Source organism: Xenopus tropicalis, chromosome 1 (assembly GCF_000004195.4).
Source record: "Xenopus tropicalis strain Nigerian chromosome 1, UCB_Xtro_10.0, whole genome shotgun sequence".
Classification (NCBI taxonomy): Eukaryota; Metazoa; Chordata; class Amphibia; order Anura; family Pipidae; genus Xenopus; species Xenopus tropicalis.
This window is the reverse complement of record NC_030677.2, coordinates 39,154,060-39,226,148: the sequence shown is the minus strand read 5'-3', so window position 1 is coordinate 39,226,148 and position 72,089 is coordinate 39,154,060. Positions and strand designations below refer to the sequence as shown.

At 40.8% G+C, this 72,089-nt stretch overlaps 4 protein-coding genes and 1 long non-coding RNA gene across 5 annotated transcripts in view; 4 read left to right on the top strand and 1 right to left on the bottom strand.

Moving 5' to 3' along the window:
- sgcb (sarcoglycan beta) overlaps window positions 1–23,650 on the top strand; it is a 26,664-nt gene extending 3,014 nt beyond the window's left edge. Inside the window, 4 exon segments of the mRNA NM_001142012.1 lie at window positions 14,133–14,318; window positions 17,321–17,512; window positions 20,121–20,252; window positions 21,394–23,650. Coding sequence (NP_001135484.1) covers window positions 14,133–14,318; window positions 17,321–17,512; window positions 20,121–20,252; window positions 21,394–21,585 — 702 coding nt within the window. The 3' untranslated portion in view covers window positions 21,586–23,650.
- Window positions 23,651–29,702: 6,052 nt separating this feature from the next.
- Window positions 29,703–40,551, top strand: lrrc66 (leucine rich repeat containing 66). The gene is made up of 4 exons (XM_018095497.2): window positions 29,703–30,124; window positions 31,473–31,642; window positions 32,761–33,103; window positions 34,729–40,551. The coding sequence occupies exons 1-4, from the start codon at window positions 29,725–29,727 to the stop codon at window positions 40,539–40,541; spliced, it is 6,726 nt and encodes a 2,241-aa protein (XP_017950986.2). The 5' UTR covers window positions 29,703–29,724; the 3' UTR covers window positions 40,542–40,551.
- A 5,932-nt stretch (window positions 40,552–46,483) lies between these two features.
- On the top strand, window positions 46,484–54,123 carry ociad2 (OCIA domain containing 2). Its single transcript, NM_001044487.1, has 7 exons — window positions 46,484–46,693; window positions 48,055–48,139; window positions 48,772–48,825; window positions 49,527–49,574; window positions 49,969–50,095; window positions 53,374–53,461; window positions 53,971–54,123. The coding sequence occupies exons 1-7, from the start codon at window positions 46,625–46,627 to the stop codon at window positions 53,971–53,973; spliced, it is 474 nt and encodes a 157-aa protein (NP_001037952.1). The 5' UTR covers window positions 46,484–46,624; the 3' UTR covers window positions 53,974–54,123.
- LOC116408462 lies at window positions 50,244–51,717 on the top strand. The gene is made up of 2 exons (XR_004220948.1): window positions 50,244–50,766; window positions 50,811–51,717. It is a non-coding gene; the product is annotated as an uncharacterized LOC116408462 (long non-coding RNA).
- An 11,865-nt stretch (window positions 54,124–65,988) lies between the features above and the next one.
- The window catches only part of ociad1 (OCIA domain containing 1), a 30,244-nt gene continuing 24,143 nt past the window's right edge, over window positions 65,989–72,089 (bottom strand). The window contains 3 exon segments of the mRNA NM_001045702.1: window positions 65,989–66,254; window positions 67,619–67,771; window positions 68,273–68,469. Coding sequence (NP_001039167.1) covers window positions 66,217–66,254; window positions 67,619–67,771; window positions 68,273–68,469 — 388 coding nt within the window. The 3' untranslated portion in view covers window positions 65,989–66,216.

Genomic DNA, 72,089 nt, shown 5'->3' with positions numbered 1-72,089 from the left:
TATAATTACCCCTTATTGGGGGCAGAACAGCCCTATTGGGTTTATTTAATGGTTAAATGATTCCCTTTTCTCTGTAATAATAAAACAGTACCTGTACTTGATCCCAACTAAGAAATAATTACCCCTTATTGGGGCAGAACAGCCCTATTGGGTTTATTTCATGGTTAAATGATTCCCTTTTCTCTGTAATAATAAAACAGTACCTGTAATTGATTCCAACTAAGATATAATTACCCCTTATTGGGGCAGAACAGCCCTATTGGGTTTATTTCATGTTTAAATGATTCCCTTTTCTCTGTAATAATAAAACAGTACCTGTACTTGATCCCAACTAAGATATAATTACCCCTTATTGGGGGCAGAACAGCCCTATTGGGTTTATTTAATGGTTAAATGATTCCCTTTTCTCTGTAATAATAAAACAGTACCTGTACTTGATCCCAACTAAGAAATAATTACCCCTTATTGGGGCAGAACAGCCCTATTGGGTTTATTTCATGGTTAAATGATTCCCTTTTCTCTGTAATAATAAAACAGTACCTGTAATTGATCCCAACTAAGATATAATTACCCCTTATTGGGGCAGAACAGCCCTATTGGGTTTATTTCATGTTTAAATGATTCCCTTTTCTCTGTAATAATAAAACAGTACCTGTACTTGATCCCAACTAAGATATAATTACCCCTTATTGGGGGCAGAACAGCCCTATTGGGTTTATTTCATGCTTAAATGATTCCCTTTTCTCTGTAATAATAAAATAGTACCTGTATTTTATACTGGGTTTTTTTTGTGGTTAGGATGGTTTTGAGAGAGGGCCATTTGTATAACTCAGCCTGCAGCCTTGTGCTTTATATGGGCACAGAACCCCTCAGTGACTTCTAAAATCCTTATCATTTACAGTAGGGGGTACATTATCCCTTATAATACATGAGTGATACTCAGAGTTCCTGTATAACTCTGCCTGCAGCCTTGTGCCTTTATATGGTCACAGAGCCCCTCAGTGACTGCTAATATCCTTATCATTTACAGTAGGGGGTACATTATCCCTTATAATATACGAGGCCTGCAGCTTTGTACCTTTATCACAGAATGCCTCCAATATCCCTTTTAATACATAAGAGATTATTACAGCCAGGGACAAAAGTATATGCCGCGCTAAGTGATGCGATATTTTTTGACCATGCCCCTCTGACCACACCCACATTACAAAACACCCCCATTTTCCATGGTTGGAATGGCAGCATCAGACACACCAAGTGCACTAGTGTTTTAACTCTTTTACTGCCAACGACGTATGGCATACGTCGTGGCAGTAAAAGGGCTTAAATGCCAACGACGTGTCCCATACGTCGTAGGCATTTAAGCGCAGCTCTCTGCAGCGGCGGCATGTGCCGCCGCTGCAGAGAGCTTCTATCCATGACAGCCCCCCTGGGCAACGTGCCAGGGGGGCTGTCATGAGGGTCCTGCAAGACGTTCGCTCGCAGGACCCTCGAGGAAGCAGCAGACGCGATCGCATCGCGTCTGCTGCTTCCTCCTTCCCCCCTGCCGGCCGGCCCACTGAAGAGGAGGCGATCGGGTCTTCAGGACAGGTAAGAACTTTTTTTTTTTTTTTCATTTACACACTTACACACACATTTACATACATTTATACACACTTACATACATTTACACACACTTACAGCACACATTTTAGGTTTTTTTTTTATATACACTTATTTACACTCATATACACACTTACACACTTTAACAAAACTTTTACACATGTACACACATGTATACACAAACACTTTGGTTTTTGTTTTGTTTTTTTTTTTCATTTTGCCACTTTGTTTTTAGTTTCTTTTACCCAAAAACTGTTTATTTTGACAGCGTGACTATTGGATCAGATATTCTGACCACTAATTACACGTCATGTGACTTATTTTGTTGTTTCACTGATTTGCACAATTTTTGTGGTTTTATCGCATTTTATCCCTGTATAAGTGTTCCTAATCTGTTTTTAGCGTAGCTTTGCCAGGTGTAACTTTGGTGTACAAAAATAACTTTGCCTATTTTGAATTCATCAGAATGTGTACTTTCCAAAAATATATGGTTTCCTGGGGCTCTTTGTATAGTTAGGGGGGAGGTTACTGCACATAATACGATGTCAGGGGGCTCTGTGTGCAAAAGCTGAGTTGGCAGGCGAGAAATCCTTATGCGCTATTTTCATTTTGGGGTCAGTACACACCGCAGACTTTGGTATATCTATGCATATTGGGCATCAAACTGTTCAGTAGGCCTCTGGTGTTCCTATTTGGGGTGACTTGCCTTTGTACGCAAGAAATTGTGTGAGATAAATGCGGCAAATTGCAACATTTTTAGGCGATTTTCTAAATGTCATATAAATCTGCAAACTTAGGAAAGCTTTACAGCTTGTTACTTTGGAGCAAAAAGAAATGTTTACTCATTATAGATTCGGGGGGATGTGTACTTTCCAAAAATATATGGCTTTCTGGGGTGAGCGTACTTTTTTTGTAGCATTATCCCACATAAAGGATGTAAATGTGTTGATTTTGCAGGAGCTGAAATGATACATCATATGGGGGTATGTTCCCATTGGGGCCCCTACATGCCACATACTTAGCTAAACCTATACATATTGGGCATCAAACTGTTCAGTGGACCCCTGGCGTTCATATTGAGGGTGTTTTATTTGGTTGCTTTATGACCTGTAGGAGATAAGATACTATAGACTGGAAGTTTTGAAACAATTTTTTAAAAAAATCACAAATTTTGATAAAAACCAATAACTTTAGGAAAGCATTGCGACTTGATAGTTTGGAGTAGACAGACAGTTCTGCCTATTCTGTATTCCCCAGAATCTGTTCTTTCCAAAAATGTACAATTTTCTGGGATAAACCTTCTGTTAGTGGAAATTTTGTCCTTGAAATCTAAGGTATGCCGCTTTCTGGAGCAGTGCTTTGGAAATTGGGTAATGTACTGCTGGGAGTTTTTGAGAAATCTCCATAAAACTATATATATTTGGTATTGGCACGTTCAGGAGACATGGGACTTTCCAAATCAGTTGTATATTCGTGCATAAAATAATTTTTGTTTCTAGTATGTGTGTTTATATTATGGAAAATTAGATTTTTTTTGCATTTTTAGACATTTAGAAGCCTATATCTTGTTACAGAATTGGAATTACACAAAAATTCTACCATATTTTGAAAGCTTAGGTTGTTCTGAAAAAAACGATATATTGTTTTCCTGGGTAAACTAAAAGTCCCCCAGAGGAAAGGCCCCTAAAGTGAAACAGTGCAAAATGTTCAAAAACTGTCTGGCAATACAAGTTCCGCTTTGACCAAAACAGCTGGCAGTAAAAGGGTTAATAGCTGGCATCATAAATCATGAGCTGCCCTTGAAAATACAAAAAGGAGGAGGCCAGGACGCGCCTGTGGCCATCAATGGTCCTTCATAGTTCAATTCCCTTGGTGCGTCTGCCTCTATCAATGGGGCTCAATGCTGATACCATTTCTGATACATGCCCTACCTAAGGCATCAGCTTTGAGACCCAAGGAAGCTCAGCTGCCAGGGCGGGACTCGAACTCCAAACCTTACGGGGTAGGAATCGAACTCCAAAGCCAACGGGGCAGGAATCGAACCCCACACCTGGCGATGTAAGGGCGTGCGCTCTACCACTTCGCTATCCTTCCTCCTCCCACTTGTAACATGTCTCTTCGTAATCTTGTCTTCTGCATATTGGCGGTTGGTGTATCCTAACCGACTGACTGAAACACTCAGGGTTAGAGCCTGCTGCTTGCCCCAAGCCCTATATAACTAGGGGGGCTGTTATAGTAGGGGGGAATGAATCTTCCATTTATCAACATTCTCTGGGGGGAATGAATACAAGGGTATAAGTTTTACCCCGGGGGCAAGAGAGGTCCCCAAATTTGCCCCACTGACTTATGATGGGGATTTTGGCAAATAACTAGTTTGTCGTAGACCCATGAATGAGGTGTTAAACTGTGCGGCTAATTCGAGAATGGGGTGCAATTACTTTTCTGAGGGGTGGGCAGTTAATTGCCCCAGCAGGGGGCAATTATCCGCCCATAGACTTAACATTGAGACCAACTTTGACTGAGTCCCGCACCGTTTGTCGTAGACCCATGAATGAGGTGTCAAACCGTTCGGCTTATTCGGGAGTGGGGTGCTATGACTTTTCTGAGGGGTGGGCAGTTAATTGCCCCAGCAGGGGGCAATTATCCGCCCATAGACTTAACATTGAGACCAACTTTGACTGAGTCCCGCACCGTTTTTCGTAGACCCATGAATGAGGTGTCAAACCGTGCAGCTTATTCAGGAATGGGGTGCTATGCCTTTTCTGAGGGGTGGGCGGTTAATTGCCCCAGCAGGGGGCAATTAACCACTGTTTGTCGTAGACCCATGAATGAGGTGTCAAACTGTGCGGCTGCTTCGGTAATGGGGTGCTATGACTTTTCTGAGGGGTGGGCGGTTAATTGCCCCAGCAGGGGGCAATTATCCGCCCATAGACTTAACATTGAGACCAACTTTGACTGAGTCCCGCACAGTTTTTCGTAGACCCATGAATGAGGTGTCAAACCGTGCAGCTTATTCAGGAATGGGGTGCTATGCCTTTTCTGAGGGGTGGGCGGTTAATTGCCCCAGCAGGGGGCAATTAACCACTGTTTGTCGTAGACCCATGAATGAGGTGTCAAACTGTGCGGCTGCTTCGGTAATGGGGTGCTATGACTTTTCTGAGGGGTGGGCGGTTAATTGCCCCAGCAGGGGGCAATTATCCGCCCATAGACTTAACATTGAGACCAACTTTGACTGAGTCCCACACTGTTTGTCATAGACCCATGAATGAGGTGTCAAACTGTGCGGCTTATTCGGGAATGGGGTGCTATGATTTTTCTGAGGGGTGGGAGGTTAATTGCCCCAGCAGGGGGCAATTAACCACCGTTTGTCATATACCCATGAATGAGGTGTCAAACTATGCGGCTTATTCGGGAATGGGGTGCTATGACTTTTCTAGGGGGTGGGCGGTTAATTGTCCCAGCAGGGGGCAATTAACCACCGTTTGTCGTAGACCCATGAATGAGGTGTCAAACTGTGCGGCTTATTCGGGAATGTTGTGCTATGACTTTTCTGAGGGGTGGGAGGTTAATTGCTCCAGCAGGGGGCAATTAACCACCGTTTGTCATATACCCATGAATGAAGTGTCAAACTATGCGGCTTATTCGGGAATGGGGTGCTATGACTTTTCTAGGGGGTGGGCGGTTAATTGCCCCAGCAGGGGGCAATTAACCACCGTTTGTCGTAGACCCATGAATGAGGTGTCAAACTGTGCGGCTTATTCGGGAATGTTGTGCTATGACTTTTCTGAGGGGTGGGAGGTTAATTGCTCCAGCAGGGGGCAATTAACCACCGTTTGTCATATACCTATGAATGAGGTGTCAAACTGTGCGGCTTATTCGGGAATGGGGTGCTATGACTTTTCTAGGGGGTGGGCGGTTAATTGCCCCAGCAGGGGGCAATTAACCACTGTTTGTCGTAGACCCATGAATGAGGTGTCAAACTGTGCGACTTATTCGGGAATAGGGTGCTATGACTTTTCAAAGGGGTGGGCAGTTAATTGCCCCAGCAGGGGGCAATTATCCACCCATAGACTTAACATTGAAACCAACTTTGACTGGGTCCCGCACCGTTTCTCGTAGACCCATGAATGAGGTGTCAAACCGTGCGGCTGCTTCGGGAATGGGGTGCTATGACTTTTCTGAGGGGTGGGCAGTTAATTGCCCCAGCAGGGGGCAGCAATTAACTTTGACTGAGTCCCGCACTATTTTTCGTAGACCCATGAATGAGGTGTCAAACTGTGCGGCTTATTCAGGAATGGGGTGCTATGACTTTTCTAGGGGGTGGGCGGTTAATTGCCCCAACAGGGGGCAATTAACCACCGTTTTTCGTAGACCCATGAATGAGGTGTCAAACTGTGTGGGTTATTCGGGAATGGAGTGCTATGACCTTTCTAGGGGGTGGGCGGTTAATTGCCCCAGCAGGGGGCAATTAACCACAGTTTGTCGTAGACCCATGAATGAGGGGTAAAACTGTGGGGCTTATTCGGAAATAGGGTGCTATGACTTTTCTGAGGGGTGGGCAGTTAATTGCCCCAGCAGGGGGGCAATTAACCACCGTTTGTTGTAGACTTTTCTGAGGGGTGGGCGGTTAATTGCCCCAGCAGGGGGCAATTATCCGCCCATAGACTTAACATTGAGACCAACTTTGACTGAGTCCCGCACCGTTTTTCGTAGACCCATGGATGAGGTGTCAAACCGTGCAGCCTATTCGGGAATGGGGTGCTATGCCTTTTCTGAGGGGTGGGCGGTTAATTGCCCCAGCAGGGGGCAATTAACCACCGTTTGTCGTAGACCCATAAATGAGGTGTCAAACTGTGTGGCTTATTCGGGAATAGGGTGCTATGACTTTTCTGAGGGGTGGGCAGTTAATTGCCCCAGCAGGGGGCAATTATCCACCCATAGACTTAACATTGAGACCAACTTTGACTGGGCCCTGCACCGTTTCTCGTAGACCCATGAATGAGGTGTCAAACCGTGCGGCTGCTTCGGGAATGGGGTGCTATGACTTTTCTGAGGGGTGGGAGGTTAATTGCCCCAGCAGGGGGCAATTAACCACCGTTTGTCATATACCCATGAATGAGGTATCAAACTGTGCGGCTTATTCGGGAATGGGGTGCTATGCCTCTTTTGAGGGGTGGGCGGTTAATTGCCCCAGCAGGGGGCAATTAACCACCGTTTGTCGTAGACCCATGAATGAGGTGTCAAACTGTGTGGCTTATTCGGGAATAGGGTGCTATGACTTTTCTGAGGGGTGGGCAGTTAATTGCCCCAGCAGGGGGCAATTATCCACCCATAGACTTAACATTGAGACCAACTTTGACTGGGTCCCGCACCGTTTCTCGTAGACCCATGAATGAGGTGTCAAACCGTGCGGCTGCTTCGGGAATGGGGTGCTATGACTTTTTTGAGGGGTGGGCAGTTAATTGCCCCAGCAGGGGCACGAGTTTTGCCATGGCAAGCACCACTCACACTTTCTTCAGGAAATGTACTTCTCTAGTTATTACTATTATTAACATTTATTTATAAAGTGCCAACATATCCCGCAGCGCTGTACAATAAGTGGGTTTCATACATTGGACATACAGAGTAACAAATAAAGCAATCAATAACCGATACAAGAGGTGAAGAGGGTTCTGCCCAAAAGAGCTTACAGTCTACAAGGAGAAAGGGTTGAGACACAAGGTGTGGGAATGGGCATGACCAGAGTTGTGAGAGGTGTGGCACATATACCAGCAGGGGGTAACAGCGCTCAGAGAATATCTCCTGTATTATATACCAGCTGGGCACTTACTGTCAAACCGCCCATAGACTTAACATTGATACCAACTTTGACTGAGTCCCGCACCGTTTGTCGTAGACCCATGAATGAGGTTTCAAAACCGTGCGACTTTTTCGGGAATGGGGTGCTATGACTTTTCTGAGGGGTGGGCGGTTAATTGCCCCAGCAGGGGCACGAGTTTTGCCACGGCAATAATAATAACTAGATAGGTACATTTCCTGAAGAAAATGTGAGTGGTGCTTGCCGTGGCAAAACTCGTGCCCCTGCCGGGGCAATTAACCGCCCACCCCTCAGAAAAGTCATAGCACCCCATTCCCGAAAAAGTTGCACGGTTTGACACCTCATTCATGGGTCTACGACAAACGATGGTTAATTGCCCCCTGCTGGGGCAATTAACTGCCACCCCTCACAAAAGTCATAGCACCCTATTCCCGAATAAGCCGCACGGTTTGACACCTCATTCATGGGTCTACGACAAACGTTGGTTAATTGCCCCCTGCTGGGGCAATTAACCGCCCACCCCCTAGAAAAGTCATAGCACCCCATTCCCGAATAAGCCACACAGTTTGACACCTCATTCATAGGTATATGACAAACGGTGGTTAATTGCCCCCTGCTGGGGCAATTAACCTCCCACCCCTCAGAAAAGTCATAGCACAACATTCCCGAATAAGCCGCACAGTTTGACACCTCATTCATGGGTCTACGACAAATGGTGGTTAATTGCCCCCTGCTGGGGCAATTAACCGCCCACCCCCTAGAAAAGTCATAGCACCCCATTCCCGAATAAGCCGCATAGTTTGACACCTCATTCATGGGTATATGACAAACGGTGGTTAATTGCCCCCTGCTGGGGCAATTAACCTCCCACCCCTCAGAAAAATCATAGCACCCCATTCCCGAATAAGCCGCACGGTTTGACACCTCATTCATGGGTATATGACAAACAGTGTGGGACTCAGTCAAAGTTGGTCTCAATGTTAAGTCTATGGGCGGATAATTGCCCCCATCTGGGGCAATTAACCGCCCACCCCTCAGAAAAGTCATAGCACCCCATTACCGAAGCAGCCGCACAGTTTGACACCTCATTCATGGGTCTACGACAAACAGTGGTTAATTGCCCCCTGCTGGGGCAATTAACCGCCCACCCCTCAGAAAAGGCATAGCACCCCATTCCTGAATAAGCTGCACAGTTTGACACCTCATTCATGGGTCTACGAAAAACTGTGCGGGACTCAGTCAAAGTTGGTCTCAATGTTAAGTCTGTGGGCGGATAATTGCCCCCTGCTGGGGCAATTAACCGCCCACCCCTCAGAAAAGTCATAGCACCCCATTACCGAAGCAGCCGCACAGTTTGACACCTCATTCATGGGTCTACGACAAACAGTGGTTAATTGCCCCCTGCTGGGGCAATTAACCGCCCACCCCTCAGAAAAGGCATAGCACCCCATTCCTGAATAAGCTGCACGGTTTGACACCTCATTCATGGGTCTACGAAAAACGGTGCGGGACTCAGTCAAAGTTGGTCTCAATGTTAAGTTTATGGGCGGATAATTGCCCCCTGCTGGGGCAATTAACTGCCCACCCCTCAGAAAAGTCATAGCACCCCATTACCGAAGCAGCCGCACAGTTTGACACCTCATTCATGGGTCTATGACAAACAGTGGTTAATTGCCCCCTGCTGGGGCAATTAACCGCCCACCCCTCAGAAAAGGCATAGCACCCCATTCCTGAATAAGCTGCACGGTTTGACACCTCATTCATGGGTCTACGAAAAACGGTGCGGGACTCAGTCAAAGTTGGTCTCAATGTTAAGTCTATGGGCGGATAATTGCCCCCTGCTGGGGCAATTAACTGCCCACCCCTCAGAAAAGTCATAGCACCCCACTCCCGAATAAGCCGAACGGTTTGACACCTCATTCATGGGTCTACGACAAACGGTGCGGGACTCAGTCAAAGTTGGTCTCAATGTTAAGTCTATGGGCGGATAATTGCCCCCTGCTGGGGCAATTAACTGCCCACCCCTCAGAAAAGTAATTGCACCCCATTCTCGAATTAGCCGCACAGTTTAACACCTCATTCATGGGTCTACGACAAACTAGTTATTTGCCAAAATCCCCATCATAAGTCAGTGGGGCAAATTTGGGGACCTCTCTTGCCCCGGGGTAAAACTTATACCCTTGTATTCATTCCCCCCAGAGAATGTTGATAAATGGAAGATTCATTCCCCCCTACTATAACAGCCCCCCTAGTTATATAGGGCTTGGGGCAAGCAGCAGGCTCTAACCCTGAGTGTTTCAGTCAGTCGGTTAGGATACACCAACCGCCAATATGCAGAAGACAAGATTACGAAGAGACATGTTACAAGTGGGAGGAGGAAGGATAGCGAAGTGGTAGAGCGCACGCCCTTACATCGCCAGGTGTGGGGTTCGATTCCTGCCCCGTTGGCTTTGGAGTTCGATTCCTACCCCGTAAGGTTTGGAGTTCGAGTCCCGCCCTGGCAGCTGAGCTTCCTTGGGTCTCAAAGCTGATGCCTTAGGTAGGGCATGTATCAGAAATGGTATCAGCATTGAGCCCCATTGATAGAGGCAGACGCACCAAGGGAATTGAACTATGAAGGACCATTGATGGCCACAGGCGCGTCCTGGCCTCCTCCTTTTTGTATTTTCAAGGGCAGCTCATGATTTATGATGCCAGCTATTAACCCTTTTACTGCCAGCTGTTTTGGTCAAAGCGGAACTTGTATTGCCAGACAGTTTTTGAACATTTTGCACTGTTTCACTTTAGGGGCCTTTCCTCGGGGGGACTTTTAGTTTACCCAGGAAAACAATATATCGTTTTTTTCAGAACAACCTAAGCTTTCAAAATATGGTAGAATTTTTGTGTAATTCCAATTCTGTAACAAGATATAGGCTTCTAAATGTCTAAAAATGCAAAAAAAATTTAATTTTCCATAATATAAACACACATACTAGAAACAAAAATTATTTTATGCACGAATATACAACTGATTTGGAAAGTCCCATGTCTCCTGAACATGCCAATACCAAATATATATAGTTTTATGGAGATTTCTCAAAAACTCCCAGCAGTACATTACCCAATTTCCAAAGCACTGCTCCAGAAAGCGGCATAACTTAGATTTCAAGGACAAAATTTCCACTAACAGAAGGTTTATCCCAGAAAATTGTACATTTTTGGAAAGAACAGATTCTGGGGAATACAGAATAGGCAGAACTGTCTGTCTTCTCCAAACTATCAAGTCGCAATGCTTTCCTAAAGTTATTGGTTTTTATCAAAATTTGTGATTTTTTTAAAAAATTGTTTCAAAACTTCCAGTCTATAGTATCTTATCTCCTACAGGTCATAAAGCAACCAAATAAAACACCCTAAATATGAACGCCAGGGGTCCACTGAACAGTTTGATGCCCAATATGTATAGGTTTAGCTAAGTATGTGGCATGTAGGGGCCCCAATGGGAACATACCCCCATATGATGTATCATTTCAGCTCCTGCAAAATCAACACATTTACATCCTTTATGTGGGATAATGCTACAAAAAAAGTACGCTCACCCCAGAAAGCCATATATTTTTGGAAAGTACACATCTCCCCGAATCTATAATGGGTAAACATTTCTTTTTGCTCCAAAGTACCAAGCTGTAAAGCTTTCCTAAGTTTGCAGATTTATATGACATTTAGAAAATCACATAAAAAAGTTGCAATTTGCCGCATTTATCTCTCACAATTTCTTGATAAAGATCAGATAAAGGCAAATCACCCCAAATAGGAACACCAGAGGCCTACTGAACAGTTTGATGCCCAATATGCATAGATATACCAAAGTCTGCGGTGTGTACTGACCCCGAAATGAAAATAGCGCATAAGGATTTCTCGCCTGCCAGCTCAGCTTTTGCACACAGAGCCCCCTGTCAGTGTATTATGTGCAAAAACAAAACAAAACAAAAACCAAAGTGTTTGTGTATACATGTGTGTACGTGTAAAAGTTTTGTTATAGTGTGTAAGTGTGTATATGAGTGTAAATAAGTGTATAAAAGTGTGAAAAATGAAAAAAGAACTGCTAAAATGTGTGCTGTAAGTGTGTGTATATGTATGTAAGTGTGTGTGTAAGTGTGTAAATGAAAAAAAAAAAAGTTCTTACCTGTCCTGAAGACCCGATCGCCTCCTCTTCAGTGGGCCGGCCGGCAGGGGGGAAGGAGGAAGCAGCAGACGCGATGCGATCGCGTCTGCTGCTTCCTGGAGGGTCCTGCGAGCGAACGTCTTGCAGGACCCTCATGACAGCCCCCCTGGCACGTTTCCCAGGGGGGCTGTCATGGCACATGCCGCCGCTGCAGAGAGCTGCACTTAAATGCCTACGACGTATGGGACACGTCGTTGGCATTTAAGCCCTTTTACTGCCACGACGTATGCCATATGTTGTTGGCAGTAAAAGAGTTAAAACACTAGTGCACTTGGTGTGTCTGATGCTGCCATTCCAACCATGGAAAATGGGGTTGTTTTGTAATGTGGGTGTGGTCAGAGGGGTATGGTCAAAAAATATCGCATCACTTAGCGCGGCATATACTTTTGTCCCTCTTTTTAATTTTTAAATGTTGGGAGGTATGGTGTGGTGCAGTGTTGGGTGTCAGTGTTGCCTACAGGGCGTAAGAAACTCACTGGGTTCAGTACAGATAGGTTGTCCCAAGTTGTGGAAAGATATATTTCTTAACTATTGATAATGTCTGCTTTATTTATCATTTATACTTGTCCAAAGCTGCTGTCACTGCCTGTGGCCTTAACCTTAATAACTATAAATGAAAAACATGGCTGTAATAATCTCTTATGTATTAAAAGGGATATTGGAGGCATTCTGTGATAAAGGTACAAAGCTGCAGGCCTCGTATATTATAAGGGATAATGTACCCCCTACTGTAAATGATAAGGATATTAGCAGTCACTGAGGGGCTCTGTGACCATATAAAGGCACAAGGCTGCAGGCAGAGTTATACAGGAACTCTGAGCATCACTCATGTATGCTAAGGGATAATGTACCCCCTACTGTAAATGATAAGGATATTAGAAGTCACTGAGGGGTTCTGTGCCCATATAAAGGTACAAGGCTGCAGGCTGAGTTATACAGGGAACTCTGAGCATCACTCATGTATTATATGGGATAATGTACCCCCTACTGTAAATGATAAGGATTTTAGAAGTCACTGAGGGGTTCTGTGCCCATATAAATCACAAGGCTGCAGGCTGAGTTATACAAATGGCCCTCTCTCAAAACCATCCTAACCACAAAAAAACCCCACTATAAAATACAGGTACTATTTTATTATTACAGAGAAAAGGGAATCATTTAACCATGAAATAAACCCAATAGGGCTGTTCTGCCCCAATAAGGGGTAATTATATCTTAGTTGGGATCAAGTACAGGTACTGTTTTATTATTACAGAGAAAAGGGAACTTATTTATTGTCTGGGCCCATTCTTTGCAGGGATCTGGGAACTCTAATAGTTAAATGATTGAGGAAAACAAAATTGCATAATGTGAAAAGAGGAGGGAAAAATGCCAAACTACAGTATTAAAAATATATGATTATGCGCCTGATATACGTTGTACCAACTGGATTTGCCCAGAAACAGCCCAGTGTGTAATTACCCACAGGAGAGACTAGTGCTCTATTTGCTTTTACCAGGGGGTAATCTTAATCACTCTTAGCACTTCCCACATTCCAGAAAAAAGATAAGGCTGGAGAAGTCTGGTGTCAAAATGGACCCCCTACTGTGCACGTTCACGTTACTTTCCAGGCACCACCTGCTGTCTAAAAACAGAATAACAGCCTAAGAAGGCTTTTTTTTCCCCTGACACAGCAGGGAGATGGCACGAGATAACACAACAGGATAGCCTGTGTTATCTTGTAACTAGTTAAGTTTTGGGAAAACCTGCGCTTCATCTGTACATGGGAATAGGGGAATAATAGGTTATCTAAAAGCAGTTCTAATGTGTAGCACTGGCTCAGACTGAAAGCTCAGACTCAGGCACAATGCACTGAGATGGTACCTACACACCAATATTATAAATAAAAAAAAAACATTTGTTGGTTCAAGAATACAACTTTAAATGGTAGAGTAAATTATTTGCTATGTAAACAGTGTAATTTAGAAATAAAAAGTACTCCATAAAAATCATGTCAGTATCCCTTTAAGCTAAGCAATTGAATCTTCCCATACAGGGCAGGTTTTTGCTGTCCCTTCCGACCGAGTCAGCTTAACTGCCACATGGACGGCTTATCTGATAGATATCTGGTTGAGAATCCACCAGATAGTTGTATAGGTTTAAGAATCTTGTTGGGTGGGGATGCAGTCCTCTCCCAATGGGGCTGCATATCTTACCTATTAGGATCTGATTGGTGGCCTAGGGGCCAAACGATAGGATCAGTCTGATTTGGGCCAGAATGTTGATGGTCAAATCAGCTAAAAATCCTCTTTCAGTAACTTTGCTTAACGTGTGGCTCTTGATTTCCAGCTTCATAACAAGGTTAGTAGTGCCATAGCTGAGTTTCCCTATTTCCAGCAATGATAGACGTAAGCCTTTCATAGGAAGAATATTTAATGTTATTTCTTCTGTCCTTGACCAAATTGTTTGACTTGTGAAGTCCTTTTAGCCCCCTGAGAAAAACAGCTCAAACATTCCATTTTGTTTTTCTAGATTACAGTAGTTATATGGGTTGTGATCCGAATTGGTCCGAGTGGCTGTGATAGTATGGAGTTCCATGACAGTGGCTTGCTTCGATTTAAACAAGTATCAGACATGGGAGTAATACATCCGTTATACAAAAGTACTATTGGAGGACGACGCAATGAAGATCTCGTGATCACCGGTAACAATCAGCCTGTATGTCATATCAGAATGCAAATTAAATAACATTAATAGAGAAAAAATGCTTGAATGCTGTATACGAAACATTTATCAGAGACTGAGGTCAATTTGTGTTTAATAAAGGTAATGCAAGCCAGCCAACTCTCCCATTCATTTATGACTGACTTGCAGATTAGCGTTGTTTGATGCTGATATAATAGTTTTGGAGACTTAAGGTGGCCATACACGCACCGAAAATATTGTACGAAACCTAGTTTCGTATGATATTCGGTGCGTGTATGGTATGTCGGCGAGTCGACCGATATCGCAGGAAGCTGCTGATATCGGCCGACTCGCCGATCGGACCAGTTTGAAAATTTTGATCGGGCGCCATAGAAGGCGCTTGACCAAAATCTCCTTTCAGCGCTGAATCGGCAGAAGAAGGTAGAAATCCTATTGTTTCTACCTCCTTACCTGCCGATTCAGCCCTGAATGGTGTGTGGCGGATCTGACGATGTTTCGTGCGACCGATGGTTGCACGAAAGATTGTCAGATCGCCACGTGTATGGCCAGCTTTATAATACAGGGTATAACAAACTTAAATTTATCATAAGTTTAATTTCTCCAGCTCAGATCTGCTAACATCCCATAAAAATCAATGGTATTTAGATATCCTGATTTTGAGATTTACATAATCAATTTTTTTTTGTTCCTAAAAAACCTTGCTTATTTGAGTTTATTCAAAATGGCTGGAGACAACAAGGAATTATAGGCGTTAAGCAAATTACTTTGAATGTTTAAATATAATTTCTTGCATCATAAATCCTGAGTAATGCATTCAAGCTATTTCTTAAATACAGCCAAATTCAAGAAATGTGTCATTCCTACAGGTATGGGACCATTTTCCTGAATTCTTAGGACCTTGAGTTTTCAGATAAGGAAGCTGTAATTTGGATCTCCATACCTTAAGTTTACATTAAATAAACCCAATAGGATTGTCTTGCCTCCAATAAGGATTAATTCTATCTTAGTTGGGATCAAGTACCAGGTACTAGGTTATTATTACAGAGGAAAAGAAAGAAACTAATTTTTTTAAAAATAATTAAAGGAATGCTCACAACCTGGAGTTCTCCAGATAAGGGGTCTTCTTGTAATTAGGATTTAAGTCTACTAAAAAATCATTTAACCCAATAGGATTGTAAGGCTTTCAATAAGGACTAATTATACATTAGTACAAGGTACAGTTTTATTATTACAGTGTAAAAGGAAATCATTTTAAAAACTTGAATTGTTTGATTAAAATGGAGTCAGTGAGAAATGGCAATCCAGTAACTTGGAGCATTCTGGATAAAGGGTTTGCAGATAATGGACTCCATACTGTATTAAATTACAATGGACATTACTTGAGATTATGTAAAATAATTCAAAATAACTAAACAAGTTTTGATTAATGTTCTCCTAAAATGCCTTCCACTGGGTAGGGAACTGTTATTATGTTTTCAAAACTGTTCTTGAAAAGGGATATTACTTATGCTTTTTTTAGGTTTTTGACTTCTGTACTCTATATCTGTAGTTTCTTTGTTTTGTTTTATAAAGGAAAATACTTTAGATACTTTACACAAATAGTATCCATTATAATTATCCATAATTAATTAGAACATGTTCAAGGGACAGGTTTGTATTGAATAAAGAATGGTGTGCTGCTGTTCTTGGCATGAACTGACAGGTCCTGGAAAGGTCCATAGTCTAAAGCCGGAATATCAGATGTGTGTTGCAATGCCAAGTGAAAAGTCCGCCCTTTTATAATTCGTATGTACCTTATTTGGGCCTTTCATTAAAGGGGCAGTTCACCTTCTAGTTGCCTTTTTTTGTGATCTGTTGGTTATTTCGCTTTTTGCTTGGCAAAGTTTGTTATCTGAGCAGCTATCTGATTACTAAGGTCTTACTTACCCTACCAACCATGCTGTGATTTGAATTAGAGACAGGAGTATGAAAAGGTGAAGAACTGAATAGAAAAATAACTAATAAAAAGTAACAATAATAAGAAAATTGTAGCCTCACAGAGCAATAGGTATTTGTGTGCAGAGATCAATGACCCAGATCTGAAAGCTGGAAGGAGGAATGCAAATAATTAAACAACTATAATAAATAAATAAATAATGAAGACAAATTGCAAAGTTGATAGGAACAGGACATTCTATAACATACTAGGGGGCCCATTTATCAAAGTCTGAATTTCAGATTGGCAAAAATTCGTATTAATAACAATAATTTCTGATGTTCAAAAATGTTACTAAAATTCTTTTTGTGCTTGTACAAAAATCGTGGTAGTGATCCGAAAGTTACGAAATTTTCATATCAGAACAGCGCAACAACCTTTCTGACTTTGAAACTTCAATGCATGATTTTGGAAGCTTTCCATAGGACTCAATGGCACTCTGCAGCTCAGCCTGGGCAAAAGATAGTCATGATACCAAAGCTTGAATGAATTCCGAAACTTTCGGAACTATAAGTGCGAAAAGTACGACTTTTTCGTACAATAACGAACGCATCACGAAAAAGTCTTACTTTTTTAATGATGTTATCTTTAACAGCATGAACGGTTCTAAGCTTTAGTGGCTATCGTACTTTAATGAATGGGCCCCTAAGTTAACACTAAGGTGAACCACCCCTTTAACTCCATTAGAGATGAAAATGTTTTGCTCTGCCTTTCAGTTGTGTTTACAGGGGGTTAAATTATAAAATGTGTTTTGTTTTAAGAAATAAATATATTGTTCAAATAGTAAAATGAATTTGCTTTCCATTCTTACAAATATTCTGCTCATGAGCTGTACTGTATATTTTTTTGCTCCTTTTATATTCAGTATAGCATTTTATTTTTTGAATGTAACAGAAAAAGAAAAGAGATTAACAAAAGAAATTGAACAAGAATGAAATGTATAGTTGTTTAACCTGTTGAGAACAATATAAACATACTGTAATCAAAGGTGAAAAAAGGTTAAAATCGCTTTCATTTCACACTGTACATATTTTTCCAGGTTATTTTTCAGCAGGGCTCAACAAAACTCAGTGTGGATAAAGACAAGACTTCTATCACCAGCGACATTGGCATGGAGTTTATTGATCCTCGCACTCAGAACACCTTGTTCAGCACAGACTATGAGAAACATGAATTTCATCTGCCCAAAGGGGTAAAAACCTTGAATGTACAGAGGGCATCAACAGAGAGGGTAAGCACAGAGCAGTAGAATATATCATTCATTCCCCCAATGGGTTTTAAAATTTATGAGGCAGCGGAACAAAGCTAGTGCAAAGCATTTGACAAGGCACAGAACTTGCATACACACAGCAGTTATCAGTACAGGTATGGGATCTGTTATCTGGAAACCCATTATCCATAAAGTTCTGAATTATGGGAAGGTCGCCTCCCACAGACTCCATTATAAGCAAATAATTCTAATTTTAAAAATGATTTCCTTTGAATCTAATAATAAAACAGTACCTTGTACTTGATCTCAACTAAGATATAACCAATTCTTTTTGGAAGCAAAAAAATCCTATTCATTTTGTTTAATCTTTTAGTAGACTTAAGGTGTGGAGATCCAAATGGAAAGATCCCTTATTCGGAAAACCCCAGGTTCAGAGCATTCTGGAAAATGGGTACCATACCTGTCTTGTCTATGGCAAGGTATTTGCTAGCATTTTGTGACTGTGACAAGTAGCTGCTACTGTGTAGCTCTGTGTGTCTTAGCCCTTAGTTACAGAACCCACGGAGCAGTTGAGTTGCCCGCGACAGATATCCGCAAGATCCACCATTTAGGACCTCGAAATATCACAAGCAGCAATGAAGAGGCAATGCTACAGGACTCACGCTGTGGCAATACAGAAAGCTTAGCCCAAACAACTGATTTACTATGAAATAATGTTTAGTATGTTTTAGAAAGATCTGCCCTAAACAACCAATTATTTGGTGTTTATTTGGTATTGTGTTTGACTTCTTAACCTTACGCTCTGGTGATGCATTATGTTTTCTTTCTCTAATAAGGACTTCCCCCTTTATTGTCCAATTTAGAATCTGATTGCATTATTAGTGCTTGAAATGAATAACCTTGTATATAGCAATACTGAGCCTCATTTAACATTTAAATACACAGTTGACCTGCACTAGAAATAATGTGTGTTTGCTTCAGCAGCGCTACTACTGTTTATATGAATAAATTGCTATGTAGCCATGGGGGGGTAGCTGTTAAAGCTGAAATTGGGCTAAATGGCACAGGTTACACAGCAAATATCACATAAGCTGAATAGTATATAATTAGGGATGCACCAAATCCAGGATTCCGCCAAGATTCTGCCTTACACACAGCCTCTGGTTGAACCCAAATCCTTTAATATCATCTGACTTTTTCTTACATAAACATTGAAGTTGAACATTTCTCTTTAACCCTTTCTTATCCTAAGTTGCATATACAAATTATGATTCGGATAAGCATTTGGCCAAATCTTTCGCAAAAGATTTGGGGGTTCAGCCAGATCCTAAAATAGTGGATTTGGTGCATCCCTAAATATAATGAGTTTAGTTTTTACACAGGAAGATAAATAGGGGTCAAATGCCATTCATGGCTTTCAACATAATTATAGGATGAAAATATTTTTCTTATAAAGCTGTACATTTGTTACCAATAAGTAACAGTAGTAGTTTTAGGGTAATTTAGGAACTTAGACAAAACTACAGTCATGCCAAAATGATCCAAACATACACTTGCACTTCCAAATAATTGTGCTAAGTGTCATTGTGTCTTTCCTGCCTCTTCTGTTGAATTGTACACAAGTGCACCTAATGGTGCTGGGGAACCATGGAACTGCCACCACCCTGAACATGGCAGTAATTCCAGGGTTCCCACAGTGGGTTGCATCAATAGGAACAGCAGATTTGTGCAAAAAGAGCCACAAGCTAATGATTTGAGGTGACCCAATACCCACTCTTAAAATGTTAGCCGCAACTTGCTACCACATGTACCCAAAGCATTAATGTGAAGGCAGTTGTGCATGCAACACGCCATGTGGCCCCAAGTACTCTGGAAGTCTCGGGAAAATTCTGCATTATGGGTAAAAGACACTGATTGGTATCTGAAAATTGCCCTTTGCTTATTCCCTGTATTCATCAATGACACTATTTATTTGTAGGTGCTGGATGAACAGATGCATAATATAAATGTGTATATATATATATATATATATATATATATGTATATATGTATATAAATTCATTGTATAACTACATACACTTTTTACTAAGCAAATATCACTTATTTATTACCATATGACTTCAGTATGTACTGGTACCAACACTGTGCTTGAACCAACCCCATCCCTTCTGCTCACATTACTCCATCCTGCCCATTGTTTTTTATTAAATAAACACTGCTGGACTTTGCTCCATGTTCAAGAGTTTTCACTAATTTTTTTGTAAGCAGAAGCGGAGAATTTTGCAAAACACTTATGTTTAATAAATGACAGAACCTTCTTTACTTGTTCATTTGCTAACCCCCCGCTTGTTGGTTTTATCTGTCTTGTCCCCCTGCAGAGGGTGTGCTCTTGAGAATTGAATTACATAATCATATGTTATAAATTCTAACAGATATTGATATTGTATGCTCTTGCGTGTGTTATCTCTTTTCTCATTAAAGCAAAATTCTTTCTTCTGCTCCCTTTTGTAGGTTTACTCTTCATGCACAACATGTACACCAGAAAGAAATGCATTTGCTGTAACTTCTCATCTATAATACTTTTGCTGTTGTACAATACACTTGACCTGTTCTGCATTTTCTGTTTCAGATTACTAGCAATGCTACCAGTGATCTCAACATAAAGGCGGAAGGTCGCGCCATTGTACGTGGGAATGAAGGGGTGTTCATCATGGGAAAAACCATTGAGTTTCGCATGGGTGGGAATATGGAGCTTAAAGCTGTAAGTTCTTTATGTATTTTGTACATATATGTTTAACTGTCTGTACTAAAAGGCCTTATAACTTGCCCATGATACAGCATTTTCTGTAAATTATTAAGCTATATCAGACAATAAAATACTAAGAAAAAAGTGTTCTCTTTATAAACCTGCCTGTAGACAAACACATATATATATGTGTGTGAGTGTGTATATAATACACAGGTGAATATTGAATATTCTGTAATTTATAATCTTATAAATGGTATAATAGTATTCACTGCTGAAAAATTTCAGGCTATTAAAAGTCACCTTGGACTTCCATGACCTATATAAAAGCACTCAGCCTTCAGCTCCATGCTTTTATATGGTGATAGAACACCTCATGCAAATAAAAGCCGGCACTTATGAGTATGAGAAGCACTGCATCTGGCTGCAGTCAAAAACATTAATTTGGGGGCACATTTACTAAGACACGAATCTGAACCGAATTGGAAAAATTCCGATTTGAAAACGAACATTTTGCGACTTTTTCGTATTTTTTGCGATTTTTTCCGGCGTCTTTACGACTTTTTCGTTACCAATATGATTTGCGCGAAAAAACGCGAGTTTTTCGTAGCCATTCCGAAAGTTGCGCAAAATCTGCTGATTTTTTCGTAGCGTTAAAACTTGCGCGAAAAGTTTCGCCTTTTTCGTAGCGTTAAAACCTAAAAGGTGCGACGTTTCGCGCAAGTTTTAACGCTACGAAAAATCGCCAGATTTTGCTCAACTTTCGGAATGGCTACGAAAAACTCGCGTTTTTTCACACAAATCGTATTAGTAACAAAAAAGTTGCGACATTTTTCCGAAAAAATCGCAAAATACCGATCATTACGAAAAAAACGCAATCGGACGCATTCAGCCCGTTCGTGGCTTAGTAAATGTGCCCCTTAGTGTGTGTGTGTGTGTATATATATATATATATAATCCTTTCCTTACCTAAGCAGAGAAATATCTGCATTGAGTGGGAATTAAATGTTAAATTACAAGCTATATATGTACATCTGCTTCTTGGCTTACTTAAATGCTGCTAGTCAAACCTAAAGGGGTGGGGACGGGGCGGTCTAACATGAATTATTAGAAGTGTGAAAAGCCCTATTAATAGCTGCTTTTTATCCCAATGCAGGAGAACAGTATAGTCCTCAATGGCACAGTGATGGTCAGCACTTCCCGACTACCCAGCTCTTCTACGGGGGAGTTGCTGTACGACGATGGATGGATGCGCTACAAGCTGTGCTCATGTGCTGATGGCACCCTCTTTAGGGTGAAGGTGGAAAGTCGCAACATGGGATGCCAAACATCAAGTAACCCATGCTAGGCTAGGATATTAAAGGAGAACACTTCAATCAATAAGGATGCAGTGTTACGATCCTTTTTATTTTCTTATTGTGTGACTATACATTTCAGCAAAGTATCAGTATTAGCTATTTATTAACAGTATTTACTATTTATCACTGCAGTATTAAAGATGTGTTAGCCACAGAATCAAACACCCCACCTGCTTTCATAAACTGTGCAAGAAACTGTTTTGTTTTCTGCTTCCAACTCTTAAAGGAAATGGGAAAACATGTTTTTTTTTAAAATGAATCAGTTAATAGAGCTTCTCCAGCAGAATCCTGCATTGCAATCCATTTTTCAACAGCTCAAACAGATTTTTTTAATATTTCATTTTGATATTTCACATGGGGCTAGCCATATTCTTCATTTCCCAGAATCCCACAGCCATGTGACCTGTGCTCTGATAAACTTCAGTCACACTTTACTGCTGCGCTGCAAGTTGGAGTGATATCACCCCCCTCCCAGCAGCCAATCAGCAGAACAATGGGAAGGGAGCAAGATAGCAGCTCCCAGTAGGTATCAGAATAGCACTCAATAGTAAGAAATCCAAGTCCGGCTTGGGACTCCTCCAGTTACATAGGAGTAGGAGAAACAATAGGTTACCTGAAAGCAGTTCTAATGTGTAGCGCTGGCTCCTTCTGAAAGCTCAGACTCCGGCACAATGCACTGACATGGCGCCTACACACCAATATTACAGCTAAAAAAAATCATTTGTTGATTGAAGAATACAATTTTAAATGGTAGAGTGAATTATTTACTATGTAAACTGTAATTTAGAAATAAAAAGTACACCATACAAATCATGACAGAATCCTTTAAGGCGGCCAGCCAGGTTGTTTTTTTTCTGTGTTTTAGCCTTAAAATGATACAAAAATAGCAGGAGACTATTGAACAGATATGGTAGAGCCATCAGATACATTTTAGGATCCACAGAGTACCTAGTATTCTTTTTTTATTATTATAGTAATATATTGAGCATGACGAAATGTAGCTCCATAGATATGAGCATGTCTCTCACAGCCCCCTAGCTAAGGAATTCCCACATAAAATAAATACCGTTTAGAGCAGATTGATCAATTATCATTAGATGTATCCCTATACATAACCACATCAGAGATTATGTTGAGGAATACCGGGAAGATGACTGACTAGTTAAAGGTGGATATTTGTAGAATTCTCATGTGTCCCCGGCTTCTGCACACCTCTTTTATCCATTTAGCTGCTAACCTTATCCTTTTCTAAGTGTATTTTTAAAGGGAAAAATGCAGTATACCACTACCAAATGCTTTTTGTGGCACTCTGGTTTGATAAATTATAAATATTTCCCTTTAAAATATTTCTTTTAGGTTAAGTTTGGGCAGTTGTGCTCAGAGTATTAACACTATGCTGTGTATTCATTGCCAATGTATTATAATACTGTATATATACAAATATGAATGCAGTAACCAAAATTGTTTGTGTGCCACAGCCCTATAGTATAACAAGATATGGCACGTTTTATGCGGCCCCTGGTGACTGTGCCTGATTGTGCAGCACCAATCACCTGACTGCACTGTGACTGTGCCTGACTGTACAATATCTTAATAAAAAAATTGCCAGGCGACCAAGCCTGTGTTTTAGATTTCAGCCCCCTTGTGATTGAGTTTGACACCCCTTCCTTTGCCAATAAAGTTTGAGAATCTTTTGATGTTACCATTGCAGCACTGATCAAAAGGGAACCAGAAAGATAGAGTCTATGGTGCCGTTACTCTGGAATTTTTATGCCAGCCCCATAGATTCTACTGTGGGTGGCACATAAACGGTTAACTGTGTGGTGAGAAAGACACTGCTTACTCTACAGACTGTAATGATGCCGATTCTAGCTCTCTCACTTATAACAGTGGCTAAATAGTACATATGAATGTGTGTGCCTTTATTCTATTTATTTGTTTCAAGTCAGAAATTCATGTTATAATATGCCATGTGTTTATTTTTTTTTTTTTTTAAACACTAAAAGTAAAATGCTAAACCAGAGTGAAAACTGTTCATTAAAGGATTGCTAAGAAGTTGTGAATCCTGTATTTCTTACATATCACTGGATAAGGCTGCTATAATAATCCATTTGCTGCACTTTACACGTCCTGGCTCATCAGTGTGCAGAAACCATTGCCGAGAAGAGAATGCCCTGAGGGCAAAACTATTTAACTCCTCCCGGATAAAGAAATAGTAAATACACAGGACAAATACCTAGTCCATAGTGGAGGCTCGGGTGTCAGAAAGCCAGAGCCTGACGCTCAAAATCAGAAAGTCAGTGTTTCTCAATCAATTTTCATTAAAGCAGGGAAAGGAGTATGCTCACCAAAATCCAGTTGTGGTCCGGGTGCTCAGGGCCCCGAACCCGCAGCTGAAAGGTATGTATCATCAAAAGCGAAGTAGGACATGAAGCACTCCGGACTGCCAGGGTCTGCTAAAACATGGCCATGCCTATGATTAAGTGCACTAACGCACGAAACGCGTCAGGCACACGTTTTTAATGTGAAGAAATAAAAACCATGTTTTAGCAGACCCTGGCAGTCCGGAGTGCTTCATGTCCTACTTCGCTTTTGCAGAAACCATTGCCCCACATAGGAGATAAGCTGGCCAATCACACACACTACTCATATGATTTTCGGCCATTTGTGGGCTCAGAATTATCATCCCAGTCATTTTTATACCATGGCAATCGGTCGTTTAGTCAATCAGACACGTTAGAAAATTTTGGTCAGATACGGATAAAATCTGCGCATGTATTGTGTATCTGACGATATCCTTGGGGGACCAACAACAGAAGTCACTTTCATATGATTGGTGCCTGCCAACTATTTCATGTTTAGAACATCCTCTGATTTGTATTTTAAGGGCTTTATCCAACAATGTACAAGCTAGTTCATACTGTTATACAGTGGCTTTACATTGTGGCACAAATGTTGTAGTAATGAGTAATTCCATAATACAGAATATATACACTAAATATTTTGGCTTTAAAATGAATGCAGAAACTGTATGGGCCATTGTTTATTACAGGTGTTATATTATTGCTTTTTTGTGTAGTGTTTGTAAGATGAACATTCTGTCATATTTCCCTATGCTTGCCTTTGCAGCTTATTTTCCACAGTCTACATAGGATAATATATCACTATAACAACATATTCTATTCTATAGTATAGAGAAAGATAACACATTGCAACACAGAACAACTGGCATTTAAGGTTGGTTCAAGATAATTCTGCCTAATGGAAGAAAATAATATTGAAACAATGCAGCAGGGGCCCAGCTGTTTAAAAGACCAGGTAAAAGCATGCACGGCATTGTGGGAAATGAAATATTGGGTGCAATAAAGCTGAATTCTGCTTCACTGATTCAAGAGTCAGAACTACAGAAAGTAGTCAACTACTGGTAATATTAATTGCAGTTATAATTATATAGAACTTTAAAACCTAAGTAATTAATGAAAGTTGCTTATTATTTAATTAAGTAAAATTGTGGGTAAGGTAAGGTTTTGCATATAGTTTAAACCCTTGCTACATGGAAGCAAAGTTTATAGCATACAAACTTGCAAAATACCATATAAACCCTGTTCCTCTGCACTACTGTCTGAATTCATAATGGAGTCAGGGTTCATAAGGCTGATGTCAGACCAGGCGTATGGCGTATATTTTCGGCAAGCTGAAAAATGATTGCCGAAAATACCGTCACACGCATAGGAGGCGTATGGCGGTATTTTCCGCAAGAGCTTTTCAGCTTGCCAAAAATATACGCCATACACCTGGTCTGACATTAGCCTAACACTCTGGGCAGTAACCCATGTCAAGCAATTAGATGTTTGCTTTAATTGTTCTACCTGCTTAGTGTTTAGAAATGAGCCCCACATTGCTGCAGCAATGAGAATTACAGGCACCAGCAGAACAATGTGCAGTAATCCTTGGGAACATTCTGGAGCATTTTGCCTCTTGCAATGTGTACATCACAGCAACTTGTGTCCAAAAGACAGATGTTTTAACTCACGTTCTGGTTTGTGTGTATTATTTTTTTTTATTTTACATACATAGCGCCCCAGGCAGGATTGCTAACCATTGTGGCACCATGAATAATAATAATAACTTGTGTCCAAAGGACAGGCGTTTTGCCTGTTTTTCTTTTGAGAAATGTTAGCAACCATTCAGATTAAGATTTTGCATTTGGTACTTTCCAAACTTTATGATTACAAGATATATTGTGTGACTCACGTAAGGGTAATGGCACATGGGAAGACTTGCTGTTCATGGGAAATCTGCTCTACCCCTGGGTGCCTAACACAGGCAGCCTTTGATTCAAGGCACATTCAGCAGGTCTTCCCACGCTGAAATGGAGTGCAGAGGCCTACGGCTATCTGTAAAATGCGCAACCTAGTGGGCAAAGTGCAAGAAAAGTCCAATTGCGGCCTTTTTTTGCACTTTGCACACTGCGTGGGTCATTGCATATGAGCCCTATCCCCTTTTATTGCTGCATAAAATGCCTGCACTAAAGCAAAACAAATGATATTTTTAGTTGTACGTTATGGTTACCGGCTCTTTAGCCACATACAGAAAATTGAGAGAGTGGGCTGGGTAGTTGGTTTTGATGATGTTGGCGAAGGACTTTGCCTAGTGGAAGTCACCTACCCCTGAAAAGCCATTGTTGCCAAGTGGTGATACATATTTCTTTATTAACTAAAACTATGCAATTGATTGCAGCAACACATTCTGTGCATATCATAGGCTAATTAGTAGCACAGACTTTGTCCTGTAATAAAATGAGTTGGGGAGGAGACCGTGACTAAAGGTTCTTATCTTCCCTTTTACAGATGTTAGATATTTCCCAGGCAGCAAGCTGTTTGCGAGTATAACTAATTACTAGCAATATTTTGCTGTCGTGCATTCTCTTTCTTTAGTGGGATTACCATCTCGTGAGTTTCATATAAAACCTCAATTCCCTAGGCGTCGGTAGAGGAGACCAAAAATCAAAGTCAAAATGCCTGTTCTGAACAGTCAGAAATTGTTTCTGCGCCAGAAGGTTCATTCTAGCTGCAGATGAACTAGACTTCACAAACAAGCACAGGTAAGACAATAACATATTTTTTTAAATTCTTATTACAAAGGTTTTCAGTTGTAGAAATGTGAATGGTGTACAGGAGAAGAATATACATGAGGACAAGCACAAATGTTTTACTTGAGACATAAATGGCAAAATGATGGTGATTTGCAGTCAGCTTTATAAGAGTTTGTGGATCTTACCCTATAGCTTATTCCAACAAATCATAGTAGCATGCTGTTGCTGGAGTAAAGGTGGCCATACACGGGCAGATTTTAGCTGCAGATTCAGATCTCGATCGGGCAGGTTTAATTTTCCATTGGATGGGAGACCGCATTGTCTGTGCCTATGCCCGCTGGCTTAATTCAATCATTTGGCCCTTAGGTGGGCATGTCAGTAGAAGATCCACTCTTTGGCGACCTCGCCAAACAAGCAGATTTTAAACTTGATAGAAACTATTGGCCTTAAATACCAAAGCTGTGTTGCTCCATGTCATATTGTAAGTGATAAGAAAACCCTAGTGCATGGGTACCTGGCGCCAAAGGCCTAACTAGGTTTGTTCAGATAAAATGCCATGTATACACCATGACTGATTTTATCCTGCTGCATCTTGTCTGTGTTTATCCACAGGCCAAGAATCAGCCCCTATCAGCCTGGGTGCAGGCACAAGGAGCAGATTTTGGCTCAGAAACACATGAGTATGCAGTCACAGGGTTAGGCTGATTCAGCCCTGTGTGGCTCCCAGCTTCAGATGAACTCATGCATGCATTAATACCTGTTTTAGAATGGACTGATTATCTAAGGATAATTGTGCCCTCTATTGTAAATTATTATTATAAGGATATTAAAAGTTACCAAGGAGCTCCATTTCCACATAAATGCACAACGCTGCAGGCAAGTCATGGAACTCAGAGAGAGCTTCTTATATCCTCATACTGTACAGCAGGAGATACCCTATTTGTATAGTATAAGTGTTAAGTTGGTTTCCTACACAAACTGCCTCTGGGGGTTGATGCTTAGAGCCCTGCTGAGCCTGGGTACATACAGTGGTGTGAAAAACTATTTGCCCCCTTCCTGATTTCTTATTCTTTTGCATGTTTGTCACACTTAAATGTTTCTGCTCATCAAAAACCATTAACTATTAGTCAAAGATAACATAATTGAACACAAAATGCAGTTTTTAAATGAAGGTTTACGTTATTAAGAGAGAAAAAAAACTCCAAATCTACATGGCCCTCTGGGAAAAAGTGATTGCCCCCCTTGTTAAAAAATAACTTAACTGTGGTTTATCACACCTGAGTTCAATTTCTGTAGTCACCCCCAGGCCTGATTACTGCCACACCTGTTTCAATCAAGAAGTCACTTAAATAGGAGCTACCTGACACAGAGAAGTAGACCAAAAGCACCTCAAAAGCTAGACATCATGCCAAGATCCAAAGAAATTCAGGAACAAATGAGAACAAAAGTAATTGAGATCTATCAGTCTGGTAAAGGTTATAAAGCCATTTCTAAAGCTTTGGGACTCCAGCGAACCACAGTGAGAGCCATTATCCACAAATGGCAAAAACATGGAACAGTGGTGAACCTTCCCAGGAGTGGCCGGCCGACCAAAATTACCCCAAGAGCGCAGAGACAACTCATCCGAGAGGCCACAAAAGACCCCAGGACAACATCTAAAGAACTGCAGGCCTCACTTGCCTCAATTAAGGTCAGTGTTCACGACTCCACCATAAGAAAGAGACTGGGCAAAAACGGCCTGCATGGCAGATTTCCAAGGCGCAAACCACTTTTAAGCAAAAAGAACATTAAGGCTCGTCTCAATTTTGCTAAAAAACATCTCAATGATTGCCAAGACTTTTGGGAAAATACCTTGTGGACCGACGAGACAAAAGTTGAACTTTTTGGAAGGTGCGTGTCCCGTTACATCTGGTGTAAAAGTAACACAGCATTTCAGAAAAAGAACATCATACCAACAGTAAAATATGGTGGCGGTAGTGTGATGGTCTGGGGTTGTTTTGCTGCTTCAGGACCTGGAAGGCTTGCTGTGATAGATGGAACCATGAAAAAATCCTGAAGGAGAATGTCCGGCCATCTGTTCGTCAACTCAAGCTGAAGCGATCTTGGGTGCTGCAGCAGGACAATGACCCAAACACACCAGCAAATCCACCTCTGAATGGCTGAAGAAAAACAAAATGAAGACTTTGGAGTGGCCTAGTCAAAGTCCTGACCTGAATCCTATTGAGATGTTGTTGCATGACCTTAAAAAGGCGGTTCATGCTAGAAAACCCTCAAATAAAGCTGAATTACAACAATTCTGCAAAGATGAGTGGGCCAAAATTCCTCCAGAGCGCTGTAAAAGACTCGTTGCAAGTTATCGCAAACGCTTGATTGCAGTTATTGCTGCTAAGGGTGGCCCAACCAGTTATTAGGTTCAGGGGGCAATTACTTTTTCACACAGGGCCATGTAGGTTTGGATTTTTTTTCTCCCTAAATAATAAAAACCCTCATTTAAAAACTGCATTTTGTGTTTACTTGTGTTATCTTTGACTAAAAGTTAAATGTGTTTGATGATCAGAAACATTTTGTGTGACAAACATGCAAAAGAATAAGAAATCAGGAAGGGGGCAAATAGTTTTTCACACCACTGTAGATGACTGGCTGAGAAAAATTACTTCAGTGCATTACCTTGAAGTAACCAGTTAGCATTTAGCTTTGATCAGTCTGCTCCAGGTAGAACACAGAGCCGACAAATGACTGGTTGCTATGGGTTAATGCACCTAGGAAGTTTTGGCCAAATGAGCCCCAATGACACAAGTTACTTCACCAAGCAGAGCCTATATGATGCTAACCTGACACTACTGCCAGTTGTAAAACTAATACCAAAAATATTTGTAAGCATCAAAATGATATTAGAAAATTACTACATAAATTCTATTCAGTTAAGAACAAAATAATAATTTGGTATTTTTTTGCATAACAGCTTTCTAAATGTAGTTTTTTTTTGTTCTTCATTAAAGGCATCATGGCGAGACCTTTTTTTGTATCTTTAATCATGCTCCTGGTTTCTGAGCTTGTGCCGATCACAAGGCAATATCCTGCTTTCCTGAAGTACTCAGAATGTCGGGGGGATAAAATACACTCGCTAGACTGCTCTTTCACTGGGATCACAGCTCTTCCAAGCTACTCAGTCCTGTGGTCACCCAAGATGGAGGGTTTAAATCCTGAAACTTTCATCCGCTCCATGAAGCACATAAATCTAAGCAACAATGCCATCTCAGAATTGCATTTAGGCATTTTCTACAATTGTTCAGAGCTGGAAATATTACATTTCAATGACAATCATATAATCAGTGTTTTGTTCGACATAATTCTTACTAAGAATTCAGAGGAGTTCCTGCGGTCTTTAAAAACACTATCAGTTGAGCGAAACCAGTTAAGCGCAGTTCCAAAAGGTAAGTTCTACACACTAGGGATACAATAAGACTGTATACTGTATAAATAATGGTCTTGGGCTGTTTACCATGGTTTGGGCTAGGGCCCCTTGGTCCATAGAAAGCAAACCTTAAGGGCCCTGGCATTAATGTGAATTGGCAGAGGTAAACATATGCATTGCGTAGTAGCCTGACCAGCTGCCTTGCAAGGGAACTTCAGGCTGCTTTGTGATGCATATGCTATGCAAATGTGACCCCACTGGCAAGTAACATTAATGCTGGTAGCAAGGTAATTTCAGAAGTTTTTATGCCTGAGCTGCAGAAGATTAAGCACAGGTAACAAAACATTCTGTGTGCCATCACCCTAAGGCTATAGAATCCAATTACATTCTTGACATTTATTCCATACATTCTACTTTGTGGCAAGGATATGGGGAAAGCTCTTTTTTTCTTTAGTACAATCATCCTCCCCATGCACAAAATCCAATCTTGAAAAAAGTGCTGGGATATGACTGAGCCATATAACCAACAGAATTCTGGACAGCAATTTAAGCAACAGAATCCCAGGTTTCTCTATGGCAAGTTCTGTATAACATCACACAAAAGCTTCCATAAGAAACTGTAACATTTTTATTCAGAATGGGGACCAGTGTCCTTTGTAGAACTGGGTGCAAACCAAAACTAACAGAATTGTTATTATTACATAGCTTCTTCGACTTCATACCATTCAACTTAATACCTCTGGTCCTCTGTCTTACACCGCCGTTGGTTTTTCTATGGCCCTAAGTTTGGTTCCTCAGGCTAAAAGTGATTAACTGAGATGGACAAGGCCACCTGAAACTGATAATATACCAGATCTTAGGAATTCCATGAAATTTTCCTCTCTTCCCGACACTGGTTATTGTATAATAACAACAGCATAATAGTATAATAACAGCATGTTGTATTTTATCACTCTGAGTTTCCTGAACTTCTTAAAATGACCCCAGGTAATGCTGTTCAGACTGTTCTTACTGACAGGAATCCTCATTACATGCATATTATATGGCCCTAATAAATACTGGTACTCTGTATGAATCATAAGCGTTATCATTCTGCTATTTACTGCATGGCTTTAAAGTAATAATTGTCCTGGCATTTTGTATGTGTAGAAAAATAAAAAAATATACTAAAGCACCACTGTTTAACTAAAAAGACATGGCCTTCCCATAATTCTGAGCTTTCTTTATAATGGGTTTCTGGATAAGGGATCCCATACCTGTGCTTGTTCGTTTGTGGTATTATTTCTCTATTTTGTAGAACCATAAGGATAACAGACAACATCATGTACCATAAAATGATTTCCACCTCTCATTTCATTGCATTTTAGGGTTTGGAAAGCTAAATTCTCTACAGACTCTTAGCCTGGCGGGCAACAGAATTTCACAGATTCAGCAGGATGATTTCGCCAACTGCACTAAACTGAAGAGAATTGACTTGGGGAGCAATGCAGTCTATAAGATACACCCCAATGCATTCAGTGATGTCACGGAACTCCAGGTCTCTTGTGTATTTGCCTTTATACATAGCAGTATCGGCAATGTTACTTATATCAGCTGGTGCATCCCCCAACCACAGAACATCACCATCTAAAGGCCAGAATATATTGCAATTAAAGCAGAACTAAACCCAAAAAATGAATATGTCTAGAAATGCCATGTTTTATATACTGAACTTACTGTACCAGCCTAAAGGTTTAGCATCTCTATTGCTTAATTGATCCAGGTCTTCATAGTTATGCAGAGGAGCTCCCCATCTTGGATTTTGTTAGGAGTGTCAGTGACACTGCACATGCTCAGTGGGCTCTGGGCAGCTGTTGAGAAGCTGAGCTTAGGGGGCGTAGCAAATTATCAAGCAGAAAATGAGGCTGCCCTGTTGCTGCTGCTGCTACAGTGCTGATTGTTACATACTAATGCTAACCGCTCAGGTTTCAGGGCCATAATGGAGAATAATTCAAAGGAAAATGCACTTTTGCTTATATTTTATTGTTTATTTAAAGACACTAATTAGGTATATGGAAACAAAGTTTGCTTTTCTGTTGATATTTATCAGTTAAAAACTTTTTACTTTTAAATATTAATTCAGAAACATGCCATCTTATTTTTCAATGTACAAAGTACTTAATATAAAGAATTGTGCCAAGCACTGAACATCAGGGATATCCTGCAGCCCTCCAGCTTCTGAACTAAAATAGACTTATAAAGATCAAAATGAAGAATGGAAAAGAATTCCCAGTAATCCAACTGACGTTATGATTATTAAAACTTTTTTTTTAACATATTGACACATACCAGTATTACATGTATATGTCAATTCATCAGATTGTTTTTGATGGCTCTGAGCAGTTGAACACCATTCTTCTCTGTGGGATGTTAGTGCTGGGTGCTGTTGTTTAGCAGCCCTGAGCACTATCACCCATTCAAGTACTTGCTCCCTGACGCAATTCACATACATGGAAAAAAGGATTTGAACAATAAACTGTTAAATCCTATACTCTCAGTAATGTTTTGCCAGATATAGACACCCAATGCTGGCATATGCAGCTTTCAATAACACAATTTAATGCTATAAGCTTGTTATATAGAATATTTTTGATAATTCTTTTGTATTTTTGTTAGGTTCTTAAACTCAGCAGCAATGCGCTGGTCACCATTACACCCATGGCTTTCCTTTATATCCATATGCTTCAAGCTGAAATTGATTTATCAAACAATCCTTGGGCTTGTGACTGTGGAATCATTTTCTTGGAAAGATTAAGTTTGTTATTGCCCAAAGACCTGATAAAGCAGTGGAACCTTGCGTGCAGCACCCCTCCCGCCAGGACACTGCTGCACCTACTTACTACAGATGATTCCCATTCTACCTGTGACTTATTAATAGATGATTCAGTATTTATCAAGGGGATTATCCTCCCAGCAGGAGAAACAGCCATTCTTCATTGTAACCTCCCAGGAACCTTGGGTACGTATGTGAAAACAGAAAGTCAATCAAGGGGCAGTCTACTGCCGATATATGATTCATCAAATTATCTTGTACTGTACTGGCATACTATATACAAGTGTAGGACCTGTTATCAAGAATGCTTGGGACCTGGGATTTTCTGGATGAGGGATCTTTCCGTAATTTGGATCTCCATACCATAAATCTATTAAAAATAATTTAACATTATTTAAACCCAATAGGATTGTATGTCTGCAATAAAGGATTCCGTTTATCTTCTTTAGGCTTAAGTACAACGTACTGTTTTATTTTTACAGCGAAAAGGAAATCACCTTTTTAAAAATGTGACTTATTTGATTAAAATAAGGTCTATGGGAGATGGCCTTCCCGTAATTCAGAACTTTCTGGATAACAGGTTTCCAAGTAACAGATGCAAAACATTTATAAGTACACTCATGGTTTATCTGTTTCTTTTTATCTGAAGCTTATTTATTAGTCAGTACATTTGTACTTTATGACTGAAACAAAAAAGCCTGCTGGCATATACCTGCCAATGGAAGCCTTCAGATTATAGAATATTTATAGTATAGACTGAACCATTTACTTTATTTTTTCTGATAGAAGGTGCAGCACAATAGAAACTTTTCTTAGCATGGGGAACCTGCCACAACTACTACACTTGATGAGATTGGGGTACTAGGTGGCACCAAGGGTATATTGCGTAGAATACCAGTCTCCCTGGCCTTGCCTTTTTAAATCTTTTATTTTGCATTTAATCATTTTATACAAACCAAATACAGTTTTGACACATATGCTGGCCCTCCATCTTAAACATAAGTGATAAAGCCAGAGCACACCAAGAAGCAAAAGAATCCCTGTAATTACTGCCATCATGCAAATACATGCTTCTTACTGAGCCAGTTACTAAACTGTGCCCACTAGCTTTCTATACTGGCACCTTATGAGCCTGACCCATTGCACCTGTTACTGTACATTAAAAAGTGAGTACAAACCTGGGCACCTTTATAATCATTCAGTGCTCAGTTCTAATGGTGGGTGGCAGTTGCCGCGAGTAATTCAGGTAGTTCCATATGCCAGTGCAAAATCAGTCTTACAAAAGTGTAATATTTATTGCAATGTTTTCCTTATACAAATGCAGCTTCATTAAGGCAAGGCAGTGAGTTAACTTGGTAGGCCCATAGCTGGGGAGGGCTCAATGTAAAGGCCATTTAAGGTTAGGTTTGGGGAGAATGCCTCTTTGCTCTCATAGCATTCCAAGATTGACAGAGGCCAAACAGCCCCCCACATTCAAATGTAAAAAGAGTTCGGGAGCAACACAAGCATTAAACTATACCTGGAGGTGCAAAATAAGGGCTGTTATTGGTTATTGGGTAGCCCCTATGTGGACTGGCAGCCTACAGGAGGCTCTGTTTGTCAGTACACCTGTTTTTTTATGTAAAACTTGCCTCTAAGCCAAAAATTCAAAAATAAACACCTGCTTTGAGGCCACTGGGAGCAACATCCATGGGGTTGGGGAGCAACATGTTACTCCAGAGCCACTCGTTGGGGATCACTGTTCTAAAGTATATAAAAGTATATGAAATAACTGAGGTATGTTCTGAATTTTCTGTTTTCAATTTTTGTAGGTAGAGAGAGAACATTTTGGTGGACCCCACAAGGTATAGTGTCTGAAGAACACCATGATCCCCGTTATTCTATGAACAAAGAGAAGAACTTGTTACTTCACTCTCCAGAGAATTCTGAAGAAGGACTATATGTTTGCTTTTTTAACAATGTCCAGAGAGGAGCTGTGTACCAGGTATATGTGCAGCAAGATGTTCCACATGTTCTTAGAAGGAGCCCCAGATACATAGAATCGAGAAACACACGAATGAGAACAGAGGGAGATTTTGCTCTAGCAGTCACACTGTCCGTGATCATCACTTTCCTTTGTTCATTTTGCCTGGGTGTCTTTCTGCGACCTTTCTTTGAAAAACTGTGGAGGAAACATTGCAATAAGAAAAACAACAAAGATCAACCCTCAGATGTTGTTTATGAGAACACAGGCTACACAGAAGAAAGCAATGTTTCAAATACCAATGGAAATGATGGAAAGGACTATATACCTCGGCAAAATGAAATTCCTTTGGGACAGGATATACTAGTTCACAAGGAAGGCACTTGTGCAGATGAAATTACTGTGCTAATAAAACCTCTCTGCTATCCAGTGTTTGTTGTGGCAAATGATGAGTTTACAAGGCCTATGATAGTAAAGAGTAAAAAGAGTAAACATCTCTTTCCAAAAGATACTTCAAAAATTTCCCAGCATCCAACACAGGTAAAGGAAGGTATGACAGACACTGAACACCATACTAACAAAGAAGACTTAAGCACGTATAAAGATGAAATAAATGGACAACCACCTGCTCAAGATAGTAATCGTGTAAATGCCCCTCACCGTCACAAGGAGAAGATTTATGCCCCCTCCTCCGATAGTGAACTTAGTATATCAGATGATGGCTCATTATTTAGTTTTAGCCGTTCCAATTCATTATCAGAGGGTTCAGAAACACTAGAAGTGCACAGCGATACTAAAGACAGTCAGCTTAAATTATCCAAAGACTCACTGCATGAATACTGCAGATCTGATGATTCTGATGAGGGTGAAACAGATGATCAAGTCCAGTATTTTCCATTTGTCCGCTTCTATGACAAAAGGGATATAGGCAAAAAACTGACTTTCTATTATTGCGAAACATCAGCTAAAAATGCAGGCGATGCTAATGATGGACCTATATTACCTACAATGGATGGTAATAGTTTAAACAATACCGACATTCTGGAGTGGTTGAAAACTACTTCAGAAGAAGACATGACAACATATGAATCTGATCATTCTGATTATGAAACTAACCTACAGTCAAGCAAACAATGGCAGCACTGGTCTGGTAAGCCTAGTTATGTTCATGATGCTGAAGATCTCCTTTCATCTCCTGCCTTACAATCTACGTGTATAACAAATGCTGAGCCAGTAATCTGCTTTCATGACAAACTTGACATTGGGAAAAAACTGACTTTCTTTTATCATGATTCATCAACTGAAAGCACAGAGGATGCTATTGATGGGACTGTAGTGCCTGCTGTTGATGGTGATTCAAACAAAGATGACTCCATAAAACAATGGCTGGATAATATTACAGGAAAAATTGGTGAGTTACAGCTGCCTTTAACTATAGTTGGACCTAGTCGTCATAATGAAGAATCTTCCATATTAGAGGAAGACAATTTTTCTTTCAGCTCATCGTCAGGGCAAAGTGAAAATATCTGTACCATTAAACAAGGTTTGCAGGACTATGGAACTGATGATTCTGACACAGAAATGCACTTACAGTCAAATAATGGGCAGGACTGGTCTGACAATCAGAATCTGCTGCATGCTAGTCTTGGTCAGAATATACCCCAAGATGATATAAGAACCACTCTTAATGAACATCTTTTCTATCCATCTTCATGGCAACCAACAAAGAATGACGAAAACAGTTATGGAACTGTGCTCTTTTATGACAAACTGGACATTGGGAAAAAACTGAAATTTGCTATCCATGAAACATTATTTGGAAGTGCAGTGGCTGATATGGATAGACCAATGGTATTTCCAGAAAGTGGTGTTGATTTATATAAAGCTGGCGATACAGCTTCATGGACGGAAATGAATGTGGATGAAGATGTTAGAGGTGAATCTCAGCTCCCCTTTTTCACATCTGGTCATTTTAGAAATGATTCCGAATGCTCCACTTCAAGTGAAGACCAGTTTTCTTACCCTTCATCACCAGAGCCCTATGACAGTACAGATACAATTAAACAACAAGACTTGCAGGACTATGGAACTGATGATTCTAATGAACATATGCACTTAGAGTCAAATAATGATGGGCAGGATTGGTCTGACAATATATTCCAAGATGATAAAACAACCACTCTTAATGGCCAACTTTTCTATCCATCTTCCTCGCAACCAACAAAGAACGATGAAAACAATTATGAAACAGTTTGCTTTTATGACAAATGGGACATTGGGAAGAAACTAAAATTTGTAATTCATGAAACATTATTTGAAAGTACAGTGGATGTTATGGATAGATTAATGATATTTCCAATAAGTGGTGTTGATTTAAATAAAGCTGGAGATACAGATTCATGGCTGGAAATGTCTGTGGATGAAGATGTTACAAATCAAGGTACAGTGGATCTTATGGATAAACCAATGGTATTTCCATTAATTGGCACTAATTTAAATAAACCTGGAGACACAGATTCATGGGTGGAAATGTCTGTGGATGAAGATTTTACAAAACGTGCAGTGGATGTTATGGATCACCTAATAGTGTTTCCAGAAAGTGGCGTTGATTTAAATAAAGCTGGAGATACAGATTCATGGGTGGAAATGAATGTGGATGAAGACGTTAGAGGTGAATCTCAGCTCCCCCTTGTCACATCTGGTCATGGTAATTATTTTACAAATGATGTTGAATCCTCTACTTCAAGTGGAGACCAGTTTTCTTACCCTTCATCTCCAGAGCACTATGATTATGCACTGACAGACTACGAGAACAACAAAGATATAGTTGTCTGTTTCTCTGATAAAATGGAGATTGGGAAAAAGTTGAGTTTCTTTTATGAAAATAAACCGATCCATCATATAGAAGATATTAATTTACCTCTAGTCTTGCAACCCAGTTATACAATTCATGATGATCAAAATATAGATGAAATACTGGTCTGCTTTTCTGACAAAATGGAAATTGGGAAAAACCTAAACTTCACCTATGAAATGAAACCAACAATGAAAGAACTACATCCTCCACCCATTTTACAACCTATCAATACACTGTATGAGAATAAAAACAAAGATGATACAGTTGTTCGATTTTCTGACAAAATGGAAATTGGAAAGAAACTGACACTCTTTTATAAAAATGAACCAGCAATTCCTAAAAAAGATTTTATTTTGCCCCCTGTCTTAAAATCAGATTATATACAAGATAACAAAGATAACAAGGATAATATACTTGTCTGCTTTTCTGACAAAATGTATATTGGAAAAAAATTAACATTCTTTTATGAAGATAAGACAGTGCTACCTAATGAAAATTACACTCCAATCCCTGTTTTAAAAGAAGATTATACACAGAAGGACTACAAAAACAAGGATGAAATAGTTGTCCGCTTCTCTGATAAAATGGAGATTGGGAAAAAGTTGAGTTTCTTTTATGAGAATAAACCGACCCATCATATAGAAGAACTTGATTTACCACTAGTCTTGCAACCTAATTATACAAATTATGATGATCAAAATATAGATGATATATTGGTCAGTTTTTCTGACAAAATGGAAATTGGGAAAAAGCTGAATTTCATCTATGAGAGTAAACCAACTCTTACAATGAAAGAACTACATCCTCCACTCATTTTGCAACCTATTTATACACTGAGTGAGAAGGAAAGCAATGGTGATACATTGGTCCGTTTTTCTGACAAAATACATATTGGAAAAAAACTAACATTCTTTTATGAAGAGAAGACAGAGTTGCCTAATCCAGATTTTATTTCAGTACCCATTTTAAAAGCAGATTATACACCGGACCACAAAAATAAGGATGAAATAGTTGTCCGCTTCTCTGATAAAATGGAGATTGGGAAAAAGTTGAGTTTCTTTTATGAGAATAAACCGACCCATCATATAGAAGAACTTGATTTACCACTAGTCTTGCAACCCAATTATACAAATTATGATGATCAAAATATAGATGATATATTGGTCAGTTTTTCTGACAAAATGGAGATTGGGAAAAAATTGAATTTCATCTATGAGAGTAAACCAACTCTTACAATGAAAGAACTACATCCTCCACTGATTTTGCAACCTATTTATACACCGAGTGAGAAGGAAAGCAATGGTGATACAGTTGTCTGCTTTTCTGACAAAATGCACATTGGAAAAAAATTTACATTGTTTTACAAAAATAAACCTCCTATTCCCAAGAAGGATTTTATTTTGCTGCCTGCCTTGCGATTAGATTATATACAGGATAAGAATAAGGATAATACATTTGTCCGTTTTTCTGACAAAATACATATTGGAAAAAAACTAACATTCTTTTATGAAGAGAAGACAGAGTTGCCTAATCCAGATTTAATTTCAATACCTATTTTAAAAGCAGATGTAAATACACCGGACCACAAAAATAAGGATGATATAGTTGTCCGCTTCTCTGATAAAATGGAGATTGGGAAAAAGTTGAATTTCATCTATAAGAGTAAACCAACTCTTACAATGAAAGAACTTAATCCTCCACCTATTTATACACATTATAAAAAGGAAAGCAATGGTGATACAGTCGTCCGCTTTTTTGACAAAATGGATATTGGAAGAAAATTAAGGTTCTGTTATGAAAATAAACCAACTATTCCTATTGTAGATTTTATTTCACAGCCTGTCTTGAAAGATTATACCCTGAATATCTCTGAGAATGGAGATGATACAGTAGTCCGCTTTTCTGATAAACTGCACATTGGAAAAAAACTAATATTCTTTTATAAAGATAAGACAGTGCCACCTACTCCAGATTTCATTTCAATACCCATTTTAAAAGTAGATTATGCACAGAAAGACTACAAGAACAAGGATGATATAGTTGTCCGCTTCTCTGATAAAATGGAGATTGGGAAAAAATTTAGTTTCTTTTATGAGAATAAACCAACTCATGATACAGAAGAACTTGATTTACCACTAGTCTTGCAACCCAGTTATACAGTTTGTGATGATCAAAATATAGATGATGTACTGGTCTGCTTTTCTGACAAAATGGAAATTGGGAAGAACTTGAAATTTTTTTATAAAAATAAACCAGCTATTCCTATCAAAGATTTTATTCCGCTGCCTGTCTTGCAATCAGATTATATACAGGATGACAATGAAAACAAGGATAATACACTTGTCCGCTTTTCTGACAAAGTGCACATTGGGAAAAAATTTACATTCTTTTATAAAGATAAGACAGTGCTACCTTATCCAGATTTTATTTCAATCCCTGTTTCAAAAGCAGATGATGCACAGAAGGACTACAAGGGCAAGGATGATATAGTTATCCGCTTCTCTGACAAAATGAACATTGGAAAAAGATTCAAATTATGTTATGAAAATAAACCGGCTATTCCTAAAACTGATTTTGTTTCACTGCCTGCCTATAAATCAGAATATACATTGGATGACTCCAGACAAACAGTATATGAAATACCTGATATCGGTGAGACAAACACTGATGACCTAATAGATTTCGAGACAGAAAGAAGCCAGTTAATTAACTCTCCTCCAAAAACTGTAATGCTAGACAATTCGGGACAATATTTTACAAAAAGAAAAAGAGTTTTTGATGGCTTTACTGCTTCTTATGTTTGAACAATATTGTTTTTTTTCTGTAAATAATATCAGAAAATTACCATATAGTTTGACTGGCCATATGTATTCAGGGCCTAAGAAAGCAAACTTGCCACTGCCAAAAATGAATGAGACAATATAGACATAAGAGTTCATTTAGTTATAAAGGAGCATCAACTTTGGACTTTGTTTCTGAAAATAGTTATATGTTCCTTCACTTGAAGCTGATAAGTGTATATGTCAGAAATGTTATGTAAACAAACATATATATTTGTTACTTTTTTCAAATGTTTATTTTCTTCTGAATTATGTTATCTATTCAATTGTATCTTTTCACAATGCTTGTTAGATATTAGTTCCCTTATGGAGACATGTTTAATAATTTTATTATTAAAAACCTACAAAAAAGTTTCTGTATAACACCCTTGTAAGCTGCCATTTACCCATAAGAATCACTTGAATATTATGAGCAGAGAAATTATGTATTTATTATTTTTTTTTGTTTATTTGCTTTCATTTTCTTTGTGCAGTAGACTGATCAAGCCCTGTTGCTCACTGTTTGCTATGGATAATGGCACTTGTGAATATATAGCAGTTGGAGAGAAGCAAAATAATTATGTATAGAGAAACATAAAATTCAGAGCTTTCTGGATAATAGTTTTCAGTAATGGATCCCATAACTTTTCAGCTTCTATTTATATTTTATATATATTTTGTTTTCCACAAGCGTCTTTTTGACAATGATAAAAAGCTGGCCCGGTTTTAAGTGCTGAGCTTTTGTTTGTCAAAAACCTGCCTGTAGAAAGAAAACCCACTTCAGTTGTGTATTTACATTATAAGGTCTTCTGCACAGGGCCCTCTGTACCTCTCGTAGCGCTCATTGGCTGATTTTGTATGTAAATCTGTATGTTCAATGTATACCCCCATTAATTGTACAGAGCTGTGGGAGTATGTTTGCACTTTATAAATACATGTTAATAAAAATAATGATAATAGTAATAATAAACTGAGTGAGTTTTACTTGTTTCTTTCTGCAGTCAGATGCCCCAAACACTAATGTGTAAGTTAAATAAAATTGTCTCTTTGAATGTAAGCTCCCCTGGAGCAGAAACTCATGTGAACAATCTCTGTAAAAGTAAAAACATATTAGTGTTGTATGAAAAATAATAATAAAACTGCTGTGTTACTTTTCATATCACCTCCCACTTTTATCTACCCGGTTACCATTTACAGTAAATAGTAAATGATCATGAATGTAAATAGAGAAAAATGGGATAAAAGGCAGCAAAAACAAGTGGCAAAAAAGTAGCACAGGAAGTAAATACAGCAAAAGAAAGTACAGTTGTGGGGTTATGTAATAAAATACACTGTTTGGCCAGTACCCATAGCAATCAGCAGGAAGCATTGTCAGGTGATTTTATAGCAAACATCTTACTGGTTGCTCCTGGGCAAACATAGTGCCTACTTATTTGAAGAGAAAGTACACAAATACATTCACTACATAACTACACAACATTCATATAAACATTCACAACAGCCAAATACATACACTTAAGGGCACAGTAATATAAAAAAAAAAGTCTGTAGCAGGCAGCTGAGGGAATAAGCAAGTTACAAAGAAAACAAAATCGGTCACTAAACATATAAAGGGAACACAGAAATAAAAAGAGAACCACATGGATAAAGGAGTGGCAATATACACTGCCACTGGCAGACATGGGTTCCGTTTGAATGTACTGTCCTAGGAAACCTGAGTTCAGCCTTGGCAGCAAAAAGGTTCAGGGCATGCACCTAGGTTTAGATATGCTTGGGATAAGTGCCAGTTTTGCATGTATGTTCTGCTTCCTGCAGGTTTTCTTTAGTTTTATAAATACAGCAACCAGAAGGTCCTCATAGCATAGGATATCACCTTCAGGACTTTTACCCCCACAGGCATCCATGCCCATTGTGACTGTTTGGATGTCCCACTCTTGTCCATGTATTCACACTTATTCTTCTAGTCATCTACATCAGTGGTAAATAAAATATAAATAGAGTTTAAAAAAAAAAAAAAAAAAAAAAATATATATATATATATATATACCATCAGCCTCTGAGTATGTGCTAAAAGTTAACAGACTGTAGTCAGCTTCCAAGTAGGTGGTAAATAAAGGGCCAACTGTACTTGGGCTACTGTATTTTTAACAGGACACTATTCACCCTTATGTCAGCCCTTCGCAGGGTTTCTCATTTGTTAGCAGTTCCAGAGCAGCTATTATTCATCTGTATAGTAAGGCAAGATGGTGCCACGGGAGGGGATGGAAATGGGGGATAGTCTGTATAGTGGGCAAGTTGGTGCCACCAGCTGTAGCTGAAGGACCTTAGTGACATGGTATCAGTATCACTTTGTACTAGTGGTGTTTTGCATGCAGCCTTCTTCAGGGACCCCTTGCTAGAAAATGTCCTCAATCAAAGTATGATAACTAACTGGTGAACATTATTATTACAGTTCATATGGAAGAAATCCAAAATATGTTCTTCCAGCTGCTCGAGTTTAATGTTTAATAAAAGCTAGAGAGCTGCATGTTGGGTAATAAATAACAAAGCCACACACAGGGTGTTTTGCCCAGTGCCACAAAAGCACTACAATTTCTGGCTGTAAGTGTGTACCTGATAGTCCTGTTGGAAGGCTTAATGGGAGATATACCCCCTCCTTGGGCTACTAGAGATACATTCCTATCAGCTACTGAGAGACAGTTACTGAAATCTTGTGAGTCATCATCAAAAATAACTAAATGGGAATGCTGGATCCAGATAGAATACATACAATTTGAGCATAAATGAACTTTGTTCAGTCATGGGATTTTTAGGCACATCTCTTTTGACCACTAGATGGCAGACACATTCAATATTTCAATGATCTACTGTTTGTTCAGATTTTAGAAGAATGTTTTCAAGTCCTAATTCATCCTTGTTTTTTCCACAACACAGTTGGTGAAATGTATTTAATTTTGTCCAGCAGATTTTCTTTTCCTGCAGCCAAGGCTGTGAGTGGGTGCTGCAAACAATATCTATAGGCTACCGACACTTGTTCTGAATAGTAATGATACTAGAATCCTGCAAGTCAGATGTAGTTGCAAGGTTCAACAAATAATGATAATGATATAAAAATCTGATGTGTAAACTATTCATAGCATAAGCAGAGCATCGGACTTCTAAATATATCTGTACTTAGACCATTGTCTATTTAAGTAACACATGAATGTTTAATTAGGCAAATGGCACAGAAACTCACTTACTTCACAGTCACTTTGCACTGTTACTGGGCACTTCTATAAGTAAACGGTCAGGTTAACTGCTGCCAAACATATCAGCCTTCAGGGCCAAAACCAGGGGTGTAATTACAGAGGAAGGGACCCTGCAGGGGGGCAGTTTCAATATATCTTAGGAGAATTGCTCCACTTAGCACTGTTTTGGGGCCCTAAATAGGGTTGCCATGTTTGCCGGATGCTAAACCCGAACAAAAGTGGTGGGCACTGGAGGTGGCACTGGGGGTGGGGAAGTGATGTTGGGCACAGGCATGATGACATCAGAAGCGGGCACAATGATGTCAGTGGGGTTATGATGCCAAAGGGGGGTTATTGCATCACTTAGATGCAATTGGCTGGATTTCTGTCCAGTTTTGAAAACTTTGAAAGCTTTGAAATACAGCAATGTTTCTGTATAAATAAGAAATGAACTGTACTTGATTATAACTAAGCCATGTTATAGTAAGTATCTTAATAGTTGTTTTTCATTTATTGTCCAGATTATTGTTTGGGTTTCACAAGACTGAAAACCGAGCAGACAGTCGAGACCCGAATAGGTCTAAGGAAAACTGAACTGTTTGGGTCAAAACCGAACAGGTGGCAACCCTTGCCATAAATACAATTTGCTGTGGGGCCCAGTAACATCTAGTTAAGTCAATGGCCACAACCTATGTAAACCAGCAGTATTTACTCTGCAGGACATTTCTGATAAATGATTCATATGACATTTTTTTGTGAAAAAAAAATCTCAAGAAAATGTTTAAAAAAACAGAAATATACTGTTTAAATAATTATTCAGTTTTCTTGCACCATATGCCCATTTCCCTACCTAAAATGTCATCACCCACCCCCAAACCCAAAGGGCGGTATTCTAAAGAGAAAAAAGGTGGCAACTAGTGATGTGGCGGCTGGCCCGATACCCACAGGACCTGACCTTGGCACATCGCTTGCAGGTCGTAGGTGGGTTCGGGTTGAGCTCTTCCGCTAGCTCTCCCTGCCCGCTGATTGTATGCATCACTTTAGATCTAGTTTTCTGGCTCAGCGACTTATAACAAACAAAAAAATCATCCTGATGAAGGGAGGGAGTGCCCCGCCCCCCAAAACGCTGATATTTTTTGTGGTACATTGGCATAATAAATGGGGGTAAGCTCCCCAGCTGAAATTTTGCTTGCGTGCAGTCTCTATTTCTGCTTTGTTCTATTCAGTGGCTTATAACCCACCAAGCTTACAGGGAAGTAAGATGGGCTACCAAGGACCTGATGCAGGAATGGACCCCTGTAAATAACTTTACAGCTAAAGGATAGAGCCTCTCTTCCCAAATCATATCTTTTCTTATTGCGTTTGGTATTCTGGAACCAATTATTATTATTTACACGCTTTTTGAACCTCCTCTTACAACTGCCATTAACATGTAGGTATCATGTGCAACCTTTGCCCAGGGAAATTGTATCATGTGGGTTGAACTCATTTAGCTAACGACTGTTCCTCAGCCTGTAAATTTCCTGTCAGCGTGTAGGACTTCCACGCCCATAGATTCTGCTTGTTGTGCATTACTCAGCAGGTTTGACTTTACTCTCTGTGTTATTTACGGAAAAGGGGGGAGTCAAGATTAAAATGCATACTAAAATGATGGACTATTTTGATCTGAGCAGCTATGGAGTCTGTGGTATAGACTGCTTGTTTTCAATGGAATGGAAGCAGCTGCATGCAGAAGGCTCATGTCAGACTGCACACACACATATAGTGGTACTTACCTCTCCTGCTGCTGCACTTGTGGAGTGTTGCTCTCATCTGCCATGTAGGATCTAAGGTATATATGGGGCCCAAATGTGCTTGTGAGACCTGTAATTTAGTTAAGTAGACATGAGCATCTCTGGGCTGTCGCTTCTTATGATAGTTGGGCTACTGCTCACTAAACAGCAGGCTGCATGGGCACATCTGTACAGGTAAATCCAGCCTTGTGCTACAAGCCCTATACTGACCATACACACCCAGATTTGGTTATGCATTTTGGCCAATGAGACCATACCGCCCAACTTTCATGGGCAAAGAAGAAACGAAGAGAAACCGCAGCCTGACCAAAAACTATAGAAATGTGGTCGTACGTGTGTATAGCCACTTATCTGTCTAGTTGGGCAAATGTGTCTGGTTCTACACACAATACCCAGTGTATGTATTGGAACACCAAGAGTCAAACTACTGTTCAGAAAATAGGCAGTTATCCGGGCCCCTTGGCCCCTTGCTGCACCCACTGGAGGGCCGCCTGCCATGCTGTTCTTGCATCATCTCATATTGGGAGCACTACAGTAACGGGGCACGTTAATAAACACACTACTATCTACTGTTATAAACTGAATGTGCCTCAGGCTGTCAGAGGACAAGTGGGAGTAAATCTGTGATGTATATACGTAATATAGGCCAAGAATTCCGCCTCCTGTTCTACACATTAAACCAACCATAGAGCCTTCCGCCCCTACATTACTTCTACTGAACATCGTGTATAAAAGGTATAAAGGTTACTCGTACTTTATTATTGGGACATAAGGCTGCCTTCCTGACCCCGCCCAGTCTGAGGACAAGCAGCCCTATAGTTTGCCTTCTGAGCCCCGCCCTAGGTCATGACGTACTCAAGTAGGCGTGGCTTGTGCTTCCCCTCTACCCTTCAGCCTCATTGGGACAGGTAGTGTGGGAGCTGCAATAATAACAGGAGTGGGTAAGGCTGTTGCAATAGTACTGCAACCGCGTCTGTCTGCTCTGCTGAAATAGCTGCATTGCAACTTCACAGTCATTATCCTCTGGGAACAGTGAGAAGCAAGGATGTCTGCAGAGCCTGCCCCAGTGCCAGCCCCAGCCCAGGACAAGAAGCCTTGCCCTAAGAGCTCCTTTGTAAGTACTGCTAATTGCGCTGCAAGTCCTAGAGGGCTTTATACACACCCCACATCATATCCAGTGGTACTTATTGTTATTATATAAATGTAGGACTGTTGCGTATGTGCCCCCCTTTGGTGTTGTACAGCTCTCAGGATTGCAGGGGTTTCTGGGAAATGTAGTTCAGGAACAGCCAGAGAGCAGCTTGTAATTACTCTTAACCACTCTGTATTAACAGTGCCCTGTTCTTTTTAAGCATGGTGCTGGTAACAGTATTATATAATGTAGCAAGGAAAACAAACCAAGGGAACAGGCAGGTTCCTATAAAGCCTCCCATGTAGGCATGAGAGTAATGCTGTAAATAGTTCCATGTGTAGTTGGCTGAGATGGGAGGTGCCTTGGCTACAGGGCAGCAATTGTTGATTATTAAAGTACAGGGGGTTTCCCTAAGCATCTCATGTAGAGACAGTTTGGGCACCTTAGCCTCCACTAGGTTAATGTCTTTGGAGTTTTTTCAGCTCCAGTCTGTCTTTGGAGTAAAAGGAAAATATTTTGTCAGAACCTCCCCCCCCCATCCCCTTTGAACTAATAAGGACACTGTTAAGTGTGAATATTCCTGTATCGTCCATTGGCCATAGTACCAAGGACATCTAGGAAATAGTTCTTGCTTTGCTAGACCTTGGTCTAGTTGGGACAGATCTATGAAAGTATTGTCCCCAACTCTCACCCTATCTGCCCTTCACACCGCCCCCTTCCAACATCTTCCCCCCCCCAGGGGGCCAGGTCCTAAGTTACGTACCACTGGCTTAAAAAGATATCTTAAGAGGAAATGATTTCTATAAACAGCTGATATGAGGGATGGGGGAGAGAGGTTCAGTTTGTTTAAACAGGTGCGCCTATGTAAACAATATTCTAACTCCTATAGTGAACTCCCCCTAGAGGGATAATAGTGTGGCCCTTTTTTTAGCCTCATCTATTATACTATTACATTAAAATGTATGCACTATGTAAGCTTAGTTTGTAAACTGTTTAACTTAAACCAGAATTTATTTTATGCCTTTGTAAATCAAAAAGTCATGCCACAATTTCCAGGATTTGTATGTTTTTGGAGAAGTTTTTGTTAAGCTCTTTTCAAATGATCCATTTTTATTTATGTCTTTAATAACATCCTTAATGTTAGGCAGATGTTAGACTTCTTACAACTTTCCCCTTTTCTCTCACTTTTCTTCTGTAAATATTCCAGTAAGAGGTGCTTTGGATTCTTATAACCTCTGCTGCTATTTGCCATCTCTGATATGTTTGTATGTGGAGCTGTGCCAGTGACTGGTGCCTATACTATAACCTGTGCCTATACATGCTTATTCTTTGCTTGTTTGCAGATGCACTGCCCCGTGTCAAATGCCCACAGGGAAGACTTTGCTAAGGTGATGAAGGAATGCAAAGAGGAAAGTTTCTGGTACCGAGGTAATCTCAATACCTTGTGGTTTCTCCACTGTGATACTATGACAGCAATATAGTTACACATAGATAGATAGATAGTAATCAAGAAAAAATAAATTGAGCAGAAAAACTTAAGTTAAATTCACTAAAAGGTCCTGAATGTTAAACAATTTAAATCAACACAAGTTTTTTAGTGAAAGGAACAAACGCGTTAGGAAGGAGAGTGGGTACCATGAGGCACTGGGTTTTCCTTTCCACTGTGGTATAGTATGGTTTATGTTTTTTTGAATTTGTGTTAAATCTTCTGAGCCAATAAATGTTTGTTCCTTTCACTAAAAAACTTATGTGTTGATTTAGATAGATAGAAACTATGCTATATCTAAATTTTGGACTTAAAACTGTGTATATATAAGCATATGTATAGGCAAGGTTGGCAGGCGTAATCTCCCCAACCGGCAGTGTAAATAATAATGGGGAAGAGACGAATCACACCAAGCTTATAATCTTTCCTTGCACTGGAAGTTTGAGAGAAACTCTGTTATTGAATGAAATAAAACAAGGTTCTTTACCATGAAGGTGTATGTTGGCACTCTAATGTTATAGTTAAAATACATTTGTCATTTCATTAATGTTTAGCATATTTCTGTATTTTGCAGCTCTTCCTATATCGCTTGGAAGCATGCTTGTCACTCAGGGACTGATTTATAAAGGTTAGTATACACAGCTCTATGAGAAGCTTCCCAGGTTTCTATACCCTTACTTTCTACATGATTCTGGTTTCTTGTGAATAAGATAGGTGACCCCCAAGGAAGCATTTCTAATGTTAAATGCACTAGTGACAGGGGAAACACTGTGCTATGATGTACAGCTCTGGTTTGTGGTTATATACCACTTTTCCTACTTATACCTGCCTGCTATATCTGTGAGGACAATCAGACATATCCCCCCTAAGGGCTCTGGCACACGAGGAGATTTGTCGCCTGCGTTTTTTCCCCCTGGCACTTTGGCGACAAGTCGCCACGACAATACCCACAAAAAGATTTCATGCGAGTTGAGCTCCAGGCGATCTGCTACCCATGGTACACTCAACAGTTAACCCCCCCTCATGTTTACTCAAGTCGCTCAGAAAAGGGTCTGTGTGCGATTTGAAACAGCAGGCGACTTGAAGTAGCCTCGTATGTTTTGACGCTGGCGATTTCCATTGGTTTAGCATTGGCGTCTTGTTGCTCGTCTTGTCGCCAAATCTTTTTAAATTCGCCGGCGACAAATCTCCTCGTGTGCCAGAGCCCTAACAGCTCTGGCTGCCTTGATGAAAGTTGCCTATGCTTCCTCTACAGCTCGTAGTTAGGAATAGTAAACAACAGTGATTTGTTAGTTTAATGACGTGCTATAACTTTCCCTTCTTCTTTAGGCTATCTCTCCCGAAACAAAAGGTTTGGATCCCTACCGAAAGTAGCATGTAAGTTTCAAGGGGAAAAGCAAAATCAGTTTACATGCCTGTAGTTCGTAAGCTGAATGAAAACACCACATGAAGATGTCATTTTTAATTTTCTGTTTTTTTCTCAAAAGCATGCATTATCACATATATCAGTCAGCCATTAAACAATGTCATGTTACAACTCCATGTCTGCACTCAGGCTGATGCCTTGTCTGCAAGTCTAGATAGAGGAAGGAGTGTATGGTAGCAAATTGCCTTTTTCTAAACCTGCATTTATTACCAGGGACAGAAGCAGCCAAGTGTGGCAGTGGTTTATAGACTACTCTTGGATTAACCAAAAAAAAAAATAGTTTAAATAAGTGGGTATTTTACACAGCTTCTCTTATTAAATTATTTTTTTTACCCAATCTATAAGTGGCTGGCGTACTGGGGTATATGGTTGGAAAAATCTCCTATGCAAGAAATTTCCAGAAGAAGTTTGAAGAAGCTGGAATGCAGCCCTTGTTCGATGCTGGGTTTGTTCCTCCATTTGTTAAGAACAAGTAAGTACCATGAGATTCAAAACTGCACCTTACTGGTACAGGGTCTCGCTCCTTGGCCTCTTATGTATATATACATATGGGTCAGATATCTAATGTGTGTTTACCGTATATACTCGAGTATAAGCCGATCCGAATATAAGCCGAGGTACCTAATTTTACCTAAGAAAACTGTAAAAACTTATTGACTCGAGTATAAACCTAGGGTTGGAAATGCAGCCGCTACTGTGGCTATGAGTTCCAGGATTGTTATACTTGGAATTGCCACTGTGGTAATGTTGCTATAAGTTCTGGGCTATTATACATAAAATTGACTTTTATTTACTTACTGAGTATGTATCAGTAAAATGTAATAGAGCTGCTAAAGCTGGAGTTTTCCAGCTCTCTCGAGTGGAACCTAGGCAGGAAAACGTCAATCCCTAGTTCTGTACACTCAGGTCCCTACTCTTGGCCAGTGCACCCAGGGCTCTAATCCTGTCAGGGCTGGCCTCTGGCGAGAGACCAGCAGGTAGGAGCCTTTGTATAGATAACCCCCAGAAATCCCTTAAAGGGCCAGACAGCCAAGTGAGATGAAAATAGGTAGTTTAATGAAAACAAAAATAAAAGTAAAGTACAAGCCTGTGGTAAGGTAAGGTACAGAGTCCGGCAATAGGAAAATCCGTGAGCAGGCAGAGGTCAGTCCAGGCAGAGTTCAAGCAAATCCAATAATCATGCAGAGGTCAGTCCAGGCAGGGTTCAAGCAAATCCAATAATCAGGCAGAGGTCAAATCGGGGAACCAAACAGAGATCAGGCAGGGCATAGGCAGGGAACAGGAATCAGAAGTGGCAAGACCAAGCTCAGCAGGAATGATGATCGAGCAACTGGGTGTTGCCCAAAGAGGGTTTATATAGGCGGGTAATTAGAAAAGCAGCCATACATGTGATAAACGATATATGTTGCGACATAAGCAAAACTGGTGGAAATGCAGAAGGCACATAAGGGCAACTGATCCCATGGAGCTCATGGAGCCTCCTGTGGCTCACTAAGCAAGTGCACTTGCAGTCCAGCACCAAGTCCAGGGTTCGATTCCCTGCAGTTCCTGACAAATCCTTACTAAATCTCTGTGGTTGAGCTCAGGCTGCTCCCTAGCTACCCTACTCCTAGCTATCATTCCTAGAGTGATCTGTGACAGGGAATACCTTGCAACTAACTACCTTTGCCTAGGCTCAATCTTCTTCCCCTGCCTTCCTAGGGGAAAATTGAGAAAGATAGACAGATACACCAAGATAGACACTGGGGGATGATTCAGCTAAATAGAGAAGACCCTGGCACTTGGTCACTCTATTTGGTCCTTGTGTCTATGGGTTGGAAAATCAGAGCCCAATGGGATAGGCCATTCAGTAATTTCAGGCAATCACCATATTGTCATTGCACTGTGTAGGCACCCATGCTCTCCATTTCCCTCTTCATTACTGTGTTGCTGTGTACTGAGGATGTGACACCTTTCATTAATATCTGTTGTGATGCCTACAGCCTGTGTTTAGTGACCTATGTTTCTATCCTCACCACCGTGCCGTTAGGAGCCTATACAGAGCTGCTTGCCGTGATGAGTGCAGTTGGCGCTGCACACCCCCCCCAAAAAAAAGCATAAGGGGTCATTTACAATGCACTAGCCAAGGTGCAATTGGCTGTTTCTTACACACTGCCTGATGCCTTTGAAGAATGGCCGCAAGCTGAGGCAGAGACTTTCTCCACAAAGACAACACTGTCTGCACTAGTCAGCGATGTAATGCAGAGGGATGGGCAGATGGAGGCACGTCGGTGCACACACGCAAATGGAGCGGCGTGCATGCCGAATGCCAGCGGGCCGAGTGCTGTTGGCAGGTACGCACACAGCGATGTAATGCGGAGGGAGGCACGTCGGCGCACACACGCGAATGGAGCGGCGTGCACGCCGAATGCCAGCGAGTGCTGTTGGCCAGGTACACACACGGGGATGGTGCGGCATGCACGCCGAATGCCAGCGCGCCGAGTGCTGTTGGCAGGTACACACACAGTGATGTGCACACAGTGATGTAATGAAGAGGGAGGCACGTCGGCGCACTCGTGCGAATGGAGCGGCGTGCACGCTGAATGCCAGTGAGTGCTGTTGGCCAGGTACACACACACGGGGGGGGGGGGTTGGATGGTGCGGCGTGCATGCCGAATGCCAGCGCGCCCAGTGCTGTTGGCCAGATACACAGCTTGCCTTCACTCGAGTATAAGCCGAGAACGAGTTTTTAAGCACATTTTTCGTGCTGAAAAACTCGGCTTATACTCGAGTATATACGGATTTACACACACCTTTGGATAAAAGACTGGCATTGCTGAAGAGCAGATATATGGCTGCAATTGCAATTGAAATCAGGGACAGACAAAGGTATTGTAATATATAATGCAGAACATAAATCCTGCTGTGAATTACATTTTACCAAACAAGTGGATATCCTAGTCCCAACTTTTTTTACTGGTGAGCCACATTTAAATGTAAAAAGAGTTAGGGAGCAACAAAAAGATGAAAAAAGATTAAAAAAAAAAGGGCTGTGATTGGCTATTTGGTAGCCCCTGTGTTGACTGGCAGTCAAAAGGAGACTTTAAATACAATAAATAGTGACTGTCTATGGCATCTTACAGCAGCCCCTCTGGCATTTGCCAGAACCCACAGGTTGCCAGTCCGGGCCTGCCTCCAAGCCAGGAATTCAGAAATAAGTACCTGCTTTGAGGCCACTGGAAGCAGTATCAAAGAGGTTGTTGAGCAACGTGTTGTAGGTTAGCTACTGGTTGGGGATCACTGTCCTAATGTATAGTTAGATTATACATTTTTTATTTGTTATAGTTTTTGAATAATTTCCCTTTGTATTCTGATTCTTTATAACTTTCAAATGGGGGTCACTGACCCCAGCAGGAAAAAATATAGCTCTGTGAGGCTACACTTTTATTTTACTTATCTTTCTATTTAGGCCCTCCTACTATATTTCTGTCTCTCGTTTAAACCACTCCCTGGTTGCTAGCTTAAATGAGACCCTAGCAACCAGATAGCTCCAGAAATTCCAAACTGGAGAGCTGTGGAACATAAAGCTAAATAATTCTAAAATGGCAAATAATAAAAAATGGTGACCAATTGAAAATTGTCTCAAAAAAAGCAGTCTCTACACTGTGCTGAAGGTTAATTTAAAGGCGAACAACCCCTTTTATCTATGACAATGCTGAACTATCCTATAGGATGTACATTTCTTCTTATTCATTCAGTTTTTCTTACCAGAGGCTGCCAACATACCTGTGAGGAATGCAAAACCAAATCTGCTATGGATCAGGGTCAAAATACCCAGACCCCTGCCCCTGGAACCTCTGTAAGTAGCTATAAGCCTCCCCAACAGCACAAAAGAATATTGGCACATACAGTGGAAACCTCAACTAAAGACACCTACTGTTATCTAGCTTACTTTAAGTGGTAGAGGATGGATGCCTACAGTTCATTTTACTACAAAATCAACTTTTAAAACACACATATAAAGTTGGCCAAAATGGATTATTTCAAAAAAGTGTGCTGTCTCTATTAAGCTGTTAAAGCACACATATTTCATTAGGTCTGCCATGGATATACTTGTGCTACATCACATGTTGCTAAAATACAGTTCCCAGCATCCGTTGACAGTGAGTCCTAAATCATGTTGTCACCGCCTCTGTGATTCAAATTTGTGCAATAAAATAAGTCATGTTATCATGTTGTCCCCCTACCCAAGCCTTGAATAAGGACTGGTAGAATCATTTGGTCAAATAATGTGGTTTTTAAGACAATAATGCACAGTCAGTTTTATTGATAACATAACTGATTGAAAACTGTATGGTTTCCTTTTAGTGAAGTCTCGCATGGAAGAAGCGCTCCTCAGATTGGAAAAGAAGAAAGAGAAATGTATTTTTGTTATAAGCTGTTTATACTTTTAGCATTTTTTTCTGTGATGTTTGAATTTTTTTAAAGACCACAATGAATTAAAATTTATACAAAAAAGCATCTTTTTTTAAATTTTATTTTGTGAGGGATCGGTTTGGTTCTTTTGGTTACAGGAGTAGCAGTTATCTTAGTGGGATAAGCAACAATTCCCAATTCACCAGTTCTGTACAAAGCACAAAATGTACTTTACTTCAACAGAAACCTAGTAGATTGCACCATTCTCTCTCTGTAGCTTCACCATTTATTTACTGTACCGCCACCATTCTTGCCATGCAAGGCAGATAGATATAAACGGCCAATTTAGACCAAGATGGCAGCTTTATTTATCCAGTTATGGGGCCCCTGGCAGGCCAGCCTGACCCTTATCAGGTGGCTGGTGTCAATCAGGCAGGTTTAATTATCCCATCTGGGGGAGGATCGGATCAGTTTGTTGATGCAGTCATCACCCCAACAGCTGCATACTGTGGTATGATTGTTTGGCCCAATATAAAATCAGCCACCGTAAGGTGGGCATATTGGGTACGATCTGCATTTTTGGCAACCTTGCCAAAGAGAGGATCTTTCCATGTATGGACAGTTTTATTCCTGCTTGTTTAATTATTCACTTAGGCCTCTGCTTCTCAGATATCCTGTTTGGGCTCCAACCATAATAAAATCAAAGGGTGTGGAGAAGCCACATATTTGCCAATGTATAATCATACACCCACCTGCCAACATTGCTATTTTTAGAGTGGGATTTTAGTTAAAGCCCCTGGTTATCTTTTGCACACATACAGATCTGTCCTACGACCAAAGATTCCAAACAAATATAGCACAAATATAGTATTTCTGTAGTGTAAAGGGCGCAAGCACAATGCCACATAAAGGGGATGAGTGATATCGGTGGATAAAGGATGAGTAGAATGCTTATAATTTGGGCCTTCAATGTGTCTAAACATTGTGGAGGGGAATCTCAGAGCAAAGTTTACACTGGAGGCTTCTCGAGACACCTTCCATTGTAAGTTTACATTATCTTTGTTATACAGATAGAGCACTCTCTACTTGTTTCCGTTGGGACAAATCCTTATACATACATCAACCTGTAGTGACCCTAGTGCTGTGTGTATATCAACAGGCTCAGGGCATTTAGGTTTGGGAGCTTTTAGGAGGTTTAAAGAGCAATAGGATCTGTAATGGAGTAGGCAGGATACAGTTGTTACAAATTAAGCAGAAAGCAATGAGAAATCTATTTCAGACTGTATACTGCACTGCATACCAACATAGAACTAGCTGATTGCCAGGTTTTATTTGCTTATCATTCAGCTGCACCTTCTGACTGCCATGCGGCTCTGCTCTGAACAACTCCTGAATCTTCTCTTTAAAAGAAAATTAAAAAGTAAATAGGGTAGCTGTCCTAACTTGTGCTAACACGTAGTGTGTTTTGGCAACTAAGCTGCCCAGAAGGGAGGAAATAAGCTGGCACATGTTGGCAAAAATGCACTGATAAAATTGTATGTTAGATGTAACCTTAATATTTATTCATGTTCAATCTTTAAAAATGGCTGGAAGTAGCCCTCATCCTGCAAAAGGTGTCAGTATGTGTTTAAGGAGGCAGTGGTGCTCAAGCACGTCTTTTGGCAAGGGGGTCCATATTATCCCTCGCTGTGTTCTGCTGGATGGTTGCAGACAAATTGCACAATGTGCCATAGGCCTAAGGGAGCAAAGCTTACATATCTGCAATGCAGGTTTACCCCTTTGGTATTAGCAGGGTAGACTGTAAACCCCTGCCTAACATAGACATTTCTTTCTGAGCAACCTATGGCGCTGTTCTGGTGCAACCCTACTGAAAAACTGTTCAAACAAGTGGTACTGCATTCAATAGGCCAATTTTAAGGCATGACTCCTATATAAGGCTCCTGCCTTATTGGAAACATTTTTTTATAGGTGTGCCTCACGTAAGGTTCTTAGGCTTGTTTTTTTTCTCTTTTTAAGGCTGCATGGTACACAGGGAGATTAGTAACGCACTGTTAAGTCTTTGCTACTGTGGGGGCGACTAATCTTCCCAAACTCATGAGGAAACTTTGAGCAACAAAGCACTGCGTGTTTAAAGCAATCAGGATTTTTGTCAGTCACAGTAGCCCAGATTTAATTGCAAGTAATCTTCCTGTGTGTGATCACCCTTACAGGTTATGTCACTACATGTAGCAGTTAAAGTCTGCCTTCCTTCTAGCAATGCCATCTCCATATCATGTAGCAAGAGACATACATGCACATCATCCCCCCAGGGGCTCCCTAATTTACTGCACTTTTACTAAGATACAGCTTAGTCACTATATGTTTTACACAATGTGCCACAAGCAGATGTTCAGGCATTGCTATTAGCCAATTAGCTCATAAAAAGCAGCAAGTTAGTCAAATGGTCATTTGGGTTTTCCCATGAGGCCGAAGCGCAATCCCAACACAAGTATTTGTAGTTTGGGGGTGACACGGATGGAGAGATCTGTGGCAGATTGTAATGGAAGCCATTGTGGTAGCAACCCAAAGCCCAGTGTTCTGTAGGTAGGGCAGAGTTGTCATCCAATCAGAATTTACTAAGTGAAGAAAGGAAGAGGTTTAGCTGTAGTTGGGTGGGACTTCCTGTAGGAAGTGATGCTAATGTGCTCTATATTGTCTTAATATTTATCATTTTCCTTTACATCTATACCCAGTGTCGGACTGGGCCAGAGAGGTACCAGGAGCAATCCCTTGTACCATGGGCCCAACCACCCCAGGCCTGCTGCCTGCACGTGTAGCGCAGGGGTTGCGCATTGCCCACCGATAAAAGTTCACAGCACCTGGCAGTGGCAGCAAGAGATTGGTAAAGTATTAACTTATGAGCTAGGGTTTTTTTCCCCATGTGCTTTAAACATAAAATATACAGTATTTTCCATGTTAGAATGGTATAGACCAGAGGTCCCCAACCTTTCTTATCCATGAGCAATATTTAAATATAAAAAAAAAGTTGGGGAGCTTTAGTTTTCCTGTTCAACAAATAACAAAAAAAAAACTTTTTTTCATGATTAAAACAATAGTCAAAAATATATTCAGCACAAGCCCTAATTATTGCACTCATGTAGAACAAGGGGTATCTACTGCTACCTATACCTAATGACAACTTTGCCTACATTGTGTATCTGGTTTATCTGCTCCCTTGACTGAAGGCTTCGGGCACTGCACCTGGGCCCCTGAATATATTCAATTAGTACTTCCAAAGTTTTTTAGCAATTACATTTCTCTCATCAGTGAAAATGGTAAGGGATGATGGGAAATGTAGCCCTTGCCCTGACTGAACATACACAAATGATTTAAAGCAACAATTTAAAAAACATTTGCACTGATGGAAGAAACCTAATTGCTAAAAAACTTTTAATGACGATGCACATAACATCATGGGATTTGTAGTTTGCACAGATATGGACTTTAAAGGAGACATATTGGATAAATGGGAAAAACCCTAATTTTGTAGGCAATTATGAATAATATATGGTGCTGGTTTCCCTTTGGGCTAAACATTAACCCTATCTGTAACAATGGCCCCTTTATTGGAGCTCCCTATAGATCCTCTCGCTTCTCTGTCAGAGTTTGAAATGAGGGGTGGGCGTGTCCTAATGGTCCCTGCCAGAAGCACAGTAGGAGGGGGAGAGCCAATCACAGCCCTGCACTCACACAAGCACAGGCAGGCTTCAGTTTCCTATGAGGTCAGCCTAGCTGCTGATTGGTTCCTATCCTACAGTGCAGTGTACGGAGGGCCGCCGGCTCCCCAGCTCATCCAGAGAATTCAGCCAGCAGGAAGTGGAACAGATGGGCGGGGCTAGTGGGGTTTTGGGCAAATTTCTCAATAAATCAGTCCAAAACACAACTTTTTTTTAGCACAATCCTTCTATATCTACAGGAGTACAATTCCCTGGTACATTGTTAATTTTTATAGGATATGTCTCCTTTAAGAGCCTTTTTCACTTTCACTTTTTCACATTGAGGAGCCTCAATCTTAATTTAGGGAAGGGGGTTTGTGATTATAAATCAGTCAAACTGTGGCTTCAAATAAAGGGCAAGGAGCAAGTAAATGAGTGCCATTCCTATTCTGTTCCTATCCTGTTTGCCCAGAAACCCATAGCAGCCAATCAGCAGGTAGTATTTACTAATCACTTGTTAAAAAGCAAATATCTTATTATATGCTATGGGTTAGTCCACCTGGACAAACTTAGTGCCTTTATTACATATGGGCTATGTCAATAAACTTATTGGAAAAGTGATAAGGGGACTTGCAATGCTGTAATGCAGGTTTTAGGCCCAAAATTATCTAAATGATATGTGTCAGCTGGTGTCAGGAGAAATAAACCCTGATTGTATTTGGGAAGAAATGCCATATTTTATATATTAAACTTACTGTACCAGCTTTGAGTTTCCTCATCTCTATAGCAGTAATGATACAGGCATTCAACATTGTCACAGGAGCTCCCCATCAGTCAGTGACACTGCACATGCTCAGTGGGCTCTGGGCAGCTGTTGGGAAGCTAAGCTTAGGGGTTGTCACAAATTATCAAGCAGAAAATGAGGTTGGCCTGTCATATAAACCGATGCTACAGGGCTGATTACTAAATTCTGTATTATAATCTGTATTATATACTAAACAGCCTTATATTGTAACAGTTATACTCTATATACTGTATACATTATAGTGTGAGTCGGTCCCTAAGCTCAGGTAAGTGCCAGTAGCACAGAGTATGGGCAGGGAATCAGCAGAAAAGAAGATGGGGGGCTACTGGGGCATCTTTGGGGGCACAGATCTTCCCTGCTAAAGGGCTGTGGTTACCTTGGGCTGGTACAGAAGCACAAAACATAATGTACAACATTTCTAGCCTAATTCCTTGTTAAGCTTTAGTTATTTTCCAATACACTGGCAGACAAACCTCCACATGTGCCGCTAGCAAAAGTCTAAAGGTGGCCATACAAGGGCAGATTTAAGCTGCTGTTTCGAGTCCTATAGACCAGGGGTCCCCAACCTTTTGTGCACCACGGACCGGTTACTACCAGGAAAATTTTTCCACGGACCACGGAGGGGGGGGGGTGTTGGGTTGGGTTGCAACATGAATTGCAAGTGCGGATATGTGTATGGCGTGTTCAATCGCGCCTCTATGTGCGGCGCGCTCATTCACCGCCTGAATTGGCTGGCGCTTTCTGCTCAGGGGAACGCCGGCGGCCCAGCCCCATGCAGTCCACGGCCCGGCGGTTGGGGACCCCTGCTTTAGACCGATGCAACAGCTTATCTGTGTGTGTATGGGGCCCCCGACAGGCCTTCCCAATCGTTATGTGGATGAAAATCAACCAAGTTTGATTTTCCTGTTGGACAGGGGACTGCACTGGCTCACTGATACGGTCCTTGGTCCAACGGCTCCTATACCTATCACTGTAATTTGATCTCGATATTGCCCACCATTAGTGATGAGTGAATCTGTCCCATTTGTGAAACTGTGAAAAAGTTTGTAAAACTTTTTTTTGACATATACAACTTTTTACTCACTCCACAAAGTATTGCAAAAAAATCTGCCAATGGCGAAATGCGAAAATTTGTGTATGGCCACCTTTAGGATGCAAGGAGTAGATTGTTTATCAAGTGACCTCCTACCTCCTTAGTTAAAAATGATGTTGGTTGTTTTTGTTAATATTTGACTACAAAGTAAGTAACAAAGTAAGTAAAGTTACCTGTACTGGAACCAAGTGCCAGGTGTAACTTATCAGCCACAAACTGCCAAACTCTTATCACATAGGAAGGAACTTTGCTTCTCTTGCACAACAGTTCAAGCAACAAGGATTTCTGTTTATCTAGAATACAGTTTCCATTTCATTGAATACATATTTTTCAAAGCAAATATAGATGCACTTTCCTACCGTGTCTTTAATTCAGTCACTAGAGGGAGCTCTAGGACAACAGAAATCTCCCAAGGAAGGATGATGTTTATTGACAGCTATGGAAAATATGGGCATTTAGGGAAAACACATCTAGTAATCTGTGCAGAAGGGATAGCAAATATATTATAACTTTCAGTGCCCAGGGTTTTTCTCAGAGCTAGAAGGGAGCATGCTGGGAACTGGGCACTTGGGAGATTGATACAAGGAGTATGCCACCCCTGATATTGTGCCACCCTAGGGGCCTTTCCACAAATTTGTGTCTGGAAATAGACTGTGGCATTTCAAGTTCACTTAGGCACAAACTGCCCATCAGAGGCCCAATAAAGTCATGGTCTTGGGCAGCCTGCAGTAGCCCCTCTGGCATTTGCAGGATATACAGATTGCCAGTCAGAGCTGCCCAGGGCTCTGGCACCACTAAACACTGCTTTTATTATTGGGGCGGCTGGGTTAAAAAGAGTTTTGTTTTTTTTTTTGTTTTTTTTTAAAGAAATACAGCTTTCATATTCATTTGTATACTAATGTTTGATATTCTTTTCTCTGTATTTTTTAACAGAACTGTGACATTTCCCTTTTGCTAAGTTTACCCTTTTATTATGGGGATTTGTTTTTTAACTCTTGTGTCAGTAGCTGAATTACAATTCCCAATATGCCACTGTAACACAAGGCTGTCTGGGATTTGTAGTCCTACAAAAGCTAGAAGGGTGTGTATATAAACTTTCTTGCGCTGGTGCGCCAGATGTAAATATTTTATGTAAAAACATCCTGTTTGCAATGTCTCATTTTAATCTTAGCCCTGTAATAATCCCCATCTGATGAAGTGGCTTTATCCTATGCGAGGAGTTTCTGTCATCTAGAAATAGAAAGGCTTTAATAATGCTGATGGGCTCCCTCTGAGAGAGAGAAATACATTTATGGAAGCTTTGCCAATCAGGATACCTGCTGTCTGAAACTGCTTACAGCTTTGAATTAAAGGGGAAGTAACACATTTACCCCTCTGATGGTTTAGTCAAGTCAAGTAGAGCTTTATTGTCATCCCAACAATATACTTACAAGTACACAGTGGGGCGAAATATTGTTCTCCTAGATACTGGCTGCATTTACCCCGCACTTCAATGGGTAGCAGGAAGCAGGTCTCGGAGTAGAAAGGCCACTTACTGGTTAAGCCTTGATCAGCAGTAAGGGCTCTGGCACACGGGGAGATTAGTCGCCCGCGAAAAAAATCTCCCTTGTCATGGGCAACTCTCCCCGAACTACCATCCCACCGGCGAAAATGTAAGTTGCTGGTGGGATGGCACACGCTGCGCAGGCGATTTCGGCAAATCAGTGAAAATACTTCACGAGGCAACAAATCTCCCCGTGTGCCAGAACCCTAAAGAGGATCATGCCTTTACTTCACCTGGATTGTGTGACCAGTGCCCAGGAAAGACTGCACAACTGCAGGTATTCAGAAGTCATGTAGAAGGTTTTTTTTTTTTTTTTTTTTTTTTAACCTGTCTGAATGATCTGTCCAATTTTGAGGCCAGGGAGGCCCATTGTTCTGCACATAGACAGATAATGTGCCCAAATCAGAAGCTTAAATCTGACCTCGTATGTCCATCTTTTTTTTTTTAAACTGACAATTTTTATTGATTTTATTGTTAATTGTACAATTGGTAGACTGCTTAGTGCAGTTTTCTGCTTTAATAATGGTGTTAGTCAATAATGTTAAAAAGAGAAATAACTAAATAAGAAATAACTAATACCCCAGCTGGGACCTGGATTTTGTTAAATTAAAGATATCTGATCTTTGTCAATTCGATAGTTCCTAATATTTATGGAGATGTTAGGCAGATCTAGCCTGTAAGGCCAGAAATAACTGGGGATCATTTTCATGGGCTAGCAAAGGGAGCCAAATTTTGCTGTAAGCTTCCATAACACTTTTTAACATGTATGAGGTTTTTCATTAAAGACTATGTTGATTATTTTTGCTTTCAGACAATTTAATGGGAGTCTTATATGGCCATCTTAAAGGAAAACCAACCCCCCCCCCCCCTCAGGCAGGGCAGAATCAGCTTTAATTACACATACTCCTACAGGCTCTTCAGAATATTAGAAAATCAGACTAAGGGGCTGATTTACTTACCCACGAACGGGTCGAATGGAGTCCGATTGCGTTTTTTTCGTAATGATCGGTATTTTCGGATTCTTTACGAATTTTTCGTTACAGATACGATTTTTGCGTAAAAACGCGAGTTTTCGTATCCATTACGAAAGTTGCGTAAAAAGTTGCGCATTTTTCGTAGCGTTAAAACTTACGCGAAAAGTTGCGCATTTTTCGTAGCGTTAAGTTTTAACGCTACGAAAAATGCGCAACTTTTCGCGTAAAAATTCGTAAAGAATCCGAAAAAATCGCAAAACATACGAAAAAGTCGCAAAATGTTCGTTTTCAAGTCGGAACTTTTCCAATTCGGGTCGGATTCGTGGGTTAGTAAATCAGCCCCTAAGTATAAGAAATTGTTTTTCAGGTAGAAATAAAATATTTTTGTAACATGACTGTCTCTTTAACACAAATATTTGTTTTGTTTAGTTTTTTTTGTTGATCAGAATAAACCGGGCCTATGAGTAAAACAGCCACAGCGCAGTATAAACACAAACAAGGGGTCACATTCCACATGGGCTGGAAGTTCCATTATGGCATTTTCAGATGGTTTTCCCTCCAACATAATCAGAGATAAAAGCACTTGTGTATGCATGGCCTTAATTCAGATGCACGGCCAATTTCCTATCAAACAGCACTGTAGTTATAGGCATTAACACAATGATAAATTGTTAAAAATAGGCTTTTACCATCTGCTTTCTGTCTGTGGAGCCTTCATCTGACTGAATCATTACAAGACGCATTTTGCTTTTCCGATGTGGCCATATGCTGTTCCCTTACCATCTGATTAATCCCTGGTAGCAGCAGAGCACTTTGTGCATTAGCTTCCCTTCTTTTCCATGTCGGTTTCGTGACTTACCAATATTATGCAAGGGGAATTAATGGAGTTTCTGCAGGAACATTTATATCTAAGGGTGTTTGTGAAAGTAAATATTTAAAATCACTGCTGCACTATCCACCTACGCTGGGAGAGCGAGCAGAGCGCAAGTATTGACATTTCAGTTCTCGGCTCGGAAATGAAATATAATAGACTGAAGCAAGCAGAGAAATCACACATTGCTGCCAACAGCTGGGAGCCGTAATGCTGATTAAATACAGTATAAGGGCAGCAGGGTTATAGCAGCATTAGTTACTTCTAATAGCGGCCTCGCTTCTCTCTGAGTCTGCCTGCATCCATTCCAGAGGGGTTTCCAGGCCCAGACTGGCAATCTGTGGATTCTGGCAAATGCCATAGGGGCTGCTGTAAGATGCCATAGACAGTCACTATTTAGTGGGCTACTGAGGGGCTGTTTGGGCCTCTACATATTTGTTTTATTTTGTTGAATGAACTGGGCCTATGAGTGAAACAGCCGCAGCACTGTATAAACAAACAGGGGTCACATTCCACAAGGGCTGGAAGTTCCATTATGGCATTTTCAGATGTTTTTCTCTCCAACACAATCAGATAAAAAAAAAAATGCACGCATGGCCTTAATTCAGATGCACAGCTAATTTCATATCAAACAACACTGTAGTTATAGGCGGTTATACATCCACATACACTATATGGGCAAAAATATCTTGGCACCTACCTGCCTAAAGCCAAAGCTATTAATATGAAGCTGGTTCTCCCTTTGTTGCTAAAACTGCCTTTACCCCCTACTCCTATGGCAAGGCTTTCCACTAAATATTGTGGGTAGGGTTGCCATCTGTCCGGTTTTGACCAGGATAGCCTGGTTTTTATAGGAAATCTGGACAAGTCTCTCCTTGAATGATGTGTCAATCAGCCAATCATCAATCACCCTACCATAGCACCGCCCCCTAATATCACAAACTAAGTGGCACAAAACAGGAGTTCAAAAAGCTGTAATTTAGGAGGCAACCCTTGGGGCAATGTGTACATTAAGAACAGTGCTCGTGAACAGTGGTTCCATTCATTTAAAGGAACAGTAACACCAAAAAATGAAAGTGTATAAAAGTAACTAAAATGTAATGTTCTGCTGCCCTGCACTGGTAAAAGTTGTGTGTTTTCTTCAGAAAGTCTACTATAATTTATATAAATAAGCTGCTGTGTAGCCATGGGGTAGCCATTCAAAGGAGAAAAGGCACAGGAACATAGCAGATAACAGATAAAACACGATTGTACTCTACAGTACTTATCTTTTATCTGCTATGTAACCTGTGCCTTTTCTCCTTTTTTCCAGCTTGAATGGCTGCCCCCGGGGCTACACAGCAGCTTATTATATAAACTATAGTAGTGTTACTGTAGCAAACACACCAGTTTTACCAGTGCAGGGCAACAGTGCATTATATTTTTATTACTGTTCCTTTAAGATCACATCCTGAAGTACTATTAATCTTCTCAGGATGAAAGACTTCATTAGGGTTATTTGGCATCAAGCAGAGTCTAGGACAGAAAATATGCAATCCCCAAACCTTCTAGGCCTTCAAGCAGCACCCCTTCACCATATTCTTTGCGTGCCTGTACAGTGTGAAACCTGCCATTGGGACTATTGAGTACATGGCTGCAACGCTTTATAAACTGTACTCTTGTACGTGCGCAAAGAGGTAACAGCCCACATCATACTGTATGCAATCTGTATATCCAACTCCCTGGGTAGGTTTTTAAAAAGTCTGTACAAAAGATACTTCCAGCACACATTTCCCCCTCTAAAAAGAACCAGTGATGGACTGGGATGCCATGGGCCCACCAGAAAACCCAGTGATCCCCAATATGTTGCTCGCTTACCCATTGAATGTTACTCTCAAAGTACGTTTTTTGTTTTTTTTTAAATTCCTGGCTTAAAGACAAGCTTTAGCTACATTGTTATCACGTGTACTGCCAAACAAACAGAGGCTCCTGTAGGGTGCCAGTCCACATAGGGGCTACCAACAGCCAAGCAAAGCCTAAATCTGACACCACCAGGAACGTTTTGCATGCTTGTGTTGCTCACCAACTTTGATTGGTGTGATCTCCCTTTCAAAATGATCCTTTTCTGTAAAGAAGTGAGAAACCCTGCAGCTTCTGCGCTGACTTTTGCTTCTGGAACTGCTGGCTGCAGTCCTAACCATACATCTGCTCAATAACATGGGGCAGCAGCTCTCAAAGCCTCTGTGTCTGATCCCAGCCTCGGGACTACTGCTTTAAGTATGTGGCCTGCTCTAGAATAGGCTTGTTCAGCACAATGGATGTATAAACTACATATTTATGTCTCATGAAATACTCACTGCGCTTAGAGGTGCACAATTTCAACACAGAAGGCCCACTGAGGACAATTCCGATGGTCAATTCATAGGTCAAATTTACTGCTAGTCACATTGCCCATGCTACTTGCTTTTACTCTGTACTGTCCATCAGCCTTCCTGACTCGTCTTCAGCTTTGCCAGTCCTGACCATCTATCTGTAGCTGGACTCTAAGGATTGTTAACCCCTGCTATACATTGCCTGCCTATTTACACCTGTACCAGGGTCTTCTGGCTTGCTAATAATAAAGTTGGGTTATCAAGGCCCTGGTACAGAAGGTGAATAGGCCATGAGTGACCCCTAATTTCTCACAGGAAGCTTTAGCTCTCCATCAACCACTAATCACCAAAGTAAGCGTGTCATTATGCTATCTGTAATATATATAACTCATGTAATTGCACATATATTTACGGTCTTACCTTTTATAGGATTGAATACCTTGGTATAAGGCGGTGGAACGAAGCTCTAAAACGTCTGGAATAGACTGTGTGATTCTATCCCAAATGTACACACAGTCTTAGGGTGGTTATTGCCCGATCATGGTATAATGGAGGGTTAGTCAGAACTCTGTAGTTTCCTTCCTTTAAACAATGCCACAAACTAAAGCCATAATTTACCATGCAGATACAAAGTACAGTTCATTTTAAAAAGTAAACTTTAATATCCTGAAAATATAGCCATCATCTTAAATTACTGTGTCCATTAATTGCATGGTCAGAGAATAAAATCACAATTACATCTGTAATGTAATAATCCTTTTTATCACCAGAAATATTTATTGACAAAATATGTGTCAATAAAAGGGTTTATTCGTTTTCAGGGAAAGACAAAAATCAATGGAGGGAGGGTTCCTTGCAGGGAGCATTTACTCTTCCCACACATCGCCATACTTGTTTGTCTTTACTGTAGGAAGACAAGGATAGAGACAAGAGTTAAATGACATACTGCATGGGTGCAATCACAATTTCAGACACATTTACAGATTTAAAAATGTTGCTTTTGTGTAAATCTGACACAGGAACAAATACAGCTCCCACAAGAATAATCCAAAGGTGCAAAAAGGGACTGACACCCCCCACTCTCCTGCTGAGAGCCACGCGATCCCAGAAATGGCGTCACTAGTTTTTTTGTTTTTTTTTAAACTCCCCAAGTAAACAGGCTGCATCCTGGCCAACTACCCCGGCAGGGACCACCCATGTGGATAGGCGACTGGTTTTCCGAACAAATGTTGACCACTTTGGGAGTACTCTGCCCACCTGATAAAGGATTCTACCCCCCGGGGTTGCAAATGATCTCTATGGAGTGGAACAATTGCTCCCTCATGGCAGAATAATTTCTCAAGTGGATTGAAGTATGGGACAACACCCAGACTTGTTAAGCCAAGATCAATCAGAATAGATATTAATACAGTGAAGTTTATAAGCATGTGCTCTACATCAGCGTTTTTCAACCGCTGTTCCGCGGCACACGAGATGTTGCCTGGTGTGCCGTAGGCAGGGCCGCAATTTTTACTTTAAAAAAAAAATCCGGGCCCTGTCATTGGTTGCGCCCCGTGTGTACGGGTGACGTCAGTACGCACGGGGCGCAACGTTATAAAAGGGCCTGTGTGCGGTCGCGTGTAGGCAGAAGTGCAGAGGCGGCGCGCGTGAGGGGAAGATGCTGCTGAAGCCGCCGAAGAGTAAAATGCTGCTGGGCACCAATGTATTAGGGGGGGCCACGGGGCACACTGACTTATGGGGGCACTGCTGCTGGGCACCAATGTACTAGGGGGGCTGGCTCTTGGCACCAATGTACTGGGGGGCACTGCTGCTGGGCACCAATGTACTAGGGGGGCACTGCTCTTGGCACCAATGTACTAGGGGGGCACTGCTGCTGGGCACCAATGTACTAGGGGGCACTGCTCTTGGCACTAATGTACTAGGGGGGCACTGCTGCTGGGCACCAGTGTACTAGGGGGGCACTGCTCTTGGCACCAATGTACTAGGGGGGCACTGCTGCTGGGCACCAATGTACTAGGGGGGAACTGCTCTTGGCACCAATGTACTAGGGGGGCACTGCTGCTGGGCACCAGTGTACTAGGGGGGCACTGCTGCTGGGCACAGAGTTAAATTTTTTAACATTTTCTAAGGGTGGTGTGCCTCGTGATTTTTTTCATGAAACAAGTGTGCCTTTGCCCAAAAAAGGTTGAAAAACACTGCTCTACATCATACTGCATATAATGTTTTATAGGGGGTAAGCTATTTATTCTAGAGGGAAACTGCACCTACCATCTTTTCTAGCTGCTCTATCTTGTGAGGATCTCACAGGAGCGTCTGCTCTTTGGGTCACAGCCATCTCATAGGTCTCTCTGTTCCGGCTTCGCAGTTCATCATAAGTCATAGGTTTACGTTTTGGAGTATCTTCAAGAAGTGCGGCAGGCTCTGGATAACAAAAACACACAAAGGTTTGCTAAAGATGATGGGAGCTGTTAGAAAGTATATAGTTAATTACTGTATAATTCTTTTATTTCACTTTTAACTGCCCTGTTCCTTTGGACCAAAGTGCCAGCTCCTTCAGGATGGTTATTCCCTCAAAGGTCACATGCAACAGATGTGTTTCTAATAGTCCCCTAGTTATAAAGTGTCTCTCTAAGGAGGTGTATAAACATGCAGCTAATGAAACAATATGCATGAAGTGCTGTATCACAAGGGGCAGAGCCCAGATTTAAAAATCTAGAAGCCTCCATCAATGGATGTGACTAGCAAATGGCAGACGCTAGCACTCTTGCAAACTAAGAGCCTAGTAACACAGCCTGTGTGTACAGCCCAATTCAAGCACATGAATCAGTCAATGTGGCATCTCACTTAGCCTTTATGGGTGAATAATTTTATAGGTGCAACTCTTTAATAAGATCATCAGTAAGCTACAGTCTCACCATGTACCTGGAGCAATGTTATCAGATATCCCAGAAGGAGAAGATTCACCAAGAGAAGTGCTGAAAGGGACAGTGTCTGAGGTGGAGTCGTGATGACTGGAGTACACACTGGACGGAGGTTCAACCACGTTTGATGCAAAACCATCAGCAGGGGAGGCAGTTTTAGGGTTTACATCAGAAAACTCAGATGTTCCACTTGGATACCTGTAATTAAAAATAAGTAACATTAAAACAAAGTTCAAAAACTGTGGTATAATGACCTGAAATCAAAGAATGAGCCCAGGGGTTGCTCCTATCTTTGTAAGTGCCCCATTATCGGGTCACTATGATACAGCCTTCAGTTATTTAACACATGCATACAGAACTATGGCCCATCTTTTGGTTTGTGTCTGCCATCATAGGGTTAAATGTGTATGCATACTGTCTTTCTGCATGGATCACTGGTTATGGCAAAGAACTGAGAAATTATTCAGTGAATAGCCAAGAATCCACTGCCTCTAATTCTGCAGAGCTTATCACTATACAAGGGAGAATGGGACCTTCATTCTACCCTGCAGCTGTTTTGGATACTGGCATTCCACAACCACATTTACCATCATTTTCGACCAGCGAACTTTGACTAACCCATTGAGCAGGGCTGTCCAACTAGAGACCCACAGACCAGATTACTCAGTCACCAAGTGTATTCAAGTACTACATAGCCATCTTTGTATGACTTTATCAGTTTTAATATAATCCAAGCCTCAAACGTGTTATGACAAATATTAAACCCCCTTTATGTAAAAGATCTCAACTCCAGGTTTCAGGAATGGGTGAATCATGTGATTTGCAGGCTTTGAAGTTACAATGGGCTCAGGAAAGGTGGCAGTGTTCCATGCAGATACAGGACACAAAGTCTTGTTAGTTGGCCTCTTACTATGAGCCAGGTAGGAGTACAGCTCATTCTAGAGACAGAGAGGACAAACTCAGAAAACCATGAATAAGAAATAATTTTTACTGCTTTATGCCGATTGCCTGGAGCATAGTTTTACTCCCAGTAAAGGCAGAATCCCCAAGAGCTACAGAAACCAATGCATGGCAGGAAGCATTATCCTAGGAGATGCATTGTGATCAATTTCTGGGTCTGCTAAACACTGCAATGTTTATATTGTTAGATGGGTCCTTTTGACACCATCCAGGATATATTTCAGGTCTATTTCACTTATAGTCGTCTCTTGGCAGGTCTGGTAGTCATTATGCACCCAATTTCTTCAAATACACTCATGAATGGAGCTCATCTGTATGGTGCTACTGACAGAGCCCTTCCTAACAACCTGTCTAAACACTCCCACGAGTACTTAAATGGGTTATAAACAAGGCCCCTCAGCAGCATATCACATATCATTATATCTATTTGATACAGAAATGGTTCTTGTTGTTTACTCAGGAAACTGAACTTTCTCTTAGTTTGAAATAAATAATAAAATATCCTGCTGCAAGGGAGGGGCAGTTATGGATAGATGTGATTTAAGAGAGCAGTAAATAAACTGACTCCCTTGTGATGAAGGAGCAAATAAAGGACCGACTAATTAGGCTTCAGTTTGAGCTTTCTCATATTCTAAGCAATTTACCAGTGAGAGACTAAGAGCTGAATCAGCACTAAAGGTTCCTTCCAGCTCCCTCACATTCTGTCTGGATTCTTGCAACTCAGAGGATGGGACAAGCGATTCAGCTCTGAGGCTTAATAGCAAGCAAAGTCACACAGCCAGGACACAAGTATTCAGTGGCTGAATTGATCGCTAATTACAGCCAGCAAATAGGCCGGAAAGGAACCAAGATATTATTAGATATTTTTAGTCTAAAGTACTATTTCCAGAAAAATGGTAAATTATTAAAGGCGATGCTACTCATAAACAGCACTCAAACACATGGCCAAGCCAAGATGTTACCCTAAAAGGCCAAGGAAAGTCAAAATACGATGCAAGGTGAAACAGAACATACTTCTTAGAATGCTCATTTAAGCTTAAATCATATAACAAATAGGTGCCTTCTTAACTTTCCTGACTGGCAGCAGACCCCAAGCTCCCTGAGCACTGCTTTCCTGTCAGTAGTTGCCTTCCCCATCAACATATATCAGCATATACATTTAAAGGGGACTTGTCACCCTAAGAAATAATTCCCAATTCTTTTCTACTGTGTTTGTCAAGCAAAATAAACTTTCCTTACACTACACACATATAAAATCTTGTGTCCTTCACAACCACAGCAAGCAGGCAGGGGCCATTTTGTAGACACTGTTATTAAGAGAAGCTTTGCATCATGCCAAACTCTTGTGTATGTGCCTGAATGGGGGACCTGATGCACATGACCTGATGCCTCTCTGTCTTATATGATTGACAGCTGGGATTTTTAAATGCCATAATGGGTATGGCTGTGTTAAGAAAAAAATGATTTGGGGCTTCATGTTTAATTTAAAAAGAACTTTAATTCTACAGCTTGATGTCTGGGGGACAGGTCCTATTTAATGGGGATGCTCCTGGTGGCACACCCAAGGGTTTCATTGATAGCACTGGGCAAATTTGTCCAGTGTTGATAAATAAGCTCCCACTATATTACATATGTAATATTACATATCTCCATATAACAGCTGGCTGAGAAACTAGAAAGGTGCTAGGGGCAATTTGAAGTGAGTCTCAGAAGGCTGTGGGGAAAAAGCATAGTGTGCCATGAGTCTAACGGTGCATTCTCATTGAATATAATATGATTTGGGCAAAGAGAAGAGCAGCTTACAAAACCATGTGAATAAAAGGCTTATGCTACACCGACACCAAAGCATGGCCAACCAGGCAGTCAGTGCTTTCCTACACGTGGGTCAAAGGCTGAAGCTTTGAAGATAATGGGAGTTTTCAGACAGATGAAAGGAGCAATTGACACAAACTGTAGATAAATCCAACGCCTGCATGTTCATGCTAATCTCACTACAGAAGACATTTCTCCTCTGCCCGATATTCTTGAATTGTTATACTTAGGTTAAGGAGTGCTTCTTTACACAATGTATTGCCTTTAAACCATGCACCCCAAGGGAAAGACGTTGTGGAACGTGGTGCCTTTTGTCAGCCCTGAGGGGGCTGTAAGCAATGTTCCCTCTAATTCTTGGCTATGTGCGCACATTTTAAACTTGTGAGTGCATTTTTAAAAATGGTCTGCTAAGGTCAGAATGGATACAAAATTGTGTGTTTGTGCACAACCCAATTAGCTGTGTGTGCTGGCCTCAAAATTTGTGTATGTGCGCACAAGCACACAGCAGGAGGGAACATTTAAAATAGTTTGAATTATTTGCCTTCCACTTCTACATCTTTCCAGCTTTCAAATGGGGATGACTGACCCCGGCAGAGAAAAAAACTATTGCTTTGCTAGTTCTCAATTTTATTGTTACTTTTTATTTCTTATCTTGTTATTCAGTCCCTCTCCTATCCATAGCTGCTGAAATTCTAAACTGGACATCAGGTGAATAAAAAGTTAAATAACTAAAAAAAATCCAAATGCAAATTGTTGAAGAATATAGTGTCGGACTGGGGTGCCCACCAGAAACCCTTAGGCCAACTTTCCCCTCCATTCAATCACTTTCTTTAATCTCTAATTACTTCTTTTTACATACTATTATCTATCCTTTCCTCCATTTCTTCAGTTTCTTCTCACATAGAATTGAGTAATGGCCATGCTATAGGCATACAAGGCAAATGGTTGGGCAAGCAGGAGGGCCCACTGACACCTGGCCCACTGGGAGTTTTCCTGTATCCTGGTGGGCCAGTCCGACACTGGAAGAATATCAGCATCTCTGTCAT

What these genes read in the sequence shown, in the direction of transcription:
- lrrc66 (XM_018095497.2), top strand. Translation starts at nt 29,725, where the DNA reads ATGCTCCTGGTTTCTGAGCTTGTGCCGATCACAAGGCAATATCCTGCT. An exon ending in GTTAAGCGCAGTTCCAAAAG is followed by an intron (nt 30,125 to 31,472) that starts GTAAGTTCTACA and finishes ATTGCATTTTAG; the next exon opens with GGTTTGGAAAGCTAAATTCT. An exon ending in GTGATGTCACGGAACTCCAG is followed by an intron (nt 31,643 to 32,760) that starts GTCTCTTGTGTA and finishes TATTTTTGTTAG; the next exon opens with GTTCTTAAACTCAGCAGCAA.
- ociad2 (NM_001044487.1), top strand. Translation starts at nt 46,625, where the DNA reads ATGTCTGCAGAGCCTGCCCCAGTGCCAGCCCCAGCCCAGGACAAGAAG. An exon ending in CTTGCCCTAAGAGCTCCTTT is followed by an intron (nt 46,694 to 48,054) that starts GTAAGTACTGCT and finishes GCTTGTTTGCAG; the next exon opens with ATGCACTGCCCCGTGTCAAA. An exon ending in CCTCCATTTGTTAAGAACAA is followed by an intron (nt 50,096 to 53,373) that starts GTAAGTACCATG and finishes TTTTCTTACCAG; the next exon opens with AGGCTGCCAACATACCTGTG.